This window comes from Pogoniulus pusillus, chromosome 5, assembly GCF_015220805.1.
Source record: "Pogoniulus pusillus isolate bPogPus1 chromosome 5, bPogPus1.pri, whole genome shotgun sequence".
NCBI lineage: Eukaryota > Metazoa > Chordata > Aves > Piciformes > Lybiidae > Pogoniulus > Pogoniulus pusillus.
Window position 1 is genome coordinate 47148052 of NC_087268.1, and position 71915 is coordinate 47219966.

The following is a 71915-nucleotide window of genomic DNA, read 5'->3' on the forward strand; positions in this document are numbered from 1 at the left end:
TTTCTGCCAACAACTTCCTCCTAACATCCAGCATAAACCTTGCTTGGAGTGGTTCCTCCCTCCAACTCCTTCCTGCTCCAGCTGCCATCTCCTTCCAGTAATGGAAGGCTGCGACCAGCAAAGGCAGACTTGTTGGTTGAAAACCTGAGAGACTATAGACATCTACTTCTAGCAGGATGGTTTTCCCTACATAAACCAAATTTCCTCCCAGACAAAGGAGCTCTGGGGTGACTCTGAGTGGAGAGGGGTGTGCTGCAGCAAGGAGGAGAAGTTTGGGACCACAGAGAGCAATTAATCTCTCCGATCACGGGAGCAATGCGAGAGGCAGGAACATGCTGGTTTGTAATGTGCTCAAGGAGAAGCTGTCTGAAAAATCACATATAACTACGTGACTCTTTTTCACCCCTTATTCAAACTCCTGTATCATCTGCCTCCCCATGCACACACAGGTCCTCTTTTGCCCCATCCCAGCTGAAATGACAGCGTTTGTCCTACAAAAGCCAGAAGGAAAAGCTGCAGATACTGTCTATTCTTAGAGCATGTTTTCATTTCTCCCAGTAGAATTTAAACCTTCTTCCCCTGAAATTAGCATCCAAAGGGTTAATTTAAAAATAAAAGAAAACAAAATAAAAGCTCACAGCTCCTGAGATAGTATCAGCCCATTAAACATAGGTAAGAATATGAGAGGGAAAGAGAAGGGAGCAGAAATTATATATGTAAGGAAAATTAAAACTCAGGATGTTGGGCGTGGGGGGGAATGCGCTTTGAAGTACAAAAGATCCATTGTTAACGTGGGACAAAACCTCCCCAGTATGGGACAGAGATAAAAAGGAGGGAGTTTCTAACAGATCAAGGTCAACCAAGATATATGAATAACATAAATGCTATTAATCTCATGCAGCATGAATCAGAGAACTGCAGCAGGGTATAGCTGCGCGGCGGAGTTCATGGCACGAGTGCTTTATGCCACTTTGTATTAGATAATGAGCGCATTCATCACAGACTCCTACACATCATCCACACTGGCAAAGAAGGAGCTTGAGAGAGCAAATCAAAGAGCTGGATCTAAAGCTTAGAAAGGTAATAGGGGATGTTCAAATACTGCCCCAAGTTTAGATGTTTGCAGGCATCCATACAATCTGACTCTGCAGGAAATGGCGTGAGAAAGAAGCTCTTCGTCGGACAGCTTGCTGCCTGCTCTTTACAGTGCTGCCTCTGCCAGAACAGGCAACTTCACCAATTAAGAAAGACACAGAGCACTGCAGGCAAAGACTACACCAGGGGGGGAAAAAATTTTCCCTGCCTTTTTTCCCCCCAATTCTCACAACTGCAAACTCAGAGGCACAAAGAAAATCCATTTTCATCTTGGAGCTCTTAGTCTATACATTGTTGAGAAGCAAGTGACTGAGCCATCCTTGAGGCAAAAAGTGCATAACCAGACGTAACTCTGGTTTCACATGTTGCATTTCCACACACTTCAGCCTCCTGGAATTCCAGAGACACATGTTCCACAGGAGAAGCTTAAGGGATAATTTGTCTTGAGGAGGAAGGAAATGAAAATATATACATGTACGTATGCAATTGTGACGGCAATCTGCAGCCAGATTGTTTGCAGTGCTTTGCACTTCCACTTATTTACTCCAAACACTTAGACCCAAGGGCAGGGATCTGTGTAGCATGTTGGTCCTCACCATTCTGCTTTTCAGATCTGTTGAAAGAAAGCTGAAATGCAGTTGGGACCAAATTAAAATCCCCAAATCAACCAATTCCTTCTCTCTGAGGTTAGCAGGGTTATCTCGGCATGGACCTAGGCTTGCATCCTAGTCTAGATTTTGGTGCCACGTAATCAATGGAAAAGGGCAGAGCCCATAAGGGGGGGCAGCTGTCCACAGTGAGCTTATTCAAATTCTAAACCAAACAAATCCAAGAGATTTCGAAAGAGAGGCTGATTGTTTGCAGTGCAGGAGCATCTAGAGATCATAGAATCATAGAATCATCCAGGTTGGAAGAGACCTCCAAGCTTATCTTTCGGTGTAGTTACTACATTCCATTTATCTGCATGTGTGAGGCCAAACAGAATCCACTCCTCTCTTAGATGCTTTTACCTCATAGCTAAACACAGTGGTGAAGCACTTAACAGTCATGTATCAGCATGTTTGTATGGGGTTATTTGCTTTCACTGGCACTGCTTTATCTCCAGAGACAATAGGAGGTTGCTCTCACTGTGTGCAAGAAGATCTTGTTCTGGCAGGTAGGGCTTTCCCAGACGGCAACTTACAACTCCTCGGTAAGGGAGACGTGTGCCGTGCTGGGACCAGCCTGCTCCTTACAGCAGCAGCCGCTTGGCCATTCATTGCTCCCAGGGCTGCTGCAGCACGGAGCCCCTGCCTGCTGTCAAAGCACCGAGCCCACAACTCCTACCACACGGTTAGCACAAAGACAGCGGGGAGAAAAGCTGATTGATCTTCAATGTCCTATGAGCACAGACTGAAAGAGTTGGGGCTGTGCAGGCTGGAGCAGAGGAGGCTCCCAGGTGACCTTCTTGTGGCTTTCCAGGATCGGAAGGGGGCTACAAAAAAGCTGGGGAAGGACTTTTCAGGGTGTGAGGGAGTGCCAGGACTGGGGGGAATGGAGCAAAGCTGGAGGTGGGGAGAGTCAGAGTCGAGGTGAGGAGGAAGTTGTTGAGCAGGAGAGTGGTGAGAGGCTGGACTGGGTTGCCCAGGGAGGTGGTTGAGGCCCCATGGCTGGAGGTGTTTGAGGCCAGGCTGGCTGAGGCTGTGTGCAGCCTGCTCTAGGGTAGGGTGTCCCTGGGCATGGCAGGGGGGTTGGAACTGGCTGCTCCTTGTGGTCCCTTCCAACCCTGACTGACTCTGTGATTGTCCAGACATAACCTACAGCGTAGCTATCATGAAGTGCACAGTGAGAGGAAAACATGTGTGCTCAGAAGCTATTCTGTTTGCTAAAAGCCACAAAATCCATATGAAAACAATGGCTTTGATTCCCTGCTTTGAGTGCTTTTGTTTACCCCAATATAAAAGATGTACAGGATTTCCTTTTTAATTCCTATCTTCCTGGTGGTATAAATAGTGTAATACATAGCTAGGGCAGCCAGAGACATTAGGCAGAAGAAGGTATTTACATCAGAGATGTACACACAAGATTATGTCTGCATGGTGAATTTTTGTCTCCATCCTTAAATAAATATTATGCTTCATCCACACCCAGAGTCTTGAAAGAAAGTTGCTTTAGTGTAAACAATTCACTTCCTGGCCAATTCTTGAATTATTTGATGACTTGCTCCTGAGATTTTCAGATTCTCCACTGTTAAACACACCTTGCACACTTTGATTAGGCAGATTATCCACCCCACATTCATCCAGACATTGCAGTTATGTGTAGTCATAACATGATGTTTGGCTGGCCTAGGAGTTCAGCTGTACTTATTGTCATAGAATCATAGAATTAAGCAGGCTGGAAGAGACCTCCAAGCTCATCCAGCCCAACCTAGCACCCAGCCCTGCCCAAGCAACCAGACCATGGCACTAAGTGCCCCAGCCAGGCTTGGCTTCAACACCTCCAGCCACGGTGACTCCACCACCTCCCTGGGCAGCCCATTCCAATGCCAATCACTCTCTCTGACAACAACTTCCTCCTAACATCCAGCCTAGACCTCCTCTGGCACAACTGCAGACTGTGTCCCCTTCTTCTGTTGCTGCTTGCCTGGCAGAAGAGCCCAACCCCACCTGGCTACAGCCTCCCTGCAGGCAGCTGCAGACAGCAATGAGCTCTGCCCTGAGCCTCCTCTGCTGCAGGCTGCACACCCCCAGCTCCCTCAGCCTCTCCTCACAGGGCTCTGCTCCAGGACCCTCAGCAGCCTTGGTACCCTGCTCAGGACTTCTTGAAGCAGATGGAAAAAACAAACCAAACCATCTCCTTGCCCTGCAGGGATCAACCTGCAGCTGCATCTCCCTCTCTGTCTTTTTTACAAGGCTCAGCCAGCTTTAGGTGTGTCAATACATTTCCTGGGGGAGTTGGTTTTGGTTTTTTGGCTTTTTTTTTTCATTGCACTTAAGCCTTGGGATTAAACTAATGAATATTTTAAAAGGCTTCCATCCTTTCTCTCTCTCTTTCTTTCTTTCTTTTTCTTTTTTTCTTTCCTTCCTTCCTTCTCTTTCTTTCTCTTTATTCCTTCCTTCCTTTCTTCCTTTTTCTTTCCTCCTTTCTTTTTATTTTTCTTTCTTTCTTTCTCTTTCTTTTTCTCTTTCTTCCTTCCTTTCCTTCTCTTTCTTTCTCTTTATTCCTTCATTCCTTTCTTCCTTTTTCTTTCCTCCTTTCTTTTTATTTTTCTTTCTTTCTTTCTCTTTCTTTTTCTCTTTCTTCCTTCCTTTCCTTCTTTCTTTCTTTTTTCCTTTATTTCTTTCCTACCTCTCTCTTTCTCTCTTTCTCTTTCTTGCTTTCTTTTTTCCTTCCTTCCTTCCTTCCTTCCTTCCTTCCTTCCTTCCTTCCTTCCTTCCTTCCTTCCTTCCTTCCTTCCTTCCTTCCTTCCTTCCTTCCTTCCTTCCTTCCTTCCTTCCTTCCTTCCTTCCTTCCTTCCTTCCTTCCTTCCTTCCTTCCTTCCTTCCTTCCTTTGCAAAAGGCAGTAGTGCTTTTATCCAGCAGCCCTCACACAGGATTTGGGAGGTACAGGTTTTCCCTCTGTCTCTCCCTACCAAGATGTGAATTCCTCAGCAGCCGTCTCTCCAGAGTGGATTCCGCCTGCCCTGACAACATAGCCCTGCTCTGCCAAAGCTCTCCTCCTGGAGCTGTTCCACTCCTTGTATGAAGTAATTACTTAAATATACATTGGACAAAGAGAGAGGGAAATGACTTTAAGGCCTATCAGTTAGGGCACTCCACTGGGAGATAAAGCAAACCAGTGAATAATTCATTACTGATACTATTTCAGTGACCCAGTAAGTTTTGATTGGGGAAGAAAAAGTCATTGCCACAACTTGTAACTTGGGGATGCTGCTCTGCAGGCACAGCTCTCATGGTTCAAATGACTGTGAATTGAAATTCACCTGCAGGTGAAATGCAAACCAAACCCTCACCAGGCAGGTGCTCTACAGCCTGTCCAAAATGGCAAGCAGGGTTTGTTTGTTTGTTTTAAAGCCCTGAAAAAGGCTCACATCTTAAAAGACAGCAATCATAGAATCAAGCAGGTTGGAAGACACCTCCAAGCTCAGCCAGTCCAACCTAGCACCCAGCCCTGCCCAAGCAACCAGACCATGGCACTAAGTGCCTCAGCCAGGCTTGGCTTCAACACCTCCAGGGACAGTGACTCCACCACCTCCCTGGGCAGCCCATTCCAATGCCAATCACTCTCTCTGACAACAACTTCCTCCTAACATCCAGACTAGACCTGCCCTGGCACAACTTGAGGCTGTATCCCCTTGTTCTGTTGCTGCTTGCCTGGGAGAAGAGACCAACCCCACCTGGCTACAGCCTCCCTGCAGGCAGCTGTAGGCAGCAATGAGCTCTGCCCTGAGCCTCCTCTGCTGCAGGCTGCACACCCCCAGCTCCCTCAGCCTCTCCTCACAGGGCTCTGCTCCAGGCCCCTCCCCGGCCTTGCTGCTCTTCTCTGGACACCTTCCAGCACCTCAACATCTCTCTTGAATGGAGGAGCCCAGAACTGGACACAGCACTCAAGGGGTGGCCTGAGCAGTGCTGAGCACAGGGGCAGAAGAACCTCCCTTGTCCTGCTGCCCACACTGCTCCTGAGCCAGCCCAGGATGCCACTGGCTTTGCTGCCCACCTGGGCACACTGCTGGCTCCTGTTCAGCTTCTCTCTACCAGCAACCCCAGGTCCCTCTCTGCCTGGCTGGTCTTATCCACTCTGTCCCCCCCCAGCCTGTAGTGCTGCTTGGGGTTGTTGTGGCCAGAGTTTAGAACCCTGCACTTGGCCTTGTTGAGTCTCATCCCATTAATTGCAAGTAAAGCTTTTAAGGAACACAAGTGAGTCCACATCTCTGATAAATTAATTAAAGATAAGGCTGGTCTGCAGAGTTCCTGAGCTAATAGTTTTAAAAGAATCCTCCCTGATTTATTTGGAGGCTCTGGATGCCAGGGACAGGGTACATCTGTGTCCTGCTGACGTCTAGTACAGCTCTATGACTTCTTGGCACCACAGCACAGGAAGAGCTAGAGGAGCCAGCTGGACAGAGACTGCCTGAGCACAACTTAGATACCACAAAATCAATAATAAACTCCCCCATTTCCTGATACATAAGAAGGGAAGAAGACTAAGATGCTCGATAGTGCCATATCATTGGCCCTGAGGCTTGCCAAGGAAGATTTGGAAAATGCAGCTTAATGGAGCAAGTGCCATCAGGAGTATTAACCATGTCCTGCCAAGGGCACACCTGCCTGCATCATTTTCAGCTTCTAAACAGTAAAGCAGAGGGAGGGTGGTTGGCTATGTGAGGCCAATTATTGCAACAAAAGGTAGGCTGAAGCTGAGGCAGCAGTGCCCAGGTGGGCAGCAGAGCCAATGGCATCCTGGGCTGGCTCAGGAGCAGTGTGGGCAGCAGGACAAGGGAGGTTCTTCTGCCCCTGTGCTCAGCACTGCTCAGGACACCCCTGGAGTGCTGTGTCCAGTTCTGGGCTCCTCCATTCAAGAGAGATGTTGGGGTGCTGGAAGGTGTCCAAAGAAGGGCAGCAAGGCTGGGGAGGGCCCTGGAGCAGAGCCCTGTGAGGAGAGGCTGAGGGAGCTGGGGGTGTGCAGCCTGCAGCAGAGGAGGCTCAGGGCAGACCTCATTGCTGTCTGCAGCTGCCTGCAGGGAGGCTGTAGCCAGGTGGGGTTGGTCTCTTCTCCCAGGCAAGCAGCAACAGAACAAGGGGATACAGCCTCAAGTTGTGCCAGGGGAGGTCTAGTCTGGATGTTAGGAGGAAGTTGTTGTCAGAGAGAGTGATTGGCATTGGAATGGGCTGCCCAGGGAGGTGGTGGAGTCACCGTCCCTGGAGGTGTTGAAGCCAAGCCTGGCTGGGGCACTTAGTGCCATGGTCTGGTTGCTTGGGCAGGGCTGGGTGCTAGGTTGGCCTGGATGATCTTGGAGGTCTCCTCCAACCTGGCTGATTCTATGATTTAAACATTCCTGTTGCAGAAAAAGGTAACATGGTGCCTTGAGGAGAGCTCCTCCATCCCATCACCACCTGGCCTTGGAGAAGTCTGCCTTCCAGAGCTTGCAAACTTCACCATCTGTTCTCACCTGGGGAAAATTCCCATTTTATCCTTTCTATTTATTTGAAGTTGTTTTTAAACAAAAGAAGCTCAAAATACAGGCTGTGCAATAGCATAGGATACAGTTAATTTCTCTCACCATGTGATGTTAACAACATATGGAGATTGGCCTGAGCTGCCAAGAACATAAATCTATCCTTGACTCCTTCACTGAATCTCCGTTTTTTATGACTGCAAATTCCTCCACAGGACTTCAGCAGAACACCTGGTGGGGACCTTGCAGAGGATCAGATCTCACTGTGCAGAAGAGACTACTCTGGCCCCCATCCCCCCAAAAAAACTCACAAACCCTATGTCCCCTCACTCATTTCCCCTCAGACCTAGATTCCCATTTCCACTGAAAAGGCAGACCCCACTACCAAGCTGCTGCAGGTTCCCAGTGTCATCCCATGTTTGCATGGCTACAACGCACCAGCTGTTTCTTTAACACTGTTTGCTTTGTGGGTTGCTGCGGAGCTCCTGGTGACAAGGGACATTAGCATCAGCTGGAGCCAAACTGACAATAGGTAGGTATTGTGCAACCTTCCTCGGGATTTTGCCAGCTCCTGGCTCCTGACCTGCCAGCTTGCTGCTACTCCCTTGCCCTGCCAAACTCTGCGCTGGTGTCACGCCATACACATAACCCATGCGGCCCGTTCTGACACACGGGATCAACTGGGGTTAGAGTTCCAAGACTCAGGATGGAAGCACTGACTCAAACCTTGAACTCTATTTGTGCTAGCTTGAGCCTAGCTGGGATGTTTTAGTGAGAGGAATTAGATGCTAGGCTGTGAAAAGGGAACAGTGGTGATGTCTGCTGCACTCACAGGCTTGCTGAGATGGGTAAGAACAAGAATATAAATATAGATCATAGAATCAGTCAGGGATGGAAGGGACCACAAGGTTCATTTAGGTACAACCTCCCTGCCATGGGCAGGGACACTCTACACTAGATCATCCTACCCTAGATAACAAAATTGCTCTTTCTGGCTCTGGCTGCCTGCACTTCTCTCTCTAATTTGCTGCTTGACTAATCCCTCTGCTTCCTAACCCCCCTGGCCAATCCTCCAAACTCACCTTGAACAGAAGGCAAAGTCTAGGATAAGGTGGGAGGTGGAAGGGTGGTTGGGAGCCCCTCCTGGGCACTCTGGTTTCTGGCAGGGCTGTTGTGTTTCTGCATTACTTTTTACCTTGTCTATGTCTGTCTCTAGCTGTATAGATATTGTCAATACCTGCTTGGATCTTGTGCTCAGCTGTAAATAGAGAGCTTCACTCTTTGATTCCCAGCTCAGTTGAGTCTAGTCTGGGTGACTTTCTTAAGTGTGTGTGGGTAGCTAACACCCAAACCATGACACTACTGTAAGCAAAATTAGGCATTTGAAGGCCACGTGCTCAATTGGCTATCTTGTACCCTTCATGTGTTACCTTAGAGAAACAGCAGGTGTAGAATGGGGAGGCAGGTGGTAAAGGCAGTCTTTTACAGGGCAGCTTAGTGGCAAACACATGGCACAGAGAGCAACTCTGCAGATTTGAAATGGGCACTTTCCTTTCACTTACAACTTCAAGACAAAAGTGGATATGTTTGTCCTCCCTGCACATGGGGGAAAACTACACATCTCTAGGTACTAAAGGCGTGAAAGCTGGACCCTGCTTTCACCCAGCACATGGATCTGCTCTCCAGGATGCTTTGGATTTGAATGTTAAAAGGCAATGAAGTCTGAGACGTGAAACCTACATCTGTCTTCAGTAAAACTGGAAGTTCATCAATGCTTGTTTATTCTCCTCTCCATACATCCTGTCTTTTCACAACACGAGTGTGGTGGAGGCAGGGAATTAACGTGGCTGAGTCAGGCAATATAAAACACAGAATGATTTCATTTTCCTGGAACCCTGCCCCCAAACTATATAGAAGAGTCATTTAGCTTATTAGCAGACTCAGTTTGGTTGGGAATATCTTACAAAGGATATTATAGATAAATTTGGCTATTTAAGAATCATGGAATCATAGAATCAATCATGTTGGAAGAGACCTCCAAGCTCAGCCAGTCCAACCTAGCAGCCAGCCCTGGCCAAGCAACCAGACCATGGCAGTAAGAGCCTCATCCAGTCTTATCTTGGACACCTCCAGGGATGGCGACTCCACCACCTCCCTGGGCAGCCCATTCCAATGGCAAGCCAGGCAATGGAAAAGGCCAGGCTACAAACACAGCTTTACCCCACTAGCAATCAGGCTGAGCAGAAGATGAAGGGCAAAGCTACTCACGGAGCTGAGACAGGCTTTGGCAGTGGTCCCTTAGGGAATTCTTCTGCGGGAGCAGCCTTCTGACGCTGCAGGCAATATCCAATCACAGAGATCCACGCCGCAGAAGCCCTCAGGTGAGTGGCAGAGCTGCCAAACTTCTTCCCAAGCGGGATGGTCATGGGATGATGCTGCCCTCACAGCAGCAGGGGAGGGCCAAACTGCTAGAGTCCCCCAGCCTAGGAGGCAGCCAGGAAAATTAGCTACTGTTAAGGTCTGAAAGAGGGAGGTCCAGATGCTGCCAGTTCTCTCTCTCAAAGGGCTTGCCAAGCCTGCTGGTTTGCACAAGAGTACAAAAGTGAGGAGAACTGTCCAAAAGCAGGGGCAGGATAAAACCAAGAGCCGTACAAAAGACAGGAGCCATCCAAAAGCAGAGCCAGTCCAGGCACAGCAGGAGCCTATCTGGCTGGGCACTCTGCTAAGGCAGAAGCTCTTCCAAGGAACTTGTCCTTTGCAGTGGCAAGGGACTCTCAAGGCGGAGACCCCAAGGCAGGAACCCTTGCTCTATTTATCCTTTTTCTAGACAAAGTGTCTATTTACCATTTATACTGGGTGAAAAAACTCAGCCAACCACCAGCTTGATTTCAGTGTGGGCTTCTGCACGGGTCAGCCCATGTGCAGGAAGGACTTTTTGCTGCCCCCCTTCAAGCCTGGAGGGCAAGGTGAGGGAAACAGGTTTTCAGACCTTTCTTCTGCCACAGAGCGAGAGGAATTTGGGACAAGTAACACAGACATTTCATCTTTCAAGTCTGTCAGAAGTGGAGGACTAAGCCCTCATCAGTAATGTTTTCTTTAAAAAGGAAACTGTCTGTGGGACAAATTCTGACCAGAGCTGCCCATAGAAGTTAACACAGAAATAAGTTCACAAAACCCAGCTTGACTGCAGAACCTTGAACAACAATGTTGTGTTCCAGCATTTACAGGAATGCCACATGCTGAACTGCATTATTACTTGCAAACCTTTTTTTTTTTTGCCATGTTATCTTGCATAGTCTGGAGCCATTTGGGTTTCAAAGAAGGCTTAATGTTATATCTTAACTTTATCTTTGTTCAATCACTGTTTTGTATGTTTTGTTTTATCCAGGTTTGGGGCTTTCACCTCCAGTTCTAGCTCTTAATCCCCTTTTCAGGAATGCATTAAGCCTAAATAATATTACCATCCAATAAATATTATTTAAAGGTGTCTTATCTTTGTGAGGAGAAATTAACTCAGAGACACCTGTGTTTGGAAAAAGCCCCAAACCTTGGAGTGCCAGGTGGAAAAGGGAGAAAGCAGAAGTGCATGCTGCTATGCCCCACCCAGGTGGATGCTGGCATCTCTCCTTGTCCAGTGTGACATGTCAGATTTTAATCCACTGTTTTTCAAGGCTCAGAATCAGAGAATCATAGAATCAAGCAGGTTGGAAGAGCCCTCCAAGCTCATCCAGCCCAACCTAGCACCCAGCCCTGCCCAAGCAACCAGACCATGGCACTAAGTGCCCCAGCCAGGCTTGGCTTCAACACCTCCAGGGACAGAGACTCCACCACCTCCCTGGGCAGCCCATTCCAATGTCAATCACTCTCTCTGACAACAACTTCCTCCTAACATCCAGCCTAGACCTCCCCTGGCACAGCTTGAGACTCTGTACCCTTCTTCTATTGCTAGGTGCCTGGCAGCTGAGCCCAACCCCACCTGGCTACAGCCTCCCTTCAGGTAGTTGCAGACAGCAATGAGCTCTGCCCTGAGCCTCCTCTTCTGCAGGCTGCACCCCCCCAGCTCCCTCAGCCTCTTCTCACAGGGCTCTGCTCCAGGCCCCTCCCCAGCCTTGCTGCCCTTCTCTGGACACATTCCAGTATCTCACCATCTCTCTTGAACTGAGGAGCCCAGAACTGGACACAGTGCTCTGCTCCATAAGAGGACTGGAAGCGAGTGATGGATCATCTCTGAAAGGCATTAATAGAGTCTCAGGTTATGTGAATCATACTCAAGATGTCCATTTTCCTGTGGTGTCCACATCACTGAATGAATATGAACTAAAGAAGTTACACTCATACTAGCTGCTTGAATAAAAGGGAATTTTCTCCCCCCACCTAACCTCTCTGCTGTTTCTGCTCCAAATTTCAAAGCCTTATTTGCATTAATACAAAATCTGTTTACAGTCAGCTTCACTGATATTGGAAGCTTCCCTTCCCCCTCCCCCCCCAAGATACAAAGCCAAGCTGGCCAGGTGTCACTAAACCACAGAGCCAGCTGCTCCTAACCAAGCTCACAGGAAATAGCAAGGAAAATATGCAGCATTTGACACATCTGGAATAGATTGCAGAGTCTTTGAAAACAGTGTCCCAATTCTGTTCCTCCTGATGAAGTGATTTCAGGCTAGCAAACTGCTGCATCAACTACAGAGGATTAGATAATGTGCACATTTTTAACTCTGCATTTTCCTTCTAGCCAAAGGAGTTGTTTGGTTTGTTGGCTTCTATTTTTTTGTCACTCCGGTCTTAGAAGGAAAAAAACAAACCAAAAAGCCAAACAAAACCCAACCAACCAAGTATCTGTATAAAGCTTTCTGCAAAATGTAGTAGAGCAAACTGAATTCTTTCTGTCAGAAGGCTGCTATTTAATTCAGGGAAACTGATGGGGATGGAAAATACTATTAATGATACAGGTAAACTCAGCAAATGAGTCATTATGGCAGATTTTGCAGTTGTGTTAACTCATTAAAAGAAATGGCCCTACAGAGGTTTTTTACTGCAAAAAAAGGCAGTGGTGACTCTCGTGCTCTACTGCGCTCTGCTGAGACCCCACCTGGAGTACTGCAGCCAGTTCTGGAGCTCCCATTACAAGAAGGATGTGGAGATGCTGGAGTGTGTTTGGAGAAGGGCCAGGAGGATGCTGAGAGGGCTGCAGCAGCTCTGCTGTGAGCACAGACTGAAAGAGTTGGGACTGTGCAGACTGGAGAAGAGGAGGCTCCCAGGTGAGACTTTCTCATGGCCTTGCAGGATCTGAAGAGGCCTCCAAAAAAGCTGGGGAGGGACTTATTAGGCTGTCAGGGACTGACAGGACAGGGAGGAATGGAGTAAAGTTGGAAGTGGGGGGATTCAGAGTGGCCATGAGGAGGAAGCCGTTCAGCATGAGAGTGGTGAGAGGCTGGACTGGGTTGCCCAGGGAGGTGGTTGAGGCCCCATGGCTGGAGGTGTTTCAGGCCAGGCTGGCTGAGGCTGTGTGCAGCCTGCTCTAGGGTAGGGTGTCCCTGTCCATGGCAGTGGGGTTGGCACTGCCTGCTCCTTGTGGTCCCTTACAACCCTGACTTATTCTGTGACTCTAAACCAAGAGATGAAGAGTAGAGAGGACTGGCTAGTTTCTATTTTGCCAAGTAATTTTGTCTACAATTGTAATATTCCCAATACTGTAGTTGGCATTGTTTTGGTGTGAAGTACCAAAAAAAAGGCAAATGGATAAGCCCCAGTTAGCAAAACAAAACAATGTTTTATTATCTGCTCCTTTTTCATAGGGACAATAAATGCAAAAGAAAAAAAACACAGAAAAAAACAGGTAAGTTTAGAAGGAAATCCCAGTCAGATATTGAACACAAAACTGAATTTTATTATTTCCATAAAAAAAAACCTGGGAAGTGGACATGCCCTTAAAGTTTTAATCATTTTCAGGATCTCTGCAAGATTAAGAAAATTAATAATGTGACAGTTTATATATGTATATTAAAAACATCCATTAGATACAAAACTGAATACAGCACTAGCTTAAAACAACAAACCTCACAGTTCTAAAAGGAGAGTAACAAAAAGGCAGACTTCTAATATAAAGACAAAACTGGGGGAAAGCATTTGTTAGTTCCTTTTCTCTTCCTTAAAGGTGCAACCAACAACCAATGTGTTTGGTTGGGTTTTTTTTGCATCTGAGATTCCAGTTGTACAAAGGACTGAGAGATGTATTCTCCTGCTGAAGGAGAAGCACAGATTTCACACAGCTCAAAGGAAACTCCACCTGCACAAACAGCAGACAGTACCCCTCAAAGAGATGGGATTTGTAAGAAAGAAATTGTATAGATGAAATGAAGACCCCCTTGAAGAGATGATATTTGTAAGATAGAAATGGCATAGATGAAATGGAGACCCCCTTGAAGAGATGATATTTGTAAGATAGAAATGGCATAGATGAAATGGAGACCCCCTTGAAGAGATGATATTTGTAAGATAGAAATGGTATAGGAGAAAGGAAGGCTGGGAGAGGTGCAACACATTTTCTGCTTTCAGCAGACAGTATTACTTAAAGAGATGAGATTTGTAAGACAGAAATTATATAGATGAAATGGAGGCTGGGAGAGGTACAACACATTTTCTACTTTCAGCAGACATTACCCCTTGAAGAGATGATATTTGTAAGAAAGAAATGGTATAGATGAAGTGGAGGCTGAGAGAGGTGCAACACACATTTTCTGCTTTCAGCACTCTTAAAGTAAGGTTATTTTCATAGATATTTCATGATAAAAAAACCCAAAACCAAATAATTTCACAATTTAAAAAATTACAGTGAAATTAGTTTATTCTTAGGAAATGGCAAAGTATTTATTCTAAACAGCTGTTGTAAAATAGCTCTATGACTTAATTTCTCATGAGACTCCCTCAGAGTGGAAGTTGTACTTATACTGCACTCAAGGCTTCTTAAACAGAGCCATTGCTATAGCCCAGGGAACACATTTACAGTCCTCTGTTTCAGGCACAGAGGTACACCTATCAGGATCCAAGGACTAAAGATGCAAGGCTGTCCATCCCTGCTAACATGAACAAACTCTGTCTTTTAATGGGATAATGGACATGAAAAATGACTTTTGGGCTCAAAGCCAAACCAGTTAATAACAATTCATGTAAGAAAAGCTAGGATGAGACAAACAATTCAATGCATTTACCTCCAAAATTGCATCTAATAGCAAGAACCGTACCCTTAGTAGCCAATTAACAAAAATAGCTATGCAGCCCTAAGATGAAACAAAATCTAGAGAATATGCTGAAACAAAATCTCTTGTGACATAGTTCCTAAGAAGCAATTCAAAGAGTCATGTAGGCAGTGTTATTTACAAGGGACTGAAAGTGGAGTACCAGCTTTCAGCAAACCATCACGTTGGTTTGAGTTTGATAAGAGTATTGGCAAATACAAGGTTGTGACAGCAAGGAATTTGGGGGGTTGGTAAACTTTAAAACCTTCTGCACGATTATTAGATGAATCTAAATCATATTCAAAACACCAAAGGAAAAAACAAACCCACCTGTCTGAACTGGTTCATCTGAATCTTTTAATGCATTTCCTTGCACTCAAAACTCAGATCAGCACATCAGTGGTACATACACGCTGTGAAACGAATTAGCACTTCAATCTTTCAGACAGGACAAGCGCAGATTAACTGAGTCTGACTGTACCTAACCTATACTAATAGATGGTTTGTTCTTATTTCAGTACTATCCTTCTAATAAGCACATATACAAATGTGCTAAAACAAAAAGGCAGCAAGTATAAATATTTCCTAGAATGACCAGACCTGGTGTTTGAGCATCAGCTATCCTGTCATTCATTTTTGAAGCCATATCTCTACTGATTTGTCTTCTGGTTTTAGTAGTCTTCTATCCTATTAACTCGTAGGGTTACAGATCATCTGAAGTTTCACGCCGAGGAAAGGAATGTCTGTTCGATGCAGTCTGGAGATAAAAAGAGAGTTCATCACAGTGGTTCACTAGAGGTAGCATTGCTAACTAACATTAATCCTAGAAGCAGCAAAAAAACAGCTTTTTTTCTCTCCCTATGTCAGGATGGGAGGAAAAAAAAGGCAAAAACATTACTTTTGTTATTGTTTCTAAAGAACACCTGAGAACATTTTGTGATATTTGCTATTTATTGAAAGCAACAGTTCACAGGCTCACAGGATGTTAGGGGTTGGAAGGGCTCCAAGGGGATCATCCAGTCCAACTCCCTGCCAGAGCAGGACAATACTAACACAGAGCACAGAGGAACACATCCAGACAGGCCTTGAAAGGCTCCAGAGAAGGAGACTTCCACAACCTCTCTGGGGAGCCTGTTCCAGTGCTCTGTTGCCCTTGTAGTAAAGAAGTTCCCCCTTGTGTTGAGGCAGAACCCCTTGTGCTGTTCCAGCCAGTTCTTGTAGAGGAGGCTAACTGTCCATGCAAGAACACGGACATTCAACTGTGATAGTAACTAATCTCAACTTCTTGCTTTGACACCTAAAATGCATCCAAAAACTGTGTGTATGTAAATGTCCAGGTCTCTAAACACCCCACAGACCTATCCAGCCCATATATCCGAGTAATGTTTACAGGTGAGGTTAAAACTCAGAGCACTGAACTCAGATAGAAAACTCATTAACCTCGATTCATGCGGAAAGTGTATTTTGTTGGAAAGGAGAACTTTAACCGCAAGAGAGAGAAGAACCCCAGGTCACGTTAGCCTGCACAGCTGCCATTCTCTGCAAGCTGCAATTTTCAAACACCACTTAGCCCTAACAATGTGTGGTGGAAGGTCCAAATCATGCCCTAAACACCTGCCCGAGTGCCCACCTTGGCCTCCCCTTCCCGCGGCTTCTTCCCAGGCGGGAGAAGCAGGAGAGCAGACAAAAGCTTTGGCACCTCTCGCTCTCTCACAGCCCCATGTTGGGCCTTGTTTTGCAGCCTGCTTTGTTTGTGGGTCCTAGGCTTCTGCCTCTGCCTGTTGTGGAGACACAACTCAGGACTGGTTCTAGGAGCGGTTTTATCTGTTGCTGCTGGTCAAAGACACTCACCAAAACACTTAAACCCTGCAAACTGCTTTTGTTGTGTTCACTACCTGTGTGCCTTGCTGCCCCTGTGTGCCACCACACCTTGCATGGTGCGGAAGAGGGCACTTGCCTGTGACTGGCAGCCCTGCCCCTGCCCGGTCGAGCCCGAATACAGGTAGCGACCCAGCAGTGAGCTAGCAAGGAGCTTGGACACCGGGACTCGCCGGCCTGCCGTTCCAGCCCGAGCCGACTCCTTGCCACACACAGCGCTCGCTGACCGCCCGCTGACTCCCCGAGAGCCACGGCAGACTCCTCTCGTGTCCGTGGGGCTTCTCGGACAGCCTGCTCAGCCTGGACTGAACCAGCAGCACCATCACCACCTGAAGCCCACCACCTGGCTTTCACAATCTGGATTCTCCTGCTCATGCTTTTGGAGCGCAGATATTGAGGCTCTCAACCACTGAGTAGCCAGACTCCCTTGACTCAACTTTGCAAAGGCTCATGCTTCACCTTTGAGTGGCAGTTGGTGCTGCCAGGCTCTCCAGTTAGAAACCCTTCTAAAGATTCCTCCTGCACCATTTAATTTGACTGCATAGACACATTCTGCAAAGCAGTTCCACCACCCTCATCACAGAACCTGGCTGCCTTAACTGTCAAGAAGTTTGAGGAAGTTCTCTTTGTATAATTAACAAACTAGTCAATAATTTTTTACATGGGCCTCATTACAATTCACTCCTAGCCCAGATCCAAACCCCTGCTTAACACAGTGATTTTGGAAACAGCCTTTGCACAACGTTACTGCCCCCAAAGCAGGCAGGCTACCTTCAGCCTCAGCTCTACAAACGCTGGCATTCTCAACAGGGCATTAGAAAAGGAGCAGTGTTTAGCTGCTGCAACAGTTAAATGCTGCCACACAGTTACCAATATAGGCTGGTTACTAAAAGTGACTGTGCTAGTTTGAAGCAGGCTAGAATGCTTTGGTGAGAAGAACTATTACAGGCTGTGAAAGGAAAACAAGGGTGATGTCTGCTTCCCTCAGTCTTGCTGAGGAGTATGGGAAGAAGAAATGAAAACATTAAATAACACTGACACTCTGGCCATTTTCTCTCGCTTGGGCTGCTGGCTGAGCTGCATGTCTCCAACACACCTTTCCATTTGCCTGAACCCACATTTGCTTCATAACCTCTTGGCCGAACCTCCATTCTTCCTTGGGACTGGGGTAAGGTTGACAGGGGCAGGGGGAAGGTGCAGGGGTGGTTTGGAGCTCCTCCTGGGGACTCAGGTCTCTGGGAGGGCTGTTGTGTTTCTGTATCACCTTTTACCTTGTCTATTCCTGTGTATAACTGTATATACTGTAAATATCTGCTTGTATATTGTGCTAGCTGTAAATACAAGCTTCATTCATATTTCCAGAGCTGACTGAGTCTAGTCTGGGTGATTTCTAAAGTGTGGGGGGGGTGGAGAACACCCAAACCATCACAGTGAGACACCTCAGTCAGTTAAAGGCATCACATTGACAAAATGGCATGTCAAAAAGAAGTATGCTGCAGCTGTGCTAACAGACTTCCTCCATGGTCAAGAACTAGGTAGTACAGCATAGGTATTAACCCTTAGGTGTTTTCAAATGTGTGCCTCATACAAAAGCATCACATTTCTCTAGGCAAGCACTGCATCTGTCCTTTGCAGGCATTAATAATGTGTTGCAATACTTCATATTGATCTTGTGATACAGCAGACGGCTTCTCAGTGAAGTAAAACGCTGTACTGAAGTATTTCAAGTAAGATGAGTAACTACAGTAGTTATTTCTAGGCTTAAGTTTATCCCATCATGCAGTTTAAGTAAAAAAAAGTTGGAGACAAATGAAGACCTCTGGTTTAAGTCACACAGCGAGGTCAAACAGATCCACCTAATGAAAAACAAACAAAACACGTGGGTATGTGTCAGACTGACACAAAGCACATTGTTGCATACACAGTAATCATACTTGTACATGACTGTCTTAATCCAATCACTTAAAGAGAGACAGTGCTCATCTATTGTTTGCATGTTCAGACCCATGTCAATCAGATTTCACATGCAGGCAGATGAGCGCTTCCTAACTTGCTGACAACAGGTTGACTGCTAAAGCCAGTTTTCCAACACCAAGGATGGCATCCTGACAGGCAGCAGACACTGCTTCTGGCTTAGGAAAAACAACAGGTTGCTCTTCATTGTTGTTACTGAACACTAGTTCCAGGGAGGGCTGGAGGCAATAAGGATGCACTAGTTACTTTCAGGCTGCTCTCCATTGTTGTTACTGAACACTAGTTCCAGGGAGGGCTGGAGGCAATAAGGATGCACTAGTTACTTTCAGGCTGCTCTCCATTGTTGTTACTGAACACTAGTTCCAGGGAGGGCTGGAGGCAATAAGGATGCACTAGTTACTTTCAAATTCCATGCCTTTGAGAGACGTTATACATTTCCACATCCACCTAAACAAATACAACATTCACTACATACATCCAAAATCCATGTGCTTTCTGTTTTCTGGCAGAAGTTTGATAATTTATTTTTTAATGTAAGTATTTCATTCTTCTCAGTTTTCCTGAGAGAGAGAATCCTATTGCTGCAAAAGGCTTACCTTCAGTACAAGAAGAAAAATCTTGTTCTGTGAGCAGCTGCCATGCTTTCAGACATGTTTCTGACCTTCAGGTAATTAACAAAGCCTCGGAAGAACAGGAGGAGTCCTGAAAGTGTAGAAAATGTACACATTGAAATATAGCAACCTAAGCACCATCCCACAGTATCCTCATCAAAACAGTTTGGTTCTAAATCTCGATTATACTAATGCAAAGTGAGGTCATAATGCATCATTCACAAATTCAATGAGAACGTCTCCTGCTTTTATCTTGTGATGCCTGAGTACAGTCTTATGGAAGGTCTTTCAGGAAGTCCACACTCCTCCTGGGTTCAAGTACCAGCCACTAACAAAGGAAGGAGGGGAGGAAGGAGGGGAGGAAGGAGGGGAGGAAGGAGGGGAGGAAGGAGGGGAGGAAGGAGGGGAGGAAGGAGGGGAGGAAGGAGGGGAGGAAGGAGGGGAGGAAGGAGGGGAGGAAGGAGGGGAGGAAGGAGGGGAGGAAGGAGGGGAGGAAGGAGGGGAGGAAGGAGGGGAGGAAGGAGGGGAGGAAGGAGGGGAGGAAGGAGGGGAGGAAGGAGGGGAGGAAGGAGGGGAGGAAGGAGGGGAGGAAGGAGGGGAGGAAGGAGGGGAGGAAGGAGGGGAGGAAGGAGGGGAGGAAGGAGGGGAGGAAGGAGGGGAGGAAGGAGGGGAGGAAGGAGGGGAGGAAGGAGGGGAGGAAGGAGGGGAGGAAGGAGGGGAGGAAGGAGGGGAGGAAGGAGGGGAGGAAGGAGGGGAGGAAGGAGGGGAGGAAGGAGGGGAGGAAGGAGGGGAGGAAGGAGGGGAGGAAGGAGGGGAGGAAGGAGGGGAGGAAGGAGGGGAGGAAGGAGGGGAGGAAGGAGGGGAGGAAGGAGGGGAGGAAGGAGGGGAGGAAGGAGGGGAGGAAGGAGGGGAGGAAGGAGGGGAGGAAGGAGGGGAGGAAGGAGGGGAGGAAGGAGGGGAGGAAGGAGGGGAGGAAGGAGGGGAGGAAGGAGGGGAGGAAGGGACCCATGGACTCGATGATCTCCTTGGGTCCCTTTCAACCCCTAATATCCTGTGAAGGAAGGAAGGAGGGAAGGAAAAAAAAAGAACGTGCTGCATATTCTTTTCAAGTGGAAGTACTAAAATGTTACTAATGTGCTGGAAGGCTAAAACAACCAAAAAACCCAACACAAACAACCACCTTTTATATGAGATAAATGTACTGCAAGTGAAAAGAGGAAAGGGGGGGAAAGACAGTACAGATTGCTCTAGTTAAAGTTACAACCCCATAATAAGTTACAGTAGATTATGGCTTCAGCCTTAAGAGCTCACAGAAATGCACCTGTCCAAAAGAGGAAGAGCAGCCAGTTCAAGGGCAATTACCCAGCACGTGTCTGAATTGCCTCAATTCTTTTTAACAGCTACATATTTTGCACTATTTAAAAGATTTGAGTTTAAATTTATTTATTAAATAAAGTTATTCTATAATATATAAGTTTAAATTAAAATATTTAAGTTTAATTGCACTTGCAAGAGTATTTCAGGTCTCATAAGAGGTAGGGAACAGTCACACAGAAGCTACATTTGCAACGATGGAAATGGCTAAGAGGATGCTGCCAACATCACTTTATCAAGTGAGAGATTTACTGGACAAGCCCAGGAAAGCACACTGCCACCGAGTGGGCACAGCTCTTTGGCTCATTTTCCTCCACTAAGTAAACCTCAGCAGATGAATCCATTCATCAGATGGATGAAGGAGAGCCTAATACACATAAAACAATCTGCCCAAGAGTTTTGGGGACAGGGATTGTCCAAACCTGAATTCTACACCCAGTGCAGAAGCCTGGGGTGCATTTCTCATTTAATGAACACACAGGTGTCTTGAAGGTAGGCACCTGTGTGTATTTGTGCAGACAAATACATTAAGATTCCAAAGGTTCAAGTGAATATCTAAACTGAAGTTTAACAACTTTAGTGTGGGATTTTACATTTTTCATCACCTTAGATCATTATAAACAAACCTCAATGTGTACATGGATCTGTCCCTATATGATGCAGTTAGTCTTCATTTCTGCAGGTTGAGACTGATTTGGGTTTTTTTCCTATGCTCATTTCTTCTCTAAATGCTCTTTACTTTAGTTTTGCTCTTTTAAAACCAGACTTTCACTAAGACACACAAATTAAAAACCTAGACACTGAGAACGCTCTGCTAACAACTGGAACTTTGACCTAAGACAGATGCATATCTGTGATGAAGGTGGATTCTGCATGGAGAGCCTGGATGAGAAGTTTACTACAAAAGTACTACCCTGATAGTTCCATGCTCAACTGAAAACCAGAAAAAGGTGGGCAGGCAACTCTTAGGGTGCCTGAAGGCATACTTTCTGCATCACATATACTGGAAAACCAGACCAATTTTATTTTCTCTGTTTAGGGATGAAAAAAACTCAAAGCACTTTCCTTGTGTTTGTCAAAACTAACCACTGGCTAACATTTGAATTTAAAAAATAGAATGGTCTTTCTCTTCCATTTATTCACTGTACATGACAGCTCCTTGGGAGCAGAACACTTCACTTCACCATGAAGCATGAGCACTTCTTCCCAAAACTGGAAGGAAGGGAAGGGAGCAGAAACAGGCAGGTGAACATCAGGAGAGAGAAGATGGCGATAGGCAGACTCAATTATGTCAAAGGCCTATGCAAAAGAACCCAACTCAGCTCATTCACTTCTGAAGCATATACTACTTTGTGTGCTCTAATGAGAAAGTTATCTGAAACAATGAAAGATAGATCTGGTTGGCAGAGTTCCCATGACTTGATAACACTCCTCCATGTCCTGCCAAGTAGCTCTGCTAAGCTAAATCCTTCTATGGTGTTATGGCCATCTCAGTATATCCACTTTATCAGGCTGAAAACCCTGTTGGCATATTTCATGCTAAACATTCACAAGGCAAGGGAACACTGGCTGCTGCATGCACAATGCATGCCTTTCACACCAAAGCATACTACAAACTTTGTGAGTAAAAATAAGAAAACCAACACAAAAACAAACACACAAGGGAAAAAAAAACAAACCAACAAAAGAACTAAAACTTGAAACAGCTCAGGCTGAAGATAAGGCTAAGGCTTTCCTGAATTTAACAGAGCTGACTTCTGAGCAAGTGCTGCAAGAGACTAGGAAATAGAGGATCTTTTTCCACAGACATGGTGGGGGAAATGTTAGGGGAAAACATTACCCAGTGTCAAATTCCAATTTCAGGCACCCAAAGGACTTGTTTCAATTAAAGGTTGACCTGAAGATACTGGTACCTCTGAAATATCATTTCACTTGCTAAGTAAATGCAATCACCTCAAACAGAATGCAACAGCATCCAAGGGACTGGTGCTGCAATTCATTCACAGTTTTTATGCATTTCAAGCAACCAAGTGAACAGCAGAGAGCAAGCAGAGTATTAAGAAGTTTGATGAATGGCCTCAAGCTTCACTAAAATGCAGGCTGGGAAAGTTTTAGGTGAGAACTTTGTAAGATGTCCAGCATTTCATGAGATGGACAGCAGGTCACAAACAGTCAGGCCATCTCAGTGTTGGATTGTCTGGCCTTTGCTTGCCATTTACTTGTCATTTCAATTCAGCATTTGCCGTTAGGCATCTCAGTGAATTGACTCCAAGGGAAGACTGCCACCTACTGAACCAGCAATCGTTTACGATGGTTCAAGAGCTAGAGAATGAAACGGACAGCAGCAAAAATCACTTCTAGAGAACAAAACGTTCTGTTAAAGTAATTCCAGATTCCACATTCAAACTACAAAATCCACAGTAGGAAAAAAAATAGAGTGGTTGGAGTTTGGGATATCCTAATAAATAGACATAAAAGCATCATTTGATGCATCTATGACTTTGAACGTGGGCAGACAGATCTCTGAAGAGAAAGCTGACATCATGGGAGTGCTGTGATCAGAAAGCATGAAGCCATTCTCTCGTCTGACTGAGAAACTACTGGTGCAGAATGTATTTCAAAGGACTAGGGAAGCACATTTTGTGTACAAGACAGCAGGCTCTGCTTTCCTAGGATCAGTCACACTTCTGAACATTTACTTCTTGATCTTTATACATGTAAGTACTGCGTATCACTCACTTTTTTATATGTTCTCTACATGAGCCAAAATGTCATTACGCAGCACTGCACCCACAGATCACAAACAGCAGCTTACAAACTCCCACAAATTGCAAGTCTCAGGTATGAATACAATTACATATGTAAGAACAATGTTTTTTTAAGCTTAGGGGTATTTGAGAGTCTACAGTTCACACAGTGACACCACTGCTGTAACCAGTGGCACTGCAAACAATATGAAGAGAACACAGGAAGCTATCAGCAGATAAAAAACACAGAGATAAACACGTTACAGCAATCCCACTTATGATGACAGGATTCATCTCTAACGACTTCCACACCAAATCAGAAATATTTTCAATTGCCACTTACCAAGCACAAGAAATATCCACCAAAGCCAATACTGTCCATTGAAATATCCAGTAAAGTAATCTGAAAACTGAAATTCACACACCAGGCTTAGTTGCAGTAAGACAGATGACTAAGGCACACTTAATGCACTATACAAAGCAGAGAGGAACAAGTAAATTTAAACAAAAGTAATATACCCCAGTAAAATGAAAAACAGGTATTTGTGCAGCAGTTGAACACACAAATAACATTTCCAGTGTCAGTTGGCTTGTGGTGAAGGTATTTTAAAACCTCTACAAAGTGTGCAAAGAACCTCAAATTTGCATTACTTGCCAGAATCAGTCAACGTTTTCTATTGCAATGAATCACCACTTGCCCATTTTCCCTTTCCCCCGTAATGCCTGCCTTCCCAAACACATTACAGCAGCCTGCTGCTTTAGATATTAACACCAAAAGCCACATTAGTTTAATCTTATCAGACAGGGATGTTCTGCTGACCCCTCAAAAGAAGAGCTTTTGACCTTCTGTATACCCCCTACTGTTCATCGCTGCCAAGAATACCAGCCCCATAAAGACCCCCAACTCATTAAAGTCTTTTCATTTTCAAACCAGCATTCAGTTCCCAGCAGTGAGCTGAACGTAACTAAATGAACCTTGAAGTGCCATTTCAACTGTTCCTGTTAGTGACCATGGTAGACAGTTTTGTCCTCCCTCTGATGTGGGAGGCAGCTGCAGGGCAGGGTGTGATGGTATTGGAGACAGGTATCTGTGCCTTTACCAGACTCCAGACGGCATGCTTCACTGATGAAAAGGCTAATCAAATGTCTCCAAAACTCACATAAAACAGAGGAATAAGGAGATGTGTAAAAGGTTGCCAGAAGAAATAAACCTATGTAACAGCTTCAGCACACTTTTCATACACTCCTCAGCCTACCACCACTCCATATGTTTGCTGCATCCTGCCAAAGTGTTCCCCGTTTGCCTTTTCTTTGATACTTCAGCAGCAACAACCAAGAAATCACCTAATTCAGGCATGGAACTCAGGTTACTCAACACTCCCCTCTCCTCCCCACACAAACAAACAAACAAAACAAACAAATAGAAGACAGTGACAGAGAAGAAAGTTGTTGAGCATGAGAGTGGTGAGAGGCTGGAATGGGTCGCCCAGGGAGGTGGTTGAGGCCCCATGGCTGGAGGTGTTTGAGGCCAGGCTGGCTGAGGCTGTGTGCAGGCTGCTCTAGGGTAGGGTGTCCCTGGGCATGGCAGGGGGGTTGGGACTAGATGGTCCTTATGGTCCCTTCCAACCCTGACTGATTCTGTGATTCTATTCTATGATACTGAATTGCCAGGAAGCTGAGAGTATCCTCAATTCTCTAAACATGACAATACACTTCTTCAAAGTTACAGTTTAATTCAATTGGAACTATTTGCTACACTCATCAATAAAACACTGGCCTATGCATGTTACTCTTGCACTTTCTTTAAGCAGAAGCAGTCATGGCTGCAGAATTTCCTCAACAACAAAATTATGCATTAGCTCTTCCCTGCTCTTAGCGAAAACTGAGACAGAGAGAGCACAGGAGCACAGGTGAATTCAGCCTGTCTAAGTACTACTAAGTTTTGCATAACTGACCTTGATAAATTGTCTGACCTCATTACTGTCTACAACTACCTGAAGGGAGGCTGTAGCCAGGTGGGGTTGGGCTCTTCTGCCAGGCAAGCAGCAACAGAACAAAAGGGACACAGCCTCAAGTTGTGCCAGGGGAGGTCTAGGCTGGATGTTAGGAGGAAGTTGCTGGCAGAGAGAGTGATTGGCATTGGAATGGGCTGCCCAGGGAGGTGGTGGAGTTGCTGTGGCTGGAGGTGTTGAAGCCAAGCCTGGCTGAGGCACTTAGTGCCATGGTCTGGTTGATTGGGCAGGGCTGGGTGCTAGGTTGGACTGGATGATCTTGGAGGTCTCTTCCACTCTGGCTGATTCTAGGATTCTGTGAAAGGGCAGCACTAGCCTTCAGAAGTGCTTGAAACAAAGTTGGAAGGGAACATTTCTGCACACACACTTGTGTGTGCAATAAAAATTGCTGACGTGCCCCTTCTGAGCTTTCTGCTGTTGTCTCCAAAAAGAGAGACACAATAATCTTCACTATGAAAAAAATCCCACCCCTGAGGTCTGGGCACTGGTCAGCTCCAATATTTCACAATTCACAACAGATTATGTACAGGAATTTAAATGCAGTCCAGAACACAGTATCTCTTCAAGAAAGTTTAGCATACCTTTACTTTGTGTTTCTAAGGAGCACATTTTGAAGCAGACAGGAATAATGCAACTGGCACAATGAGAAAGTTCTGTCCTCTGTTTAGTATGCCTCAAGGGATGCTAGAAATACCTCCAACAAATGCACAGTTGAAAAATTCATGTCTTCTCTCTCCCTTAAGATAAACTCCATCCCAAACCCCCAGAGCAACATGTGGTCCAGTAGTATCCTATCAAATCACCCTCAGCTCTAAGGAGGGTGCAGGACACAGCTAATAAAGACCATCCAGCCTCTTCCCCCTGCAGTTTTTTTTACTATCATGCTAAGATCAAAGCAAGCCAAGTCACCAGCACACACACAAATAAGTAAGTAATAATTCAGAGTTGGTAGGACAGAAATGATGCCTAAGTTATCTGAGACCTTTTTCTTCATTAGACAAGACAAAATCTGTATGTTGTGTCTCAGTGACACGTAGAATTCAGGCTGAGAAAGAATCCTTACATCTCATCTATCAGCCACTTAGCCAGCTAACTATCATTTGTCCAATACACTTTATGGAAGAGTAGCTAGTCTTGAAGTGAAAATATCAAGAAACTGAGCCTCCAAGAAGGTGAGAATGTGACTAACTTCGACTTGATCCAGCATGTCTCTTAGAAGAAATAAAAGAATCAGATGCAAGGAAGAAGTGTCTGTGGTTCAGCCCATCAACAACACTGCAATACTAGTGACATTTTAGGCACTTGCTCCACTTTTGTATGCCTTTAAATATTTCTGCAAAGAATGAGTCATTCTACATGTATTTCAGTGGAAAGAGCAACGTAAAACACTGCCAGATAAAAACAGATTCAGTTTCACCATCAGTAAGCACATATAAATACACAGCAAGTAAATTCTCTGCTGAAGTGGAAATCAAGAGAAAATTCTGGAGACTGGAATGTAATACACTGCTTTCTAATTCCATTATTGTATATCCTTGAGTAAATTGTGAGGTTTGGGTATACAAACAGTCTGTACAGAGTGAGCCGAGACACATACCCGTACAATGAGAATCCACTTGATGAGGGACAGACCAAACCCACAGATCGCGCCGTACCTTCCAGCTATGGTATTTGTTATACAGAAGGATAAGCAAAATCCAATCCAGTTGAAGATAAACGCCACTGTAAAATAAAAGGGAAGGTACTTCTGTTAATCTGTATAGCTAAGCAAACAGACCCAACATTAATTTCACTTTTCAACTGCTAAGGACATGCTTACACAGTCAGTAATTCCCTTCCGGTAATTCAGGCTGTCAGAGACTGACTTTGAACCCAGGCATTCCCCACGGTATAGTCACTTAATAACAAAGCAAACGGCAAACAGGCTGCAACCTACTACTTCAAACAAGAGAAAATTCCAACACAAAAGAATGTGTTACATTGCTACAGAGGTCTAACCAGATGACACCAGACATGAAGGGCAGATGCAAACAAAGGACTGTAACATGTAAGACTTGGGATTAAAACAATGGCAGAAACCTTGCTACACTTTTGTAACCAGAAATGTAGTTATATGCACACATACGTGCATGTATCAAGGCTGCATAGTCAGCTTTATCCACTTTGCATCCAACAGAATAAAAGTATCCACTCTTGCTCTGTGAACATAGCATAGAAATGAGGTAAGTTGAGAAGCTGATGTTCGTTAGTTATTGTCTTCTGGTTTAGATCCACATTCAAGCACAAGATACAAGGCTGGAAAGTTTTACAAAGAAGCTTAAGAAATCAAGACACATAAAGGACACTGAGCATAAGTACCACTGTTACTTCATCTTGTAAGTGTACACAACTCCCAGGAGCAGTTTTACAACTTAAAGTTGCATCTCTGCATGTTTACTTGACAGTAAACAACACCATCTGTATTGACTTCAGTTTGCATCCGTTAGTGGGGATCCAAAGTGTGCAAATTCCCAGCTAGGAGATGTCTAACTTCCAGTTTTGGGTATAAGTGAGGGCAGATAATGAGAAAAACAGAAAATCCAGAGGAACTCTAGAAGACAAATTAGGAATTCTGGAGAGGACAAGATGGTGGAAAAGTGAAAACATTTGGGAAGACCACAACTGAAGAGGTAGGCAGGAATGGAAGGAGGGGACAAAGGGGAACAAACCCCCTCCATACAAATCCTTAATGTTTTAAATCCCCAGACCCAGGTGAAAAAAAATAACTACACCATCAATAACAACAACCACCACCACCAACACCACACCCATATCAAACTCAAAACACTAAATCACCACAGGAAAAAGCCTCTGTCTTTTTAGTAAAGGTGTGAGCACTTACAGCCATTGGAATGGGCTGCCCAGGGAGGTGGCAGAGTTGCTGTCCCCGGAGGTGTTCAAGCAAAGCCTGGATGAGGCACTCAGTGCCATGGTCTAGATGACTGGATAGGGCCAGGTGATACCTTGGACTGGATGATCTTGGAGGTCTCTTCCAACCTGGCTGATTCTATGAGACACTGGATGGGGTTGTCCAGAAAAGTTCACAGAATGCCAGAATTAACCAGGTTGGAAAAGACCTCTAGGTTCATCGAGTCCAATCTATGACCTAACCCTTCTAATTAACTAACCCACGGCACTAAGTGCCTCACCCAGCCTCCTTCTGAACACCTTCCAAAGGGCAATCACTCCTTCCGTGAAGAATTTCTTCCTAATGTCCAGCCTAAAGCTGCCCTGGTGCAGTTTGAGACTGTGTCCTCTTGTTCTGCCACTGGGTGTCAGAAGTTGTGCAGGCTCCCTGTTTGGAAGTGTTCATGGCCAGGTTGATAGTACTGTGAGCACTCTGATTTAGTAGAAGTGTTCCAGCCTATGGCAGGGATATTAGAACTAGGTCCCTTCTAATGCAAACTGTTCTGTGATTTAGAACAGAAAACTGGTCAAAAGTTTTCTGAAGACAATAAGGATTATCTATAAAGAACCTTTTTATCCCCCCTTATTTCTTTGTAATTTATACACCTGTTACAATTGTTCCAACAATCTATATGAAGATGCAATTATTTGCTCTGCTAGCTGGGATATTTTAGTGAGAGGAATTAGATGCTAGGCTGTGAAAAGAAAACAATGATGATGTCTGCTGCACTCACAGGCTTGCTGAGATGGGTAAACACAAGAACACAAACATAGATAACAGAGTTGCTCTCTGGCCCTGGCTGCATGCACTTCTCTCCCTCTCTAACCTGCTGTCTGTGTAACTAATCCTTCTGCTTCCTACCCCCCTGGCCGATCCTCCAAACTCACCTTGAATGTAAGGCAAAGTCTGGGATAAGGTAGAGGGGTGGAAGGGAGGTGGAAGGGTGGTTGGGAGCCCCTCCTGGGCACTCTGGTTTCTGGCAGGGCTGCTGTGTTACTGCATTACTTTTTACCTTGTCTATGTCTGTCTCTAGCTGTATAGATATTGTCAATACCTGCTCGGATCTTGTGCTCAGCTGTAAATAGAAAACTTCACTCCTTAATTCCCAGCTGGGCTGAGTCTAGTCTGGGTGATTTTCTTAAGTGTGGGGGGGCAGCTAACACTCAAACCATCACATTTGCCCACACAGGCAAAATCAGTCCGTAAAACTGCAGAGGTACTCCATTAATTTTTAAGAAAACTAAGTTGCAACATAAGTTTTAGAAGCCTTTAAATAAGTACCCTCATTTTTGTACATGTGAGAAAACACCTTCCCTGATACAGTGCAATAGGTAATAGATGATGGCAGTTAGAAAGCTTACTTTTATGCTTTAAAAAACAGACACCAACACAACACCAACAAACAAATGGAAAAAAACAAAACACAAACCAGCAGAAAACCTGACAATGAACAACTGAATAAATGCTGATCCAAATGGGAATAGGCAGAGAAGAAGCCTAATACATAAGAAATAGAAGAAAAACACTTGGATCTGAGAAAGCTTGGATCTATTCTTTAAAAAAGAGAATTTCCCTATTTTAAGCAAGTTCTCCAAACCCACCATACTTTTAAGAATAACATGTAGACTAATAGAACAGAATCATAGAATCAGTCAGGGTTGGAAGGGACCACAAAGATCCTCTAGTTCCAAGCCCCCTGCCATGCCCAGGGACACCCTACCCTAGAGCAGGCTGCACACAGCCTCAGCCAGCCTGGCCTCAAACACCTCCAGCCATGGGGCCTCAACCACCTCCCTGGGCAACCCAGTCCAGCCTCTCACCACTCTCATGCTCAAAAACTTCCTCCTCACCTCCAGCCTGACTCTCCCCACCTCCAGCTTTGCTCCATTCCCTCCAGTCCTGGCACTCCCTGATATCCTGAAAAGTCCCTCCCCAGCTTTTTTGGAGGCCCCTTCAGATCCTGGAAGGCCACGATAAAGTCTCACCTGGGAGCCTCCTTGGCTCCAGCCTGCACAGTCCCAAGTCTTTCAGTCTGTGCTCACAGCAGAGCTGCTGCAGCCTCTGAGCATCCTCCTGGCCCTGCTCTGGACACACTCCAGCATCTCCACATCCCTCTTTTAATAGGGGCTCCAGAACTGGATGCAGTAGTCCAGGTGGGGTCTCAGCAGAGAAGAGTAAAGGAGGAGAATCACCTCCCTCCACCTGCTGGCCACACTTCGCCTTATGCTCAGGTCTTGTTCAAAAACAATGCAGATCTCTATATGAGAACATTGACTTTGTATCATCAAACACTGTTCTCCATTTCTTCCTCTTTATTAACCCCACTGTGAAGTTGAAACTAACATTCATTTTTCCTAGGTTGCAGGGACCACTCAAGACTCCCTTTCATTCACATGAATCTTTTCTGGGGCTTGCAGGTGAAAAGGTCAGTGATACTTCTCAAGCTCTCCTTAAATACAGTATGAAACCCTTTACTACTACTCAAAACATCCTATTTCACACAATGAATCAGGATGACTCAATCAGACAAAAAAAGCCTGGATGAGGCACTTAGTGCCATGGTCTGGTTGACTGGACAGGGCTGGGTGCTAGGTTGGACTGGATGAGCTTGGAGTTGTCTTTCAACCTGTCTGATTCTCTGACTCTATGCTATGTGTAGTCAGCCATGGCTTCTCTACTCCTGCTTCTGCTGTTGACAGGACTAAGGCTAATGTAAACAGCTACTGCTTATTCATGCTGCAGACACACCTTCATTTATTGTACAAGGAGAGACCCAAAGGCTTCAGCTTAAGTAACACTTCTGCAATTCCTAGTAACAAAAGTGATTAGTTCATGTGTCAAGGTGAACTGTCTGCCAAGCAAAAAGCAGGGGAAAAGCCAACATCATATAATTAGTAATAACAGCATGAAAGAAGGAAATAATAACGTGAAGGACATTTAAACAAGGCTGGAACTGGCAGCAGAAATTTCCTTTCAAACTGCAAACGTCTGTTCTCCTTCATGAAACAGGTTGGGGGATGATGAAACGGAGAGCATACAGTGGATAAGGAGCTGGACATGAGAAGACTTCCAACCTGATTGATTCTATGATTCTATGACATGACTCAAAGAACTTCCACTACAGATTATTCATTAAAAAACCCCAAAACCTAAAGAAAAAAAGCAACGAATCCCTTTGGCTGTGACAGTTCTTTGCTCTATCATCATTGCGGTGTCCAAAATAAGTTTTCTCCTTTCTGTTGTGCATACAAAAAATGAAACTATTTTTACACTGTTATGAGGCACTCTCCTATTAACAGCTTCCTCTTGCACCCTGAGAAGTTTCTACCCAGCTGACATGTGTTTCTTTCAGACTGCATACCTATGTTTGCTTTCAGACTGCATACTTAAGAGGAAAAAACTGCAGTCTGAAAGCAAAAGCTACTGCTTTTTGCACTCCTGGATAGAGTAATGTATTCACTAATATATCTATTGATTCATTTAAAAAGTGAATATATCAGAAACCAGCAATCAGACAAGCCTCATCCCAGACTAATACACAGCAGATAAGCACAGATTTCCAGAACAGCAGCAATCACACATGCTTTTACCACATTAGGAATAAAAGAGTTCTTTTCTCCTCCAGTTTTCCCACTGCATTTCTAAACCAAGGGTGAAAGCAAAACCACGCAAAGGGCTTTTGCCCTTTAGAGTATATCGACTCATTCTATTTAGCTGTGCTAAACAAACAGTACTATAACTGAGATGGTTAACAGGTAAACCAAACCAAGGCCCCCCTCCCCCGAAATACCAGATGTGGCCACTAGATGGCCTCGAAGCAGTAACTGCATGCAACTTGGGCAGCTACCACTAGATGGTAGCTACCTATCAGTAGTTGATGTGCAACCTTTGCTTGCAGTCACTAAAACCAGTTTATTTCAGTAAACTTCAGTTGAATGAAATGGAGTTAGAAAAGTGAAGTTCACTGGTTGATATTCAAAACAAAGGCGGCCTGCTCCCACCTCCCTCCCAGACCCATCTGCCAACACTCGAGAGACTGTCACTAGAGGAAGTGGGAGGGCACTTCTGGAACCAGCCTCTTTGCAAGTTCCTCTCGCTACAGTTCCTGCCTCTGTTCGTCTCCATTTTCCCCAACTGAGGGAGCTTATTCTACACTCTCTGTGATCTGCCATCTCTACTTGCAGCATTTAAACATATCCCACCAAACCAAACCAACAAACCCACCAAAGGTTGCCATACTGTAAAGTTCATTCTAACTCCTCATCTCTGAAATCTACACTTACAGACTTTAGTGAGACTTCTCTCCCTACCAGAGACACAAGAACACATCACCTATTATTTACAGCCTAAGCTTACTAACTTAAGCACTTTTTTTTCCCATTTAGTTCTCCAATTTCCCTAAGGACAAACGACTGAACATTTTTACAGGTCTATCAACTATAAGAGGTTTTGTGAACTCAAAGAAGCAAACTTTATGTAAATGGCATCCATACCAGCCCCCACAGATCTCAGTTAAACATCCAGTGGCAATGTGTGAAGTCTCATTTTGTGCACTGAATTCGCGGGTGAGCAAAGTTGGCAGCAGCAGCAGCCTTAGGAGAATGAAGAGCGATCGCAGTCTGCAGAGCGTTTTTGCCAAGTGTGCAAAAGCTGTGCTCTGTGCAGTCAGTCTCAGCTCAGCAGCTATTTGAAGAGAAAACTGCCAACTTATGCAAGTAAATATCTGCATTCCTCAAGTCAGAAACAAGGTTTTGGGCAAGCAGTTTTGGACAGCTGCATGTGAACCTCGCTGGAGCTTCAGCCTTTCATTTCCAGTTCAGCCTCTGCATGGCAGGATTTTTACTACTGCTGCACTCCTGGCTGCAAGTCAGCAAGTCCACTTTCAGCTGTGATTTTAAGGACTTCAAACATGTTAGAGAGTCAACAATCCACTTTATCTCCAAGCACAGTGCTAATGAAGGCCTGAACCAGGATTTAAAAGCAAGGACAAGTTCACACAACACAGAATTTAAACAGGTTTTACATACAAGAAGCTGTAGCACACAGGGAAGGAAGGGGGGAAATAAAAAGAAGGCAAATGAAGTCATATGCCCTGTTGCCCTCAGGAATATGGTCCAACTGTAAAAAGAGGTTAGACTACAGAAGTCATCAGGCAAGGTAAACACATTCTAATTCGATATGCAAACACCACTTTTGTCTTAGTACATTGCACACCTGCATGAAAAAAAAAAGCTTCTGTTATAACCTCCATCTAAAACAGCTCAATTAAGAGATCACTAAAGACGTTAAAGAGCAAATAACCAAGGTACAATCAGCAGTGAAAGACAAAAGGAAATTTCAGTGGCTAATCAATCAGCTTTCATTAACAATGAACACCAAAACGAACAGCTACACCCCCGACACGAAGCTTCCATCCAGGCTGACAAATACATTTACTTCAGGAAGAGAAAAAATACCCTCAGAAATTAGAGAAAGGAAAACACAATTGGTGAAACTGAAGCAGCTTGTTTCTAGAAGTAACCAAAGAGAGGTCAAATCTAACTTAGCTCACTGCAGTACATAACTTGCAAGACATGCAGGGTGCACACACACAATCTGCACAAGTGCTGCAGTACTGCTTGGTGGCAATTAGAAGACAGCTGAGGACAGTACATTTTTATACACTAGTGGTTAGTTCAACTGGAAAATGAGTATAGTTGAATTAGTTCCAAAACCCCACCCAATTTAATTCACTAAGCTAACATCAGCCACTTTTATATGGCACATCCACGGCCAGATTTTTGTAATGCAGCCTTCAGTTCAAACTGGTAGACCAACTAGATGATAACAGAGCTTCCCAATTCACAGGTGACAATGCAGCCTTGCTGTGCCCCCTCTATGATTTTGCTTTGAATCACAGAATCACAGAATCAACCAGGTTGGAAGAGACCTTCAAGATCACCCAGTCCCACCTATCCCCCAGCACTGTCCAACCAACTAGACCATGTCTAGTCCCCTTATCTATGACAGCTGCCACAGAAAAAAAAGTGTAGGAAAAAAAACCCTGCTACAATTGGAACAGAAAGTGTTTACATTGGAATGGGCTGCCCAGGGAGGTGGTGGGGTCACCGTCCCTGGAGGTGTTCAAGCAAAGCCTGGATGAGGCACTTAGTGCCATGGTCTGGTTGACTGGATAGGGCTGGGGGATAGGTTGGACTGGATGATCTTGGAGGTCTCTTCCAACCTGGTTGATTCTATGATACATCTGTGTGGAGGAAAAAAATAATGACAAAAAAAAATCCATTCATTACAGTACATTAATGCAGTTTATCACAGCTCTCTTTTATAATCCACAGAGAAAAGGTACAGTTAAGATACACCTCAGTAGGTCTGTTATACAAGATAACTTACTGAAAAAGGCCAACATGAAGATGCCATCATTTCCCACTCTAAGCTGATCTGCATCACTGAAATCATCCCGTGGTGGGTACTCTTCTTCCTAGATTTACAGGTTAGTGATAATTTAGTGACAGGTTTATTTTAGAATAACTATCTGCAGGATCAAAGTATTCATTATGTTTTAAAGCTAGAAGGTAATTCACATTTCTGTAACAGCCCCACATCAAGGAGATTTAAAATGACAAATGACTCAGATCTATAGAACAACTCTTATTTGTTGCTTACACTGACAGACCCCAGGTTTTCTGCATCTGTATATATTATCTATGCATCCTAATTGAAGCTAGAAATTACTCAGATTGACAATCAAAAAAGAGATGTATGTTTAAGCTATAACTATTTTGACATACAGCCAAGCTAGTGAGTATTTTATGAAAGTCATCACACAGTATGTTGTTGCCCTTTTTATTTCCCCTACCAAATGTTTTAGTGCCTCCCAAAACACGGAGTTAAGTTTCATAATAACATTAGCATCCAAAAATAAATCTCTGATGCAACCGCACTGCACTGCCCTACAACCCAGGGAAATACAAACACTTGCAAAGCAAATCTCTAGCAACATTAGAGGGCATGAGCACCTTAGAAGTGTTTGAAAGTCTTCTACACTCAAAAGCTGTAGCAGTAGCTCAAGTTAAAAAAAACAAAGCAAAAAACAAAAGTCATCACAGATGTTGGTCAAAACAATCCAAAGATGCTTCTCATCGAGTCAGAATTTTAGATCTGAAATTAGTGAAAGTCTAAGAGGTTAGTTTCTCTTTTTTGTTGTTTGTTTCTCTCAGTACTTTATTTTCCATAGAATTTGGCAGGTCTTTATGCTTGCAGTTCTACAAACCAGTAAAATTTAAAAGAAAATTAAACAAAAATTGAAAACAACCCAAGAATTGCTGCAGCTGTTGAATGGGAAACATAAAAGTTTTCATGATGACAGCACTTATTAAAGAGAGTGATGAAAACTGTAAAGCCAGCTAAACACACCTCTTTAAGTAGAAAACACTGCAGGATGATACAAGTAAAATAATACTGTCAGTAGTGGCAGCAATATGGTCTAGACATAGGCATGAGTTACATTATTTCCCTTTTTGTTTTCTCCAATTAATCATAACATATTTGAATTGAGGTAAAAAAATAATACCTTAAAAAATGAAACCAAAGGAAATCAGTACAAGTGAGATTTACTTAGCTGATTCACCCACACCAAATGCCTACAATGGAAAAAATGCAGTTCTAATCCTAAAACATTATTCAGTCACTGTACCAAATGTAATTTGGTATATTGAGTGCATAGCTAAGTGAGCATTAAACAACCACAGCAATCTGCAGCTCCTGTCGTAATGACTGACATGTTCACCTTTGGCAACACAGCAAAACCATTTCCTAGGGTATGGAGATTATGGTTAGAACTGTGCTAGAACGAGCTGTACCAACTGCAGGCAGCTGGCTTTACCCTTTACAAGGTGGTTGTGAATTCCCAGCTGTGCTCTTTATTTCTGACTAATTAAGAAAGACTTTAAAAACACTGCTATTCACCTAGACAATACCGAGGAAGGCAGAAGAAGTTAGCTGAACAACTATCTTAAGGGGCTATAGTAGTTTCAGATGCCCCTAAATGGTCACCCTAAGTGATTAAGCAATAGTTCATTTAGCTCAAGGTTGCTGCAGCTACAATACTGATGGGTGGGAAGGGAGAAAAAGGATCCAATCCCCCCATGGAAGAGGGGTTGGAACTAGTTGATCCTTGTGGTCCCTTCCAACCCTGACTGATTCTGTGATGAAAATGCATTAAATGAAGAGCTGCATCTGAGTGTGCTTATTTCTGAAATATATGCCATATAAGTTCCATTCTGAAGTTAGGACAGCAAAACATATTTTCAATTTCTGTGGTAGATTAGGAGGTCTACAAACCTCATAAAATTACTCCCTGACCTCTGACTTTTTTTTCTTCCTTTAATTATTTAAACTCTCTGCTAACACTACTGTATTTCAGACAGGCATTTTCAAACCAACTAGTTAATTACACTCAATGCAAAAAGCTTCTTCAGAAAAAGAAGATTTTGCTCAATTCCATAATGAGTTTAGCACATTTCTCTCTATTGCACAGGCTTCTCTAAGGCTTACACCTGTGAGAAGTACCAGTCAGTATACAACCCAGTAAGGTGAGGGCAGCCTTGCAAATAGGCACTGTTGTAATTTATCACACTCCATGTCAAAAAGGAATTATATTAAACCCTGTTCCACCTGCTCTCTCCAAAAACTGACACAGGACATCCCCAGAACATTTCAGAAACTAAATATGTTTCCTGTGCTTAAATCCCATTTAATCTCTATCTACATCGCTTATTTTTATGTGGTTTTATAACTTGCCAGTCCTGCACATGAAGACACAAATTTGCTACTGCTCAAGACCCAGCAGTACTGGTAGTCCTTTGCAGTGCTCTCATTTGATGCAAATGGTGTGACACACTCTAGTCTTTCTTCAAAATAGAATTGTTTGCCACCATAAATTGAGGAATAAAAAGAAACAATGAAGAATGATTGTCCTCTTTTGCTGATGCTTAGAACTAAATGTAATTTCATAGTAATACTTCTATTAGATAGACATTTTTATCAATGAGTATTTCCTTCTTTCTTTCCCATGGGAAGGATGATACACAACACACAAATATATAATATACTTTCACAGTGGTTTTTAATAAATTTAGCCCTGGTAAGGATCCTGGACAGGATTTCTTGTCTGCTAAATATGCTGAGATCTGTATAAACAAAGCTTTCTGCTCTTATGAGCAGTGAAGTAAACAGTGAAGTATTTTATCAGCATAAATGGCATGTCACAGAGTCACTTTCCTAAGCAAAAGAACATCAGATGTTACAGAGCATCTACTTAAGTTGGACCTATTAACTCTTTGGAAACAACAATGCTGTCTGTAGTATTCTGCAAAAGAGAAGTTTTCCTCCTCGGTGCTTTTTAACATCTTTCAGATTGAAAGCCAGTATGGCACATAGTGAGATAGAACCTGAGTTTTCAGGAACCTCTTGAATAATGAGCTGATACAACTCTCCACAATGCATTGGATTTACAGAGAAAAGACTTCTGAGGAAAGGGTCACCTTCCTTAATAAGCCCCGTGAACGATACTATTAGCACATAAAACAACACAGAGATATTAATGGTGGGAGGGAAAAAAGCACAATGAACCCCAGAAGCATTTGTTTGCCAGCAGGACAATTCATAGTTAAAATCTAAACTAGAGAGAACTGTACCATACCTCTGGACGACTGAGGAATATTTCATCAAACAGACTCCTAGACTCCCTAAACTGGGCGTGCTAAGCATGTAAAAACAGAAAAACATAAGACAAATGCAACTGAAAAGCATTAAGTAAAAGCCATTCATTGCAACATACAAACAAGTCATTTATTTAACTGTTAGCAATATTGTTGCCCATTTAAATCAACCTTTCAAAACTGACATGGAGAATTTGCAAAGGAAACCATCAAAAGCCAGGGTAACTACTACCACCACGGATGACATAGGGCTGCTATAGTTTTTTTGATACATTGAGCTATCTGAGAGTCTCTGAAAGGAATAAATGTTTATACACAGTCTAGTCTAAGGCAAGTTACACAAAGAACTACAGCAACAAATACTGAAAGTTCAGATTGTTCTGTTCATACAGCCTGTGGATGCAGGTTGATGGATGCAGCATGATGACATCTTTAATATGATCACACTACTTTTTTTATGAGCCCTACATGACTCAGGGAAAAAGATATGAAAGCTGTTTATTGCATGCACTGCCTTTGTATGTAGTTTCCTTCTCTTTTATTTCTAGCCTTCTTTACTGCACTTTTTGGACTATGCCATGAAAAAGTTATCAGCCTGGTGTATCATTCAAGGTAATACAACAACCGTTCACATTATTGCAGTGAGGAGGCAATGCACATCCTCGTTTCACAAGTTAAAAACTGGAGTCACAGATCACAGCAGAGTTCACTTTTCTAAGAGCACTAACTTCCTAATGCTGAAAACAAGAGCTGAAAAAAAAACCCCTCTTAGATGGTTTCTATGTGCTTTGCAAAATGTGCAACCTACAAGTCAGATACCGTGCAGATGTCTCTGCTTGTGGTGTCTGTGACAGCGAAAGTGACAAAACAATTAAATACATACCGGCAGCACAAAGTTTAAGTCACTTATCCTTCCTCCATTCAGAACTAAGGATCAAAATCCTTCCCCCTGAAGTTGGCAAGCCACCATCCTAAGCACACAATGACCTTTCTTTCTCATTGCAGTCATCTGCCAGGTTAAGACAGTCTTACTACAGAGTCTTAGTCCATCCCAGCGTAAGTCTCTCAAAGGTATTAAAATAAGGTAGGGATTTTGTGTCAGTATCACATGGCATGGTAATTAAAATGACATTAATTAAAACTGCACTGGCACATAGTTTTAGTATCACACACAAAACTACAACTCAACTTCAGGATTTCCTATTTTTCACAGAAACCTCAACTTGGAAATCTTAATACTGTTTCTTTAATACAGCTTGTGTGTCTGCATGCATGTGCTTAAAAAAAAACAAACAAGTAAACATAAAATAATACAAAAACAACCCAAAAAATCACAGAAAGAAATTGAGCAGAAATTCTATCAAGCTGGAGATTTTTAGCAATCAGCAGGACTTTGGCTCTTGGGAACACTGAGCAGCCTTTTCATACTAACTTAGCACTGCACTGAGTCTCTGACGGTGTGTCCCTACTGGCTTCTCATAGGTGAAATTCTTGTGGTGTCAGCATTAGGGCTCCTGAATGTCAACTTCTACTGCACATTTTGGAAAAATCAGACTAGGTACAAGTTTATTTCTCACTTTGTCACCATATCCTGTTCTCCTACTTCTTAACCCTCTCCCTCCCAACTCTTTTCTCACACACCAGCTTCAGCTCCTTTCCCGGTACTGTGCTCCTACAAGGGGTCCTGTCTCCACCAATCTGTTCATCCTTCTGCAAGTTGTTTCTCCTTTAAATCTCTCTGAGCTCTCTTCACACCACTACTCTCCAGTCGCCCTTGCCTTTCTTTATTTTCACTTAGCCCCATCTGATTTCCACTTATGTTCACTTTGAACGAGCTACCTTCTTGCTCGATCAAAACCAGTCTTCTCTCCCCACATTACATAAACTTCAGAAGCTGGTCAGTCATTGCCCTTCATCTCCCCTTGCACTTGTATCAAAAGTGGATTCCCCCTTTCCTAACTGAAGGCTAAGGATAATAAAACTATTTCAGGGCACAAGAAAAATTCCTGTTTCTCAGTTCCAGTGTTTTCACCAAAGGTAGTCGATAACAGCCATAAGGTGTGTCTGCTTTTAGTACTGTAATCCTACTCTGACATAGGACATCAGAGAATGTTCTCTGGGGACAGTACATACACAGACTAGTTCACTTCAGAGTCATGAGCAGTCTAAATTTGTCCATGCAAGACAATCTTCACACATTTATTAAACTGGAAGCTCTGTCTACTTTGAAAACTCATTTTTTCAAAAACTTGTAGTTTGGTCAAACCCAGGAAGATGTTTTAAGGAACCACAAAAGATGTTTCTGACACTGTGACCTGTACTTAAAGTTCTCCAAAGTGATTTGTTGGGTTGGGGGTTATTTTTGCTTTGCTTTATTCTTGAAATTGGCTGAACCCCAGCCTGAGGTTTTCATTTTGAAAGTCAGGGTTCTATGCTCCCACAAAGTTAGAAGTAACAAAAATCTTGCAAGAGAGTTGCACATATCTTGTCTGAAGTGTTTCAGGAGCAGCAAGGCTGAGGTTTGGGTTGCAGGTGTTGCAAGTAAATTCAGAGGTTTATAATTTCAGATTGTGAGTTTCATCCAGATACTCAGCAAAAGTTTTACTCATATGAGAAGCAGTAAGGACAGACCACATAGAATCCAAGCAATTAAAAGGTTACAACTGGAGATCATGGTCTCATAGCAGATACCTGACAGGTAACTGTGCACACGTTCCTGATTTCCTGCTGCACTTAGTAAAAACAGATTTGTGTAACAGCCTCATTGGCAATGTTAGGCAAATCCAACTTAACTTCAGCTGTGCACATTCAAGAGTAGTAGTAATCACAGTAGTACCCTGTAATTACTGCACAGCAGTCAAAGAAGGAGCAGACTCCCAACTAGGTAAGCAGAATTATTTGTTCAGTCACAAGCATACTGCAATCAGTAAAAGACTGAATGCATCTCAAATGCAAGCACAATCATGGGGGAGATTTTCAGTGAAAACACTGGAAACCTAATTTGAGCATAGCTTCTTACTGCAAATACTACAAAACCTCAGATCTTCCGCATTCCAACCTTTGGGGGAGAAAAAAGGGAAGAACTCTGCTTGCAAAAGTAACATTTAGCACTAATTATAGATGCCACTTTCCTATCTGGAAGGCAGTATTCTTCATAATGCTAATTCTCACAGAATCATGAACACTGAATAGATATCTATTGCTTAATGTACTGCTCATTGCTAATTCATGGTATGGGATTTTTTAAAGTATTTGGAGTATTTCTTTTGACCTCAATGTTAAAGTTGTCAGGAAGCAAACAATATGGGCTTTTACTTTGGGCAAAAACAATAACAAAAAACTCCCCAATCCATCAACCAAAAAAACCTCACTACAATATCTAAGGGTTTTCTTTGCCCCTTATGTTCCTGTTGGAATTCTCCTTCCTCTCCAAAAGGTCTACTTTGTTCATTAATTATTACTCTACCATTTGAAAGACTAAATAGCAGCAAAACTTCCCCCTACAAATTAATATTAGTAGTGTATACCTAGTTAAAAGACAGCAAAACAGTGGATAAACTATTAAAACAGGGCAAAATGACACAGCTCTGCCTCAAAAGAGTTAACATGACACACTTTTTATAGTGCTTTACCAATAACTTACACTATCTATACAAACCCAAAATGTTTAATCACCACCCCACCATTATTTTAATAAACAGGCCCTAGTAGGGGCCCAGTTGTTATGAACCATTAGATTATGCTCATGCTCCACAAAACTGAGAAGAAGCAGAACTGTATCACTTACTCGCTGGGCTGCTTCCGCTGCAGCAGCTGCCATTGCTGCAGCTTTGGCCTTCTCTGCTTCATCGTAAGTAGGAAGAGAGGTAGCTACACTGTATGGAGGTGGTACAGGATAAAATTCATTCTGTGTTTCTGTTCAAAAAAAAGAGGTTATGAATTTTTAAGCCAGAAAGATGTCATGAATATTAACTTTTACATGCACTGTACAGTCTTCAACAGAGGCTGACACTGATATTTCTATTTCATGCTCTTACAAGTTTCAAAAACAGGTTATAAAATGAAACAGGGAACAACTTCATGATGCTCTTAACTGGGACTTAAGGCAGAAACCTTAATCTAGGTGCTGCAAGAAGCCAATAAATTTATGAACAGAAAAATCTTATTTGACAAGTTACATCCCTAGGCATTCTAGCCAATGCATCATCCCCATCACATAGCAGGCATGAACAGAAACAGCCCAGAAAAAGTGCTTTCAGTTATCAACATCCATTAATTACTTAAGCCAAATAATAAACATGCTGTATTTATTTTTACTGGCATGGACTTGCTACTAAGTCATAGAATCACAGAATCAAGCAGGTTGGAAGAGACCTCCGCAATCATCCAGTCCAACCTAGCACCCAGTCCTGTTCGATCAAGTAGACCATGGCACTAAGCATCTGTTCAACGCTTGAACACCTCCAGGGACACCAAGTCCAGCTGCTCAGTGAAGCACAGTTTTTTCAAGACACCCATTTCACCATACTCCCTTAAAAACGTTCCTTCCAGCAGAATGGACCACAGACTGGATTCTTATATACTGATATTGCAAAACATTTTCATATAGGTGCTGGAGCAGTGCAGAGAAGGGCGAGGAGGCTGGGGAGAGCTTTGGCAAACAGGACCTGTGAGGAGCAGCTGAGGGAGCTGGGCTTGTCTGGTCTGGAGAAGAGGAGGCTGAGAGGGGACCTTATTGCCCTCTACAGCTACCTGAAAGGAGGTTGTAGTGAGGCTGGAGCTGGGCTCTTCTCCTAAATTACTAATGATAGGACAAGAGGAAATGGCCTCAAGTTGCATCAGGGGAGATTTAGATTGGCTGTTGGGAGGAAGTTCTTCCCTGAGCAGGTGGTCAGGCACTGGCACAGGCTGCCCAGGGAGGTGGTGGAGTCACTATCCCTGGAGGTGTTTAAGAGGAGAGTGGATGTGGTGCTTGAGGCTATGCTCTGGTGATGAAGGCTGCTGGGATGAAGGTTGGACTGGATGATGCTGGTGGTCCTGTCCAACCATAGCGATTCATAGTGCTGAGATGTGCTGAGGGGTTTGGTTTAGTCAAGGACTTGTCAGTGTGAAACTGATGATTGGACTCGATGAGCTTGAAGGGCTTTGCCAATCTAAGACATTCTGTGAATAACCTGTGTCTGTAAACCAACACAAAGATGTGATATATATGGATAATTCTATGTATTATTCCATGTAAAAGTATGTTACTGTGCTTGCAAACCTTGTCCCAAAGAACATGGGCAGGGAGTTGCTCCTTTAATCAATATGAAAAATAAACTGAGGTTGGAGGTTAATTCTAAAATATTTATTTGGCACATGAGAAACACAGATTCAAGCAACTCTGTTTAAACAAGGACTTGGATGTTGCCTGCTCCTAAGTCTCCCATATCCCAAAGAAAAGTCACAACCTCATGAGAAAGAGAGCAGTGAATAAATGTCAAAATAAACCCCTCTTACTCGCTTTCCACAAGAACTTTTGTAAGTAGCCTTTTAAGTAAAATTAATCTTTTCATAGCAATACCTTTACCAGACAACAGCACAAATCTAATGAAGTTTGAGCTCTGACAAATTAGCACTTTTGGTTTTGTTGTATGCTTTTTGATAACAAGGCAATGAAAATCGCTAAAGAGTTCTAATAATGGAGTACTACTCAGAGATGGAGGCTAAATGTGGAACTGAGCTATGTGTAGACTTAAAGTCTATTTCACAGAATCACTATTTCACTAATTAATGAACATCTATTTAGACTAGGAAGATGGAAGAAATCAGCATAATTTGTAAGTGTGCTTCCTCTGGACAAACCAGAGCTGTGCATGACTGCAATTGTGTGTGTAGGAAGAAAGCCAGCCCCACTGCAGCATTGTACCACTGTGAACCAAGTGCTGATTCATACACACTCCTCTTTGACAAGGTGTTATATGAAAACAATACCTGAGGTGGCAGCTGCTTCTACAGCTATGCTACAGTAAGGTGGAGGGGAAGTATCTGCTTCAGATAAGGCTGCTGTCTGGGGAGTCTGCGTAGTCTCTGTTGACGTGGAAGGCTGCTCAGCTGCTGAAGACTCTGGGGGGTCATCCTCGTTGTGTAGCTTAGAAGAAAAACACATAAACCTCAGGTGCATTCAGGGAATACTTTCCATGACAACTTAATACTTGCAGAACCATCTTCAAGAAGAGAGAGGATTACTACTCAACAAAACAAAACTTTTGCACAAAACAGCACATGACCTCTTCAAGCAGCTGAAACCAGAACATCCATTTAAATCCTTTCAAGCAAACAACCAAAGATAATCTTAACTGCATTGGGCTCTTCCTCCCAGAAGTGGATTTCTCCCCATCACTGATGTTAACAGAGTCTTAAAAATATGGGTTCTTTTAATATTTTACCATATGGGAAAATGTTGACTAAAACACATTCCAGTATATCAGTATTTTAACACCTTGAGTACATTCATAAAATGCATTAATCCATTTCTTAAACTAGAACAAGTAAGCAAAGCTCTCTTTCACTGTATTTGTCTAAAAGACACATTTCTGCTTCTGTAACTGGTTTTCCTTTTTACTCTTGCACCTCAGAGATCTTCTCTGCACAAATTCTAAGACCTTTTGAAGCATTCTGCTTTCCTTTAGACTGAAAAGAATCATTTCTCTATAACACTTTGAGTTGCTGCACTTTTCAAGATGCTGGTTTAGAAAGACCTGTCCAGTTAAGCATGCACATACACAAGAACCTAGGCAAGCAATAATGTTAATTAAAGCCATGAAATTCACATCCAGCACTGATTTTTTCATAGGGAAGGTATTTTTGATTAATGTAAGTAACTTGACAGCATTTGGAATATAAATCAAAGAGTACTGCCATTAAACAAATAATGCCAGCTCTAACTACTGTAAACTGCAAGATAAGATGACCAGAAGGCAGGTACTGAAGTACTCTATTTAAAACCCACAAAATAAGATTAGTATCATAGAATCAGCCTCTCCTCACAGGGCTGTGCTGCAGGCCCCTCACCAGCTTTGTTGTCCTAATGCAAGTCAACAGTTTGCTTGAAACCAGTGGGAATCTGACTATCTCTGAGCCGCCTCTTTCACATTTAATTTTGGCATATACTGGATGGTAAATATAGAAGTTATTTTTGGAGACCGGGAAAGAAGAGACCTGACACTCTGCATAGGTTTCATTGCCATAGAAACCAAGCTAAAAACACTCAGAAGGGAACAGCAAACATCTATTTCAAGGGCTCACTTATGACATACACTTAAACGTTACCTACAACAGCATCTAAAATTCAAAACAGAGAAATCTTATCTTTTCCAATAGTAATGTAACTTTGTTGATTTTAACTACAGGACTAGGAGAATTCACAGTTTATCACCCCAGCCCCCTTCCAAACCCTCACTGCATCAGGAACCGTGTATCCAGCAGGAGAAGGGAGGTTCTTCTGCCCCTGTACTCAGCACTGCTCAGGCCACACCCTGAGTGCTGTGTCCAGTTCTGGGCTACTCAATTCAAGAGAGATGTTGAGGTGCTGGAAGGTGTCCAGAGAAGGGCAGCAAGGCTGGGGAGGGGCCTGGAGCACAGCCCTGTGAGGAGAGGCTGAGGGAGCTGGGGGTATGCAGCCTGCAGAAGTGGAGGCTCAGGGCAGAGCTCGTTGCTGGCTACAACTACCTGCAGGGAGGCTGTAGCCAGGTGGGGTTGGGCTCTGCTGCCAGGCAAGCAGCAACAGAACAAGGGGACACAGCCTCAAGTTGTGCCTGGGGAGGTCTAGTCTGGATGTTATGAGGAAGTTGTTGTCAGAGGGAGTGATTGGCATTGGAATGGGCTGCCCAGGGAGGTGGTGGAGTCACCATCCCTGGAGGTGTTCAAGCAAAGCCTGGCTGGGGCACTTAGTGCCATGGTCTGGCTGACTGGACTGAGCTGGGTGCTAGGTTGAACTGGCTGAGCTTGGAGGTCTCTTCCAACCTGTTTGATTCTATGATTCTATTTCTTACTGCTATATAATAGAACAGAATCATAGAACCAAACAGGTTGGAAGAGACCTCCAAGCTCATTCAGTCCAACCTAGCACCCAGCCCTCTCCAGTCTGCTAGACCATGGCACTAAGTGCCCCAGCCATCACACTCCATCGTCCTCTAGTGACTGGAAAACCTTGAAATTAACACTCTACTAATGAACAAAGCAATTAAACTTTCAAGGCATTTCAGTACATTCCAGTAAAACAGAAGTCTAACGTCTTGCAACTGCATTTTGCTTTTGTGCTTTTAAAACTAAGCCACCAAATTTGATCAGAATTCTCAACTGCACACGCCTGATGTACATAACTTCTTTTACAGCCATTCCATCATTTGGGAAGCATCAACTATCACATACCTAGACCTAATAATAGTCCTTCATGAGAGTAGAGCGTTGTGGGCTTTTTTTCCCTCTTGATGCTCTGCTGAGACCCCACTTGGAGTACTGCATCCAGTTCTGGAGCCACTGTGACAAGAGGGATGTGGAGATGCTGGAGAGTGTCCAGAGCAGGGCCAGGAGGATGCTGAGAGGGCTGCAGCAGCTCTGCTGTGAGCACAGACTGAAAGAGTTGGGGCTGTGCACACTGGAGGAGGCTCCCAGGTGACCTTCTTGTGGCTTTTCAGTACCTGAAGGGGGCCCACAGAAAATCTGTGGAGGGACTTTTTAGGGTGTCAGGAAGTGACAGGACTGGGGGGAATGGAACAAAGCTGGAGGTGGGGAGAGTCAGGGTGGAGATGAGGAGGAAGTTGTTGAGCAGGAGAGTGGTGAGAGGCTGGACTGGGTTGCCCAGGGAGGTGGTTGAAGCCCCATAGCTGTAGGTGTTTGAGGCCAGGCTGGCTGAGGTTGTGTGCAGCCTGCTCTAGGGTAGGGTGTCCCTGGGCATGACAGGGGGTTGGAACTAGATGATCTTCGTGGTCCCTTCCAACCCTGACTGATTCTGTGATTCCTATTTATCATAAAATGTATACATTTGGCATAGTTATTCCCATTGCATAGTCACAAAAAATAATAATGAAAATTGCCAACAAAACCCTGACATCTCCAATGATAACAAATAATACAAATAAAATACTCTCTGTATCTGAGACCAATATTGTCCACATCATCAAGCATTAGAATAAAAAAATCATTTTTCTCTAGAAGAAAAAAAAACAATTAGAAAGTTGTGAAAAGCTGACTTGGAACTCACACACAATGAGATATTGCAAGTCTGATCTACTCTAGAACTCTGAAGTTACCAAAAAGATCACTGTGTACCAGGTAGCCTCCTATTTGTGGAATGGTTTCTTGAGCACATCGTGGGGAACTGGTTTAAAGGCTGTAAACAAAGTACAAAACGAGGCTCTTCTCTTTGTATGCTTTCATTACATACATTAATACAACAGTCATGCTGCTGAGAGCAGTGGTTAGACTAAGGAAACACTCCACCTCCAGGACAACCATCAGGAGATACGTGGAAAACACATGAGTCTTAGTCACCTACTTGCCACCCATTTTCCTCAGCCTTCCCAGACATTCAGGGCTAGCACACTGGGGCTGGTTAAGTGCACCTGTCCCTACTCTATTTGCATCTATTACAGATCTGGTGCATGTACATTTGTGCTCTCGAATCGGCTAGTACCTAGAGTCATAGAATCAGCCAGGGTTGGAAGGGACAACCTTAAGTCCCATATTTAAGAGAAGCAGGGAAAAGATGCGAGTCTGTGTCTCTGCTTCTCACTTAAGGCTCCCTAAAAATTCTGCAGGAAAACTCCAAGAAAAGCTTCAAGTGTTTCAGCTCGGTTGACAACACAGACTTTTTACAGCTCATAGGCTCGAACAAAGCTAGTCAAGCACCACAGCTGCTCACTGAACAAGAGCAGCCAAAATGAAATAACTAAAATATAAATCAGAGGGCATTATTAACCAGTAAGAGCAAACACTCTCTATTCTTATTAGCAGGTCAGTAATGCTTGACTTCTTCAGCATAACTCATTTTCTCAGTAACTGGAAATGGAGTCTTTGAGCTCCTCAATTTACAGAGATTACACAGACAGAAATTGCAACACCTTAAAAAATCCCACACCTACACCACATCAGCTGAACACATTTACTGTGCATTGTGTGCCGAAGAAAGGGCTCTACTGAAAAGACTCTCATTATGATTTCTGGTCCCTATCTTTCATCCACTACTGGAATCAGAACATTAATAAAGTTTATTAGCAAATACAAACATAACAGCAATGAACATCAAAGGCCCTTGCCTTTAGAAAATGCCTACTTGTCTGCTCAACAGAGAGTATAAAGTCTTTTAAACCATACTGTTATAAGTTAAAAAGTGTAGCTAAGCATTTCTAAGCTATCCTACAAAATATCACTGAATCACAGAATCAGCTAGGTTGGAAGAGACCTCCAAGCTCATCCAGCCCAACCTAGCACTCATCCCTGCCCAATCAACCAGACCATGGCACTAAGTGCCTCAGCCAGGCTTTGCTTCAACACCTCCAGGGACAGTGACTCCACCACCTCCCTGGGCAGCCCATTCCAATGCCAATCACTCTCGCTGCCAACAACTTCCTAACAACATCCAGCCTAGACCTCCCCTGGCACAACTGCAGACTGTGTCCCCTTCTTCTGTTGCTGCTTGCCTGGCAGAAGAGCCCAACCCCACCTGGCTACAGCCTCCCTTCAGGTAGTTGTAGCCAGCAATGAGCTCTGCCCTGAGCCTCCTCTTCTGCAGGCTGCACACCCCCAGCTCCCTCAGCCTCTCCTCACAGGGCTCTGCTCCAGGCCCCTCACCAGCTTCATTGTCCTTCTCTGGACACCTTCCAGCACCTCAACGTCTCTCTTGAATTGAGGAGCCTAGAACTGGACACAGCACTCAAGGGGTGGCCTGACCAGTGTTGAGTACAAGGGAAGAATAACCTCCCTTGTCCTGCTGGCCAGTCTTTTCAGATTAATCTAGGAAAAGCAAAAACACATAAAGTATCTGCAGCCACATATACATCTTTACTAAGAACGTGATTTTGACCTCCCCTACAGCAGTCAACATTTATAGGATTACTGTTAAAAAGTAAAACACTGTTCACAGCTAAAATGGACAAACTATATTGGTGAATACAAAAAGTTACCACAGAGCAGTTTGGAGACCAATTTTTTTCTTCCTTTTTTTTTACTAGGAAGTCACATCTTAAACAAAAGGAGTTGTCAAGTAAGTGCCCAGCACCTTGAACAACAAGTCAAGAAAAAGAAAAATGAGATTACAAGTAAATATAAAGTTGCAAACAGGTTATTAACTATTAACTCCCAGGCAAGCAGCACCAGAACAAGTGGACACAGTCTCAAGTTGTGCCAGGGGAGGTCTAGGCTGGATGTTAGGAGGAAGTTGTTGGCAGAGAGAGTGATTGGCATTGGAATGTGCTGCCCAGGGAGGTGGTGGAGTCGCCATCCCTGCAAGTGTTCAAGAAGGGACTGGATGAGGCACTTAGTGCCATGGTCTAGCTGATTGGACAGGGCTGGGTGCTAGGTTGGACTGGATGATCTTGGAGGTCTCTACCAACCTGATAGATTCTACACGTTTAGAGGCCTGTTTCTAAACTGTTCCACCCCTTCCAAATCATTTTCCAGGGCTGGAGTTGAGGGGCAATTCTGCATCTAATCTTTTGGATACAAAGTGACTGAGGAGTAGGTTAGACTGCATCAGTTTTAGGCTAACCTTAGCCTATGATAATGGAAACTATGATTAAGTGGAATAAAAAGTGAAATGTGAAAAAGGAAATGTATTTTCCACTTTCATTGTAAATCTGATCCTAACATGTGTTGTGAGCCCTGGCTAAGCAAATCTAAAATCACCTCAGCAAAGAACAGAAAAAGTTACTCATTTTCATCCAAAGCACAACTGGTAAGGGGGTACCCACTTTACTAAAATCAGTCAGTTGTGACAGTGCTTGTCCAGGAAGCAGGAGACCAAAGACTGAGGCAGCTCAAAGCCACAGCCTTGGATGTGCAGTAACTCAGTTTCAGTAGGAGAGTTGGCAGTGCCTCTTCCGACCTAATGTGTTGGAAGTTTTTAGTTCTTTTTGAATTCATAATCTCTTAAGATTATTTTTCTTCTCCCTCTGAAAACAGCTTGTCTAATGTGGATGTATTGATACACATCCTTTTTTGCTCCTCATTCTAAAGTAACTGACACACCTGAAGTCTAAGTGGAGGTTTGAGGCTATGAAACTCAAGAAACGGAGTGTATTAGACGGTATACTGAGCATTGTACTAGTAGTAGAGTATAAGTACTAGATGGTATACTGAGCATGGAGGTCACAAAGTTAGGTGTGATGACATGAATGACTGCCACATCTTCCTTGTTTTGTCAATACCTTGTCACTGGGAAGAAAGCCTCAAAATAAGCCTAGAATTAACCATTTGTGCAGAGTTCAATTTTTTTCCCCACCTAAAATACTGTTACTAATGTTTTGTACTAATGTGGCACCCACCACACTTCTCAGACACAAACAAGCTGACAGAGCTCTTACAGTTTCTGTTTTTAAAAGGACCACAGAAAGAACATCTAGCTTGGCCACATTACACACAACTTTTGCTAACACCCCTGAAATCTGAAGGCACTTCATCCCTGCTGCAGAACTTCTGCTGTTCTGAGTAGGATCAGCAGGTATAATAGCTGTGGCCTGTATGCATGCCACAGCCCAAAGCTGTGCTTTTACACTACACCAATCAAGTGTCACTGCATGGTTCAGGTACTTTTGTTTGTTTGGCTTTGTGCATCTGTCAAGAACTCAAAGAGCCCACGGTCTCACAAGGCAGGCTCAGCTAAGCCAACGGCTTGCTGCCATCAGAAAGGACAGACTCTCTCCTCCTGCATTACTCTTGTGCAGAGTCAGCCTTAATTTTGGCCTACCATGACCTTTAGAGAAAAACCCAAGTGGAGCAAGTCAGATGTTTTGGGTTTTTTTTTCAGTGCAGTAAAACTGGTGCTCTAGAAAACTAGATTAGTGTGTGAACTATTTTATGTCCCTCTGTGTCTGGGCTGAAAAGAAACTACATTAAAAAAACCCAGTAGGCTATTGCAACCACGGTCACTTCTACTGTACCAGTGAGTCAGCATTTGTTAGCCCTGTGAATCAGTTGCAGAGCTGGATGTTACATCTGCAACTCTCCAAAAGATCCCAGACCAGACAGAGATGGCAACACGGAAAGTTAAAACCACTCCACTTTAAATTTACAAAGGGCAACAGACAGAAAAGTACTACTGTCCAGTACTTCACTACTTTGACTTGGGACAAGCGCACAAAGAGATTCAAGGATTACTTCCTTCATGGTATGAAGTTGACTGATAAGTGAAAAAAAAATATTGAAGCATTAACTGCACCACCACTGTATCTACAAACATACCTCAACATTTGCATTGGTTCTTCTTCATCTGAGGCAGGATTCTTCATTAACAAAAAATAAGGAAAGGTGTTTGTAAAAATATTAAAACTATTATTTCAAGAAAAAAAAACACTATCTTGAGAAGATAAATTTGACACAGGCAAAAATGCTACAATTTAACAATATAAGTTAAAAAATTAACATGTTTCATTCCAAAAGCTAATTAAGATGCCAGGACAGCCTGTTGTTTGAAAGTGTCTTTTACCCCATCTGCCATTCTGAACTAATAAAAATCTATGCTAGGTGTTTTACATGCAAAAAAGCCAGCGTTCTGAAAACTGTCATCTTCAATGACTTTCTGTATCACCAAAAAGAGCAGTGCAACTGTCACAAGCAACATTAATGATTATCAGTTAATGCATTTTTAGTTAATATTTTTTAGCATTAGAAATATAGTTCCCTAGATGCAATTACAACATCACCACCGGATCTGTTGAAAGCAACTGAATTTCCCTAACGTAAGTTAGATCAATCTGTTCAGTAACACCAATTACACAGGAGTTCTCCAAAGACAGTAAATATACTACTAGATATAAGCTAGGGGTATTACATCAAAGGTAGAGTAAATAATACTTAGAGCTTTATTTTCAAATCTCTATGATAGTCCCAGGAGAAGAAAGGAAGAGAGAAGATTTTTTTCTTTGTGCACATTTCCTGTGTAGGTTGACTTTTACGTGTTTGAAAGATACAAAAACAACTTGACTTTGGTTAAGGTTTTTATCCAGATAACATTTTGAGTCAATGACAATGGAATTAAGAGATACAGAAAATTAAACCTTACTTGAGATAACTGTAAAACTATTCACAACATATACCAATATGCAGGCAAATGGATTGGAATAAAGTGTTTACCGCAGCAATTGTCATCTCTTAACCCTGTTGCTGAAAAGTACACACAAGTTAAATTCACATAAGATAAATACACCTTTTAAAACAATCACAATTTCTTTATCCCTGCATAGTGCTGCACCACAGCACACTGACACCTCCAAGTCCTGCATCACCCATCACTTGGGAACCATACCAAATTCAGGTGTTAAAGTGATACAGAAAGTTCAGTGACACTCTTTGGTGACTTTTGCCTTTGTCCTCATCTGTTCTAGTTTCCTACCTCTCTCCGACTACTCCAGTCAAAGCCTGATGACAACCTAACCCCAGATTGATAACCCAAAGCTTTAATCAAGTCATGAGCTGATTCTAATTCCTAAGCAGTTCAGCATGCAAGTCCTGCATGCTTCAATAGAATTTCTGCATCTAAATCACTCATCTGCACATGAAGTCTTCCTTCATGACTCAGTTATCTGGAAAATTACATTGCACAGGGGCGGGGGGGAAGTAATCTCAAGCGCTACTACTTAGCTGCTCGGCCAGTTTTATGCATCACAGAAAACAGCTGCGTTTCTTTTTCATTGTTTCAGAATAGATCCACAAAGTATCATCTAAATCACTTTTTCTGACAACAAGCTAGACTAAGAGCAGACATCTCTCTCTTGAATTGAGGGGCCCAGAACTGGCCCAGGCATTTCAGACAAGATGATAATGCATAAATTAAAGCCAGATGATAAACTGCTAAAAGGTAAAAAGAATCAGAAGAACACTAACTAGTTTCTAAAAGAATTTTCCTGAAGTTGATGCCTCAGTCCCCTTATATATGGGACTAGGGAAGAAAAAGAAAAAAATAAAGAACTGACAACTGGACTGACTATACCTGTAATAAATGTATAATTTAAGTAGCCTTTACCGACAGGACTGCAGCATGCAAAGTGACTAACGAAGAAAAAAGGAAGTAATGCAACAAAACAAAGAGTGGCTAATTTATTTCTGAGGTCATATTCCTGCAGGGAAGCATGACAAATTCTTACCCATCAATTAGTCGTCTTTTTGCCCTATAAACAGAGGACAGAAAAGGAGGGGCCGAAAGCAATACAAATCACACATGCCTATGGCAGACAGTTACATAATGCTGATGTACTGCCTGCTTACTTTGCTGCAGTGCCAAGCACCAGCTTTTTAACAGTTGCCTGGTTTAAACGTTTTTAACTGTGTTTTAAATCAAACACAGATGCACAAGAAAGAGCAAGATGCAGCTTTAGTGCTATTTCAGACAGACTAAAAAAAGAAAGAGGAGCAGAAGGTTAGCTCTATGATTACACATTTTCTGTTTCATAAGAAGTCATAAAACTGGCTTCTTGTGCCAAAGCTCAAAACAAAATTACCTCCTATTCTTAGTCTTTAACACATTTGAAGAAACCGCAAATAGAGACAGCAGTGAGATAGCTCCTTCAGCGTCACAAGGGCTGCTGTCACTGCCAGACACAGAAATGCAAGTCAGTCATTTTTCTTATAATAATGTATGCCTTTAACTCTTTCTATTAAAAAAAAAAAGCTTGCCCTGAATAGAGAAAAACAGATCAGACAGAAGTAAAGGCAGAAAGGGCACAACTGAACAAAACAAAGACAGCAAGTACAGCAGAACTGATCAGATTTCATTAGCTTGGCACCACGGAGAGACGTTCACAGAACTAATGCAGTATTAGCCAGGTTAAGTCATACTTTCCTTCTATATTTTGTCCTAAAAAATGAGGACACAACTATAAAATCTGCAGTAATCTATTGCTTGCTACTTCTTACAGCCATTATGTAAGCAAATACCTCGCAACACTTAAGATCACATGCTTGAATAATCAAGTCCTAATTAAGTCTATCTGCAACTGCCTTGCTCCTTCAATTTTCTGACCCAGTACAGTAAGAAAATAACATTAAGAAAACTTCAATGTCTAGCAGTCAGATATAACAGTGAGAAAAGAAAACAACAGACGCTCTCCTATGGGACAGTAATTAGCAATGCTGTACTTTAACCTCTGGAGTACATTAAGATGTATTTTCATTGTGATTTACTACAAAGTAATGTGCTTTAACAGCTAAGGCTTCAAAGGACACTTTATAATGAAATTCAGTGATATGAACTGACCATAAAGTTTAATGTACTTGGAGAACTGAGCAGGCCAACTCCCACTGTCAAATATTTGCCCTTTCAGAAGGGTGCATTTAGCCCAAACTGGGCACCAGCACTATTACTGGAAATTCCTCATCAAACATAACATAAAAATATGACAGAGGCAAATTATTTCATTGCTCCATGTCACCATCTTTTTCCTAGTCTTTTTAATAATTGAATTACATTTTCTTTTATATTTGGCTGAAGTTCAATAGCATAAACTTTCAAGGCCTTCTAAAACGTACCCAGGTTACTTCAGGCCTCAAGGAAGACAGCATTTGTAGGTTCTTAAGAAAACGTTCTGCAAGCATTTTTGTTCTCCCTTGCAAGGAAGCAAGGATGACTTTAGAACTTCTGCTGATACCAAGTTATTGTAGCAGGGTGCAGGAAAAGGAGCGCACTGGCAAGTGCTGACCCACGAAGCACTGGGCAACTGACTAGCATCCTGAAGGCATAGGAGAAGTTGGCAGGGTGCTAAGTGCATTCAGCAGCTATACGACAATCTCAGTACACAGTCGCCCAAGAACATACAGAAATCTCCCAACACTGGAAGATTTCAAAACCAAGTATTTCAAACCTATTACTTTTAGGCCCTAACCTAGCAACAATCTGAATATCAGTGTTTAATCCTACATATGTGCAGAAGTAAATGTGATTACTTGTGTGGACATCGTTCTCACTGCTCAAGCTATGGCACACAAACACTTAGATAAGTAATTCCAGATTTAGCTGACGATTGCAGGAGAAATTTAAGTTACAGACAGCAGCAAGGGTTTCAGATTTCTTTACTATACCCTCACTTACACAGCAAAGCCACGAAGCACAAAGAACTGACGGATAAAACAGAAACTCCTGAAGAGACTGACTGCACCCAAAATATTTTTTTAATGACTAATAACCAGAAAAAGTTATAACACATTTGTGTTACAATTGACGTTAAGCTAACGATTGCAAGATTATTACCACTGACTTAAACCAATGACTGCCAAGAAATAAACTGCACTACCAGTTTGGGCAGAAAGAAAGATCAGTGTATCCCTGAAGCATTACTTCTGCAGTGATGTCCAGGAAGAAAAGAATGAATGTTCAAACTGGGCTCACCGAACTGCAAAGCACTCAGACGGTTCTTCAGTAAAACGGTGTGCTTGCGCGCATCTGTGCCTCTCCATGTGCACACAGAGGCTCTCTGAAGGTCAGTTACTGCGTTCTGCAGATCCCTGCATCTAATCTTCAGTAAGCCAGGGCGCACGTGTGCGCACACACACACACACACACAGACGCTGGCTTAGAGATGACAACACACACAACCACTGCACGCCACCCCCGGCCCAGAACGCTACAAGCTGTTGAATCCAAAAGGGTTTTGGGGAAGCGCCGCTTCACTCTCAGGCTCGCCCTAACCACGTAACTCATCGTACCCCTCGTCTAACTCCACAGCGAGGCAGGCGGGAACCTCTGTCCTGCTCCAGCTGCGCTCTCCGGAGAGGCCCGCCGCCTCCTCACCGGGGGGGGGCCGGACTCGGGAAAACCCGCCTCCACCCCCAGACGGGGTCCAACTGCTGAAGGAAGCCTGAGGGAGGGGAAGGGGGACGGGCAAAGACGGTTTGTCGAGCAGGCCAGCAGCGCGGCCAGCTGCCGCCTCAGAGGCCAGCGCCAGGGCGGCAGTGGGGGCGAGGAAGTGAGAAGCAACTGCCCCTGGGGCCGCACCGCCAGGGCAAGGCCCGGCTGTCAAAGCCCCGTCGCCGTCGGGGCAAAGCAGGGCACGGAGCCGCGTTCAGGCCCGTACCGGCGCTGGCAAAACGCCAGGACGACCCTGCCAGACCCCAGCGCGTCTCAACTCAGAACCGGGGAGTGAGGGGGAAGGGCGCCCCGGGCGCCCCCTCCCCCGCCGCGCCTCCCCGATCCGAGGAGGCGGGGAAAGGCGAGTAAGCCTCGCAGGGGACACCACACTCACCACTCGGTAGCGGCTGGCGGGCTGGTAGTGGTCCATCCCGGCCGCCCGCGGACGCAGCTCCTCAACCAGTCCCTCGGCCCAGCCGCCGCCGCCCTGGCCCGGCCCTCCCCCGCTACGGCCGGCCCCAACCCAGCCCGGCGATGGAGCTGGCCCCGCCCACCCCGCGCAGCGCCCCCATCGGCGGCGGTGCCTGGAGAGGCCCACCGCAAGCACCGCCCCCTCCCTGGGACGCGCCGCCCCTCCCTGGGACGCGCCGCCCCTCCCTGGGACGCGCCGCCCCTCCCTGGGACGCGCCGCCCCTCCCTGGGACGCGCCGCCCCTCCCTGGGACGCACCTTGTCCCTGTGACGCACCGCCATGCGCGCGGCCGGGCACGCGTGCGCCCGCGGCTGGTCGCCCGGCGGGGGCTGGGAGCGGCTGCGGCGGCTGGGAGCGGCTGCGGGAGCGAAGGTTGTCCTGAGCCTGCGGTGGCTGCGTGCGGGCACGGCTCTGCCGCGCCGCCTCCCTCCTCTTCTTCCCTCCCGCCCACCTCCACGGCCTTTTCACCGCAGTGCCGCTCCGCTCCCCCCGTTTCCCTCGGGGCTGCTGAGCTTGCGATCTGCCGCCTGTGGCCATCGCCATCTCCTCGCTGCAGCGCTGAGGGCACTGAGGGTTGCTGACGAGGGCTGTCAGAAGCCTCGCTGCAGCCCGCGCGTTTTGCCGTGCCGTGCCAAGCCCCTTGGCCGTGCCCGCAACTGTCCTCGGGCGCTTCTCGGTGGCGTACACAACGCCCACCTTGCGGCCGGGTAGCAGCACCTCAGCCGTTTGCCCACTCCTTTTTCTGCAGTGCTATTCCGTGAGGCTGTTCTGTCCAAACCCATAACCTTGTTTAGCTGCTTGCCGCCCTGGGGCAAGAAGAAGGCGGATATGGCACGGAAGGCATCTTAGGGACCTAGAGAGCGATTTCTGAGCAGACATTACTTCGCTATGAGTCATAAGTCCATTTGCCCCCCGTTCCTCTGAAGGCAACGCACCTTTCTGTGACGCAGCTGTGACTTTCTTCTCTCTTAACTGCTACGTTGTAAATGTTTCTGTCTTTCTATGCTTCCCTCCGCCTGGGCCAAAACGTGTGAGAAAGAACTTCGTTCCTGACCCGTTCCTGACTTCCCGAACTGTCAGAGATGTAGCTGTGCTATGAAATCATTCTGAAACAACCACAGACACAGCTCCTAGCAGCGATGGAGAGGAATGTCTGTACGTGTGGCAGAATAGAACTGATCTGTAAGGCAAATACTGTCGGAGGAAAGTGGCTTCTTGCTATCAGCAACGGCTGGTGCACAGAACTGACCCTGTGTTCACACGCGTGTCACATAGTGTTAGCCCGGATCACTGCCGTGGTCCAGGCTGCTGGGCAGTATGGAGGCAGACCTGCACAGCAGGGTGAGCGTTTCCCTGCAGGCAGTCGTTACTGATAAATGTGGTGACGACTGAGGGAGTGAAGTCCCAATAGGTGTGTGTAGGAGGGCAGGGAGCTGGAGAGTGAGCTCAGTTTTGTTTCTAGATGGGAGTGGGTGTGAAGTCTTACAAGGTTATGAGGGAGGTGGAAGCTTGAGGCTTTCTGCGTGCACCCAGGACCTCACTCCCAGCCCACAGCTGTATGATGCAGTAGTTACCTAAGGCTACCCAAATAAAATAAGCTTGGAAAGAATCATCAAATCGTAAAATCAACCAAGTTAGAAGAGACCTCCAAGATTGTGATGGTTTGGGTTTTAGCTGCCCCCCCACTCTCATGAAATCACCCAGACTAGACTCAGCCCAGCTGGAAATTGAATGAAGCTTTCTATTTACAGCTGAACACAAGATCCAAGCAGGTATTTACAGTATATCTACAGCTAGAGACAGACATAGACAAGGTAAAAAGGAATGCAGAAACACAACAGCCCTGCCAGAAACCAGAGTCCCCAGAAGGGGCTCCCAACCACCCTTCCACCTCATTTTCACTTCTCTACCTTATCCCAGAGTTTGCCTTACATTCAAGGTGACCTTGGAGGATCAGCCAAGAGGGTTAAGAAGCAGAGGGATTAGTCACACAGACAGCATGTTAGAGAGAAAAGTGCAGCCCAAAGCCAGAGAGCAAACTGTGTTATCTATGTTTGTGTTCTTGTTCTTATCCATCTCAGCAAGCCTGTGAGTGCAGCAGACATCACATTGGTTCCTTTCCACAGCCTAGCATCTAATTCCTCTCACTAAAATATCCCAGCTAGCTTCAAACCAGAATGAAGATCATCCAGCCCAGCCTATCACCCAGCCCTGTCCAGTCATCTAGACCATGGCACTAAGTGCCTCAGCCAGGCTTTGCTTGGACACCTCCAGGGATGGCGACTCCACCACCTCCCTGGGCAGCCCATTCCAATGCCAATCACTCTCTCTGACAACAACTTCCTAACATCCAGCCTATGCCTCCCCTGGCACAACTTGAGACAAGTGTAGGCCTACTCTATTATTTGTTCCATTCCTAAGAACTCTGTTGCACATCAGAAGCCTTAACAGTTAAGAAACAAAGTTGGCAGAGAAATAATAGGTTAGAAATGGATTATTGTTGTTATTTTCCTAACAGGGTTTCCTCTCTTTTTCCTCTTTACCTCTATACATAATGGAAGTTTCTCTGTATAATTATTCAGTCATAAAAGGAACAGTTGTTTGTAAAGGTCACATCAAGTTTAAGAATAGTTTGTACTGTACAGAGTACTACACTGTGCTTCTGTTACCAAGTAGAAGAAGAAAATCTCCTAACTGTACTGCCAGATTTCATGAGAAATGGAATTTGGATCATAATAGGTTTAACTTACAATGTCTTGTACACCACTGGAAAAAAATTTCCCCAGAGTCAACTGCTTCTGAACTGTTGCATGTAACATCATTCAGACCAGGTTGGGTGGGGCTTTCAGCAGTTTGACCCATGGGAAGATGTCCCTGCCCATCCCTGCCAGAGGGGTTAGAACTAGATGATCCTTAAGGTCCCTTGCAAGCCAAAGCATTCCAGGATTCTGCGATCTCGGTGCAGAAAGACATTCCCTGAGCAGTGATGTATAAATCAGAAGTGGAGTGTTCATCTGAGAGGAGGCTCAGGGGTGATCTTATTGCTGTCTACAACTACCTGAAGGGTGGTTGTGGCCAGGAGGAGGTTGCTCTCTTCTCTCAGGTGGCCAGCACCAGAACCAGAGGACACAGCCTCAGGCTGTGCCAGGGGAGATTTAGGCTGGAGGTGAGGAGAAAGTTCTTCCCTGAGAGAGTCATTGGACACTGGAATGGGCTGCCCGGGGAGGTGGTGGAGTCGCCGTCCCTGGAGCTGTTCAAGGCAGGACTGGACGTGGCACTTGGTGCCATGGTCTGGCCTTGAGCTCTGTGCTAAAGGGTTGGACTTGATGATCTGTGAGGTCTCTTCCAACCTTGGTGATACTGTGATACTGTGATACTGTGAAATTTGGAAACACCATCTGACCTCAGGTTGGTTTCTTTCTAAGTGTTTTTTTGTTGTTGGTTTGAGCTGTTGATCGGGGGTTTGTTGTTGTTGTTGTTGCTTAGTTTTGGGGTTTTCTGGGGTGTGGGGTTGTTGGGTTTCTTTTTTTATGTCAGCAGTCCCAGAAACTTCAGCTTGGGCACCAGTTAATAGCATTTCAGTCTCTAAGTGTCAAACTACAATTGAGTAAGCATTTATTAAGATGTAACTTTTGAGTATTGAACTTCTGCAAGATGGAAGAAAGGGCAGTAGGCAAGAACCAGGGTGTATTTGATAGGGCAATTAGAAGATGTCCTATAGAGCTTGGGTGGGAAATCCCTCTGCACAACATCTCACCACTATGAATCGCTGTGTTTGGAAAGGACCACCAGGATCATCCAGTGCAACCTTCATCCCAGCAGCCTTCATCACCAGACCATAGCCTCAAGCACCACAGCCACTGTTTTTTTAAACTCCTCCAGGGATGGTGACTCCACCACCTCCCTGGGCAGCCAGTTCCAGAATCAGTGACTGAGGATCAGAACCACAGCACGCTCCAGCTGCAGCATTGAGTGAGACTTAAATGAGCTTATTTCCTTGTCATTGGGAATGCTCTGCAGTGAGAGCTTCAGAAGTGCTGAATCATGTGCTGACAATTCTGCTGTTAACCTCTTTGCACTGACAACTATAACAAGAAGCAAGATGATGGGAATTAAAAATGAGAGCCTCTCTGAAATCTGCAGGCAATATGAAGTCTCAGAAAGAAGGCACCAGACAAGGAGAATCAGAGGAAAAATTATTTGCAAGAACCATTGGAAACCTAGAAACAAACAGATTTGAGAAACCATATTACCTAGGGTGCTGGCTGATACTTTGAGAAACTAAGAAATAAACCTTTCTGTGTATGGTTACAGATCTAAGATTGCTTTCCTAGGGCTTGTTTCTTTTGACCTCATCCCAGCTTCATTTGAAGTTCAGATTTGGACATGCATTATACCAAATTTCCTAGCCTTTAATATATACAATATAGTTTCAGCAGAAACAAAGACCAGAAATGCAAGTTGAATGGGATGTGTAATGCTCACAGCTTGAGACTGTGTCCCCTTGTTCTGTTGCTGCTTGCCTGGCAGAAGAGACCAACCCCACCTGTTGGACTGAGGAGTCCAGTTCTGGGCTCCTCCATTGCAGAGAGATGTTGAGGTGCTGGAAGGGTGTCCAGAGAAGGGCAGCAAGGCTGGGGAGGGGTCTGGAGCACAGCCCTGTGAGGAGAGGCTGAGGGAGCTGGGGGTGTGCAGCCTGCAGAAGAGGAGGCTCAGGGCAGAGCTCATTGCTGTCTACAACTCCCTGAAGGGAGGCTGTAGCCAGGTGGGGTTGGGCTCTGCTGCCAGGCAAGCAGCAACAGAAGAAGGGGACACAGCCTCAAGATGTGCCAAGGCAGGTCTAGGCTGGATGTTAGGAGGAAGTTGTTGTCAGAGAGAGTGATTGGCATTGGAATGGGCTGCCCAGGGAGGCGGTGGAGTCGCCGTGCCTGGAGGTGTTGAAGCCAAGCCTGGCTGGGGTACTTAGTGCCATGGTCTGGTTGATTGGGCAGGGCTGGGTGCTAGGTTGGACTGGCTGAGCTTGGATGTCTCTTCCAACCTGCTTGATTCTCTGATTCTATGTTGGCTTCAGAGTGCAAGGTGTAATCTAATTTCTGTCATAGTAACAGCAGACAAGGATGGACACAGTTTTCCTTTCGGAAGAAAACAGAAGAGGCATCTGATGTGCAGCACCTCAGCCCAGATACCTCACCCAGAGGGTGGCAGTGGATGCAAAAAGGCACAATTTAGCAAATCAGGTGGAAAGGTTAGAACAAAACCAACCAACCAAAAAATCCCTCACACTTCTATCAGTGAAGATGCTGGTGAGGGCCACGTGAAAAGTCCTAAGACTGTCCAGGCGTATTTATAGGCTGGCCAAACCTAGGGGATACCCCAGCTTCTGAGGTGTCAGATGGCATCTGTGGAGCAGCCTAAAAGCCCTGAAGTGGCAACTGAAAGTTGGCACAGCTGAAGCAGCCTTTTGTATCTTCCCTCAGGGCTGCTCTCCAGCCATTTACCACCCAGCCTGTATCTGTGCTTGGGATTGTGTTGTCCCAGGTGCAGGACTTTACACTTGGCCTTGTTGTGTTGTGTTGTGTGATGTTGGCCTGGAGTGGTTTTTTGTTCCTCTGAGCATCTTGCGTGAGAATCTGTTTTACATAGTTGCAGCCTGAAAGTGACTAGCTCATCAACTCATTCTTAGACATGGCCCTCTTGAAAATGCAGTGCTGTCAGACAGGGAGGTGAGGTGTGTGAGCAGACCAAATCAAGTCGTTTGTGCTGCTAATTTCGTCACCGCTGGCTGCTAACGATAACCTAAGTCATTCTGTGTGCACCAGTTATATACAAATGGGCAATGGATGGAACATTTCCAGGCATTTACTGAGCAGCCAGAGGATAGCAAAGCCAATGCAGTGCTTGGAGAGACTGAGCCAGCTGGCAACAGGCATGTCTCCTAGCCATCAAGCTTCCTGCTGCATTAAGGAGGAAGTGCTTAGCCTACACTTATCCTGCCCTCCAACCCAGCATGTTTTAAAAATAGGTTATCTAATGCTGCCCCAAATCCATACATTCAACTTAAGCAATCAGACCTTCTGAATTGGCATCTGGAAATTTCTATGTCAGCTCCTTGCTATAGACCAAGAAATCAAATATACCAAGGACTCCTCTAAGGCACTGAAGGCATTTGGCATGGAGCAGCCCCCACCTGTGTGACTAGCCTGTCCTAAACGAGGTGGTCCAGCCTCAGCTGTCTGCAGCAATCTCTTGCCCATGCTATTGCCCAAATGATGCTGGGAACTGTTAGAAAGCTGGGCAAAGGCCAGGCTTTTCTGAGGGCTGGAGAGCAGCCAGGCAGAGAGGGAGCAGGGGGTGCTGGTAAATAGTAGCTGAAGATGAGGCATCAGTGTGCCCAGGTGGGCAGCAGAGCCAGTGGCATCCTGGGCTGGCTCAGGAACAGTGTGGGCAGCAGGACAAGGGAGGTTATTCTTCCCTGTGCTCAGCACTGCTCAGGCCACCCCTTGAGTGCTGTGTCCAGTTCTGGACTCCTCAATTCAAGAGAGATGTTGAGGTGCTGGAAGGTGTTTGGAGAAGGGCAGCAAGGCTGGTGAGGGGCCTGGAGCACAGCCCTGTGAGGAGAGGCTGAGGGAGCTGGGGGTGTGCAGCCTGCAGCAGAGGAGGCTCAGGGCAGACCTCATTGCTGGCTACAACTCCCTGAAGCGAGGCTGTAGCCAGGTGGGGTTGGTCTCTTCTGGCAGGCAAGCAGCAACAGAAGAAGGGGACACAGTCTCAGATTGTGCCCAGGGGAGGTCTAGGCTGGATGTTGTTAGGAAGTTGTTGTCAGAGAGAGTGATTGGCATTGGAATGGGCTGCCCAGGGAGGTGGTGGAGTCACTGTGCCTGGAGGTGTTGAAGCCAAGCCTGGCTGGGGCACTTAGTGCCATGGTCTGGTTGATTGGCCAGGGCTGGGTGCTAGGTTGGACTGGATGATCTTGGAGGTCTCTTCCAACCTGCTTGATTCTATGATTCTAATTCATAGGCCCATAGAAGAAAGTACACAGGGCAGAGAGCACAGCCTCCTGCAAGATGTGAAGTGGCTAAACAGTGAATTGTGCAAGGAAATAGACAGGATCAACAGAGAGGTGAAAAGGGTCCATACTCTACATGTTTGTCATTTTGTTGTCAACGGTGTTTAGGATTAAAAAAGTAAGAATTTGGGTATTACAGTCCAGACTTCATCTATGTTTTTTGGGGCAGTGTGATGGTTTGGGTGTTAGCTGCCCCTCCCACTCTTATGAAATCACCCAGACTAGACTCAGCCCAGATGGAAATTAAAGAATGAAGCTTTCTATTTACAGCTGAGCACAAGATCCAAGCAGGCATTGACAATATCTATACAGCTAGAGACAGACATAGACAAGGTAAAAAGTAATGCAGGAACACAACAGCCCTGCCAGAAACCAGAGTGCCCAGGAGGGGCTCCCATCCACCCTTCCACCTCCTTTCCACCCCTCTACCTTATCCCAGACTTTGCCTTATATTGAAGGTAGGTTTGGAGGATCAGCCAGGGGAGTTAGGAAGCACAAGGATTAGTTACACAGACAGCAGGTTAGGGAGAGAAGTGCATGCAGCCAGGGCCAGAGAGCAACTCTGTTACCTATGTTTGTGTTCTTGTTTTTATCCATCTCAGCCAGCCTGTGAGTGCAGCAGACATCACCATTGTTCACTTTTCACAGCCTAGCATCTGATTCCTCTTACCAAAATATCCTGATTAGCCTCAAACTAGCACAGACAGAAAAGTATTGTGACTGTTATGATGCTGTAGAGAAATAACTTCTTCCTTTCCATCCCTGGTATATGACTAGGCCCTTCACAGGGAGAACAAACATCAAGGATGAGGTCCACCTGACCTAATTTTGGACACTGAAGATGATAATAACTAGGTCTGAGTTGCCTGTCAGGACTGTCTGCATAGTGACAAAGCAGGCAGTTGCATCACACCATTCCTCACAGTTAAAATAAATGCTCACGACAAACAGGTCACATGAATGACTTCCTAGAGTTGTTGTTGATCATAAAGGGAGCCTAGGGTGACTAACAAAGACATACAGATCATAAATGCATGGGATAATTCAGGCTGGAAGGCACCTCAGTGGGTCCCCAGACCAACTTCCTGCTTGCTGAGGTCAGACCAGGTTGCTAAGTATTGTATCCAATGGAATCTTGACCACCTCCAGGGATGGAGATGGCACAACAGCCCCGGGCAGCCTATTTTCCTGCCCATCTGCCCCCATGCAGACAGTCTTTGTCCATTATCCTATTGCTCCAGGTCCTGGTAAAATGTCTCTCTCTGTGTTTCTTGTAAGCCTCCTTTCAGTATCGAAAGGCCACAATAAGGTCTCCCCTGAGCCTTCTCTTCCCCAGGCTGAATAACCCCACCTCTAGCAGCCTTTCATCACACGAGAGGTGTTCCAGCCCTCTGACCATTTTTCTAGCCCTCCTCTGGGTCCTCTCTAATGGGTCCATGTTTTTCTGATGCTAGGGGCCCCAGAACTGGGCACACTACACCAGGCAGTGTTTCAGGAGAGAGAATAAAGGAGGAGAATCACCTCCCTTGGCTTGCTGGCCAGGGACCTGCTGGAAAGAGTCCATCAGAGAGCCACGAGGATGACTGGGGGACTTAAGCATCTCCACTAGGAAGGAAGACTGAGAAACCTGGGGCTGTGTAGTCTGGAGAAGAGAAGTTGCCAAACAAACAAGGAACTGGTTTTGGTTGGTTGGTTGGTTTGTTTTAAACAAAGCATAATGTTAAGGATTTTAACTAATAGGGAGGTTTCCCCTGAACATTTTCTAAGCATCCTTCTTCCTCTATTCAAAGCTCTCTCCTTTGGTTTGTTTACACCTTCATTAGATTAAACTAATCCACATGTCTTAGGATATTTATAGGAAGTATCATCCTCTCATGGACTGCTGGTGACAGTAATGGCTATTTTTAGTTGAACAACATATTGCCTGAGTGCTGGTGCAAGTGTTCAGTTTCAGATTTGTAACAGTCAGGGTTTCTTGAGCCAATAGCTTTATGATCTGGATAAGGGCATTGAGTCCATCATCAGTAAGTTTAGAGATGACACCAAGCTAGGAGCAGGTATGGATCTCTTGGAGGGTAGGAGAGCCCTGCAGAGGGACCTGGCCAGGCTGGATGGGTGGGCAGAGGCCAATGGGATGAGACTGAACAAGGCCAAGTGCAGGGTTCTACACTTTGGCCACAGCAACCCCAAGCAGCACTACAGGCTGGGGACAGAGTGGCTGAGAGCAGCCAGGCAGAGAGGGACCTGGGGGTGCTGGTAGAGAGGAGCTGAAGGTGAGGCAGCAGTGCCCAGGTGGATGAGAGAGCCAGTGGCATCCTGGGCTGGCTCAGGAGCAGTGTGGGCAGCAGGACAAGGGAGGTTCTTCTGCCCCTGTGCTCAGCACTGCTCAGGCCACCCCTTGAGTGCTGTGTCCAGTTCTGGACTCCTCAATTCAAGAGAGATGTTGAGGTGCTGGAAGGTGTCCAGAGAAGGGCAGCAAGGCTGGGGAGGGGTCTGGAGCACAGCCCTGTGAGGAGAGGCTGAGGGAGCTGGGGGGGTGCAGCAGAGGAGGCTCAGGGCAGACCTCATTGCTGTCTGCAGCTGCCTGCAGGGAGGCTGTAGCCAGGTGGGGTTGAGCTCTTCTGCCAGGCAAGCAGCAACAGAACAAGGGGACATAGCCTCAAGTTGTGCCAAGGGAGGTCTAGGCTGGATGTTAGGAGAAAGTTGTTGTCAGAGAGAGTGATTGGCATTGGAATGGGCTGCCCAGGGAGGTGGTGGAGTCACCGTGGCTGGAGGTGTTGCAGCCAAGCCTGGCTGAGGCACTTAGTGCCATGGTCTGGTTGATTGGTCAAGGCTGGGTGCTAGGTTGGGCTGGCTGAGCTTGGAGGTCTCTTCCAACCTGCTTGATGCTATGGTTCTGTGATACAGGAACACATTGAGATGGGTTTTGATTATCACCAAAGTGGGAGACTCTGCAACTCCCCCACCCTCCAACAAATCCACACCTGCTCCTAGCTTGTATGGTCTGGTATAGGCGATCCTGCTGTGGCAGGGGGGTTGGACTAGATCTTTTGAGGTCTCTTCCAACCCCTGACATTCTGTGATTCTTTGGGGGAAAAAAAAACCAAACAAAACAAAACCAAACTTTTTTTCCCCCAAGAAACTGTCATGGATTGAGTCTCGTTTAATCTCGGCTCAGTTCCGTGCAGCCATTGCCATGCCCCAAGCACTGCTCTGAAAGCCTATCTAGAGTAGAGGCGTCCCTGCTAGCGGGCAGCTGCCGTGATTGCCTGGGGAGAGCCCTCTAGTGGCGAAACAGGAGAGGTGCTGCTAGAGGCTTTCTGTCGCCCCGCGCGTCTGAGGCAGACTATTGCCCTGCACTGCAGTATGGGGAGAGGGAGAAAAAAGAGGTAAGAAAAAAAAAAAGGTCCTTGTTGATTAGACCAGGTTAAGTGCTTAAGGAGTTGTATAAAGTGTGATTGTCGTCCTCCCTGTGTCTTAATTCCCCTTTTCCTAAAGAAAAAAAAAGAAAACAGTCTTCTTACATTAGATGTGCTGTGTCTTTTGTTTGTTGGGGTTTTTAATAGCAAAATCCTGCACATCTTAGCATAGGTAGAGGGTAGGATAACCCTTGAATAATTATCATAGAGTCATAGAATCAGTCAGGGTTAGAAGGGACCACAAAGATCAGCCAGTTCCAACCCCCCTGCCATGCCCAGGGACACCCTACCCTAGAGCAGGCTGCACACAGCCTCAGCCAGCCTGGCCTCAAACACCTCCAGCCATGGGGCCTCAACCACCTCCCTGGGCAACCCATTCCAGCCTCTCACCACTCTCATGCTCAACAACTTCCTCCTCACAGCCACTCTGACTCTCCCTACCTCCAGCTTTGCTCCATTCCCCCCAGTCACTCCCTGACAGCCTAAAAAAGTCTCTTCTCTGCTTTTCTGGAGGCTCCTTTCAGATCCTGTAAGGCCACAAGAAGATCACCTCATTATTGGCTCTTCTAGGAAGCAATACAATTTTAGATGAGCTTCTGAGAAAGTTCTGTGTTCCTGTGGTATCAGCATTTAATATATAAACTCCAGAAAAGGTGTATCCACTACTTTCCCTTCATCCACTGTGATTCATCCATTCTGATAAACCTCCCCTTCTTCAGTTGGAGAAGAAGAAAATGTCAGCATATTCTGCATAGGTTGACAAAACTGGGGAACATTCATTTTGCTGTGCTAGCCACGCACTGCAATCCTCTGAGCCCTGCCATTTCATAGAATCATAGGATGCTAGGGGCTGGAAGGGACCCCAAAAGATCATCTGGTCCAGCCCCCCTGCCAGAGTTCTTCCCCCAGCCCACCATGTAGCTGCTCATCTCACAGTTGGACAACTTACTCAGAAGGATGCTGTGAGAGACAGTAACAAGTGCCTTCACTAAGATCCCCAACAGCTGCACCTACCACCTTCCCCTCATTCACTGGCAGGTGACCTTATCATAGGCAAATTTAAAATGAGTTGAACTGGCTTTGGCCTTTGTTGACTGTGTTGACTGTGCCCCATGATGGTATTGTTCTTTAACTGCTGTCATGGGCTAAGTTGAATATTGGCTGCTGTTATTCAAAACCATCCTGTTTCATGCCAGCTTCAAAATGGAAGTGCTGGCTGGAGCAAAGTGTTGTGGGGCATGAAGAGAAGTGCCATGGTCTGGTTGACTGGCCAGGGCTGGGTGCTAGGTTGGATTGGCTGAGCTTGGAGGTCTCTTCCAACCTGCTTGATTCTATGCTTCTATTAAAAACTGACCTACTTTTAATGGACAGTTAACCTCTCAAAAGCAGATCACCAGCAGACACTGCAGACTAGCTCCCTAGTAGCATAAAAAACTTTGCTCTCTTGTAATCCAAGTGAGCAACTTTGCTGACCTTAAACTTATTACATGAAAAATGTTAACTGTTCTGTGGTCACTGTGTCGTTTCCGTGTCGTTTCCTCAGAGTCCTTCTCCGAACACAAGAGAAAAACAAAACAGAAGATACTAAGCAGCCACGGAGACACACAGTGAGTCACAAAGTGACCTGAGATGTTGGCTGTGTGCTGCCAGAGTGAAAAGCCAAGATTCTGCACTGCCTGGGAGGCTGTGGCTGTGGCAAGGGATGACAGACATCAGCACAGCCGACAGCCTTCCCTATAGGCGCTGAAGTGGGCATCCTTGTGGTGGCGTTAATTCTCTCCCGACAAAGACCTGATGTGTTTCATTGTGTTGCAGACGAGGTTCCAGGAGTGCACTCAGCCTTGCTATTGAAATTCCAGTGACGTTTTACTCAGGCACAGCAGGCAGGCTTTGGAAAGCCTCACCATAGGCTGCTTTGAACTCTTCCTACAAAGAACAAGTGTATATCCTTTGGTTCGCTCTAGGAAACCCATTAATGAACAAGTGCTATTTAATGGAGTGGTGTCTAAACCAACATTGAAAGCCTTCAGAAGAAGTCTAGTGTCCTGAGACCCTCACAGCATAGCAGAGATGAGCTCTGGAAGATAGGGTTTCACAAGCAGGAGAACATCAGCAAACAAATGGAGCAGTCAAGCTCCATCACCACATTCAACCCCCGCCCAGGCCTTTCTCAACCTCTAGCCAAGGGGGGAGTCATCTTCTTGGAAGCTGGAAAACATGCACCCTATGATGGCCTGGGTCACCACCAGCTTGCTGCCTGCTGTGACATAGTGCCTGGGTTGGAACCCGGCGCTTGTGTCACTTCAGATCCTGTAACTCCATGTCAGCATTCTGAAAGAAGGCAGTGCAGCAGCGGCCGTGTGGCCGAGGGCAGGAGCGTGCCTTGAGCTGATCCTCTCCTTCTTTGAGCCGAGGCTTGAAAAAGCAGGACCATTTCAGCAAAGAAAGGGATCAGCTACTCTCCATCACCTCTGGCAACTCTTTCCAAGGGCTCTACAAGAGCCCTTTGTGTCAGTATCCTTGTAGAATGTAGCACATCTCTGCATTTGTGACTGAGGAAGGCATCAGGCCATAGTCTGGTCCTGCCTGTGTCTGGGTCAGGATAACAAAACCAGGGTCAGGCACCTTCCATCTCCATGCAAAAGTCTGCCCAGTTTTCTACCAGAATCATGAGTCCTTAACTTTTTTCAGTGTCCTTGCAGAACATATCAGATCTGTAGAACATATCCAGCCTCCACCTCTGTGTCTCAGTACAGCAGCACATCGTGGTCTGGTGCTCTGGCCTGTTTTGGCCTCCAGCATCAAAAGGCAGGACAAGAATGGGGCTCCATCACCTCAGAAATGCCCTGCTCCAGCTTTAGCCAGGCCCTTGAACACTTAACTTTGTGTCAGTGTCCTTGTAGAGGGTAGCACATCTTCGGGTTTGTGGCTGAGGAAGGCATTGCACCATGTTCTAGTCCAGACCCTGTCTTGGTCTGTACCTGTAAGAGGTCAGTTGGCAAAACCTGGGTCATCCACCTTCCATCTCTATGAGAAAGTGAAGACACAGAAGCCACAGGACCAGACAAGGACAAGGGATTTAGTGGGGTTGCTTTCCTCCTCCTTGCCAGCATCTCCAGCCAACCCCCTTCTTGCTGATCAACACCTGCAGCTGATTCAGAGCCAGGCTGAGCTGTGGACACAGTGTGCTGCCATGCCCACAGAAAAGAGAATGTGGGACTGACCTGGAGGTGACTGAGGAGACACAGTCTCAAGTTGTGCCAGGGCAGGTCTAGGCTGGATGTTAAGAGGAAGTTGTTGTCAGAGAGAGTGATTGGCATTGGAATGGGCTGCCCAGGGAGGTGGTGGAGTCACCGTCCTTGGAGGTGTACAAAAAAAGCCTGGCTGGGACACTTAGTGCCATGGTCTGGTTGATTGGTCAGGGCTGGGTGCTAGGTTGGACTGGATGATCTTGGAGGTCTCTTCCAACCTGCTTGGTTCTATCATTCTATGATTCTATGATGATAAGATCCATTTCATTTCTCCTTAATCAAACATTGGGTTAAGTTTTGGGTTTTTTAAATATTTTGAAAAGTAAGAGGGGAAAAAAAGAGAGAGAGATTCTACAATACCTCTTTTAAAAACAGATTTAGTGGTTTTCCTCTTCAAAATAACCCAAGTCTCCTCTACAGCATGATCAGCAATCGACAATGACTGTGCTCCCTCTCCTGGTCCTGCAACAGCATTGACGCAAACAGACCTTAACCATGGTGACATCAGGCTGAGGACTGTGCTCAACACAGAGCAAAAATGTAAAGTGTTGTACTGTCTCAGCTTCCTTAAAGATAGAAGTTGCTTCACATGGAAACTAAAGCCCAGTGGAACACAGCCCTGTGAGGGGAGGGTGAGGGAGCTGGGGGTGTGCAGCCTGCAGAAGAGGAGGCTCAGGGCAGACCTCATGGCTGTCTGCAGCTGCCTGCAGGGAGGCTGTAGCCAGGTGGGGTTGATCTCTTCTGCCAGGCAAGCAGCAACAGAACAAGAGGACACAGCCTCAAGTTGTGCCAAGGCAGGTCTAGGCTGGATGTTAGGAGGAAGTTGTTGTCAGAGAGAGTGATTGGCATTGGAATGGGCTGCCCAGGGAGGTGGTGGAGTCTCCGTGCCTGGAGGTGTTGAAGCCAAGCCTGGCTGGGGTACTTAGTGCCATGGTCTGGTTGGTTGGGCAGGGCTGGGTGCTAGGTTGGACTGGCTGAGCTTGGAGGTCTCTTCCAGCCTGCTTGATTCTTTCATTCTGTGATACATCACTACACGACGCAGTAGTCTATTGTGAGTAAAGATAGGTAAGCAAAACAACTTTCACCTGAAATGTGGCAGAAGCTATGCTTTAAAATCATTTCACAGCATTTCTAGTGTGTCCAGCTTGAAGCTCTGACATCTGTAGTGTGAAGCCATAGGAGAAGACTTCGTCACATGGCTTCCCAGCCACAATGTCTGGCATTCAGTATTACAAAACCAAGTATTTCCTACAGCTAAGGTAGCGATTCTGCCACTCGTGATTGCTCTTTCATTTACTACAAGTTTGATTATGATCTAACTGAGCCATCTCAGCAGCAAAAGAGGCTCATGCTGTGGCTCAGGAATGCCTTACCTCCAGCATGGCATATCCTGCACAAAAGCTGGCTTGGGAAAAAAAGTTTTCTCTTTACCTGTTCAGTTTTAAGAAATGTGGGCCAAGGGGTAGCAGGAAAGGCAAAATCAAGACCCTGCATGTTTCCTCATACACTCTGTGTATGACTAACATCTGAAATGGAAAGGATGCTTTGTCTCTTATTTCTGCATGGGATTTACATAGCAAAATACACCACAGAGCACTAAAGCCATAGGCCTATGGCCAAATAGGGAACAGAGCATTAGCTGGTGTATAAGACACACAGTAGACAGGGCTTTGAAACAACGCTTGGGATGGACTTGCCTAGTTACTAGAAAGTCAGCTTCTCTTCCTTAGCAGTAAATCCTCCACACAGAGCATATGCTTCATGACACAAAAGATGAGGCTGCAGCACTGCTGCCTTCAGCCTCACCCAGGCTCATGGAGCCACCATGTTTCTGCAAGGCATAGGGGACCTCATGGTCACCTCTGTTGCTCAAGGGGAATTGGGGAATGTGGGCGGTTGCTTACACCACACGCAGTCACAA

At 45.1% G+C, this 71915-nt stretch overlaps 1 protein-coding gene across 2 annotated transcripts; it reads right to left on the reverse strand.

Annotated features, from left to right (window-relative positions):
- Positions 1-13119: 13119 nt before the first annotated feature.
- Positions 13120-56329, reverse strand: NDFIP2 (Nedd4 family interacting protein 2). 2 transcript variants are annotated; one of them, XM_064143912.1, is made up of 9 exons: positions 56182-56329; positions 43724-43880; positions 41538-41665; positions 37732-37791; positions 34422-34509; positions 26682-26806; positions 23416-23482; positions 18937-19042; positions 13120-15245 (listed from the first exon to the last, which is right to left on the reverse strand). In XM_064143912.1, exons 1-8 carry the CDS (start codon positions 56215-56217, stop codon positions 18939-18941), a joined length of 765 nt encoding a protein of 254 aa, XP_063999982.1. In that variant the 5' UTR covers positions 56218-56329; the 3' UTR covers positions 13120-15245; positions 18937-18938. The 2 variants fall into 2 exon arrangements, with proteins under 2 accessions (XP_063999982.1, XP_063999983.1); XM_064143913.1 differs by lacking the exon at positions 37732-37791.
- Between the last annotated feature and the right edge of the window lie 15586 nt (positions 56330-71915).

Coding starts and splice junctions, on each gene's coding strand:
- NDFIP2 (XM_064143912.1), bottom strand. CDS start 56,217: ATGGACCACTACCAGCCCGCCAGCCGCTACCGAGTG. Junction 34,510..37,731: donor TATTCCTCAGTCGTCCAGAG/GTATGGTACAGT, acceptor CTGTAAATCTAG/GAAGAAGAGTACCCACCACG. Junction 19,043..23,415: donor GTGGATATTTCTTGTGCTTG/GTAAGTGGCAAT, acceptor CTACACTTTCAG/GACTCCTCCTGTTCTTCCGA.